Source organism: Capsicum annuum, chromosome 1 (genome assembly GCF_002878395.1).
Source record: "Capsicum annuum cultivar UCD-10X-F1 chromosome 1, UCD10Xv1.1, whole genome shotgun sequence".
NCBI lineage: Eukaryota > Viridiplantae > Streptophyta > Magnoliopsida > Solanales > Solanaceae > Capsicum > Capsicum annuum.
In genome coordinates this window covers 125,549,993-125,604,433 of record NC_061111.1, presented here as the reverse complement: position 1 = coordinate 125,604,433, position 54,441 = coordinate 125,549,993, and the positions used below count along the sequence as shown (strand labels likewise).

The 54,441-nt window shown below is 33.3% G+C and overlaps 1 protein-coding gene across 2 annotated transcripts; it reads right to left on the bottom strand.

The window, feature by feature from the left end:
• Positions 1–9,661: 9,661 nt before the first annotated feature.
• Positions 9,662–25,097, bottom strand: LOC107878757 (AMSH-like ubiquitin thioesterase 3). Of its 2 annotated transcripts, none has more exons than XM_016725881.2 (14): positions 24,720–25,097; positions 23,350–23,414; positions 23,177–23,252; positions 22,743–22,943; positions 22,203–22,297; positions 13,309–13,414; positions 13,181–13,227; positions 12,665–12,992; positions 12,391–12,480; positions 12,234–12,296; positions 11,640–11,714; positions 10,898–10,960; positions 10,503–10,555; positions 9,662–10,281 (listed from the first exon to the last, which is right to left on the bottom strand). In XM_016725881.2, exons 1-14 carry the CDS (start codon positions 24,837–24,839, stop codon positions 10,212–10,214), a joined length of 1,452 nt encoding a protein of 483 aa, XP_016581367.1. In that variant the 5' UTR covers positions 24,840–25,097; the 3' UTR covers positions 9,662–10,211. The 2 variants fall into 2 exon arrangements, with proteins under 2 accessions (XP_016581367.1, XP_016581360.1); XM_016725874.2 differs by having other exon boundaries at positions 9,662–10,080.
• Positions 25,098–54,441: the final 29,344 nt, after the last annotated feature.

The window sequence follows — 54,441 nt, the reverse complement described above, 5'->3', positions numbered from 1 at the left end:
CACCAGAATCTCATTTACTATACACTACAAGTAAATGAGATTCTGGTGTAAGAATTTTTGGTTTATTAAATTTGTTTAGATTTCATTCTAAACCTGCATATACCTCTGGGTCTATTTTTATTGGTTTTATTAACCTTATACCTTTATTTTCCATTACTTCAACTACGTCATTTACTTTTAATTTAAATTTAGTATTACTACTTAATGTTAATTTTCCTATAAATCCTACACACATTAATAAATTATTACCACTATTCATTTCTTCATACCCTTTAGTCTGAATTTCTATTGTAATATTTTTTTCAAATTCTTTTAAGTTCATTAGGAAATCTTGACTTATGTAGAATATTCCTCCATTATTTGTCATATCTACTTCAGTTAATCCTATTATTGATTTCTTAATGTCTGACCATCTGTCATCGTATATTGTTATTAGTACTTTAGGTCATAGATTTTTTCTAGTTAATCCTTTTATTCCTATAACAATTAATCCTATATGCATTAGCAACATTCTATTATTTTTTATATGTTTTAAAGATTCAAAGTCTACTAAATCTAATATTGTAAAATTTTCTCCTATAGTTGATATTTGTTCTTCTCTATAATGTCTATACAACTGATTATCTGTTGAAAAATATCTAGCATTATATAATGTCTTAGGATTTAATAGTTTTAACTGATGTTGCTAAAATATTTGTAAGTCTCTATCTACATCTATTATTTCATTTAATTCTTGGTGTTGGTCTATATTGGATTGTCTTCTTAATATTCTTGAAACTAGAGTATTATTTTCAATCCTATTATTAGAAAAACTTACTCTTTGTCTTTTTGTTTCGGTGATTCTTGGTCTAGTTGAAAGAAAGTCCATTTTTGTGGTTTTCTAATTATACTTCTTCTTTCCTGTCTAGAGGTTAGTTCAGTTCTTTTTAATTGGTTAATAAGCTCGTCTATTTCAGTATTTTTAGGTTGAGGTTCTTGAGCTTCTTTATTTTTAATTAAGATATCTATCTTTTTATGCAATTCTGGTTCTTGGACTGGTTGTTGAACTTTTTTACCCTTAATTAAAATATCTATCTTTTTATGTAAATCTAATAGTAACTCTATTATAGTATTGTTTTGTTTTAATAAGGTTTTATCTGTTATACTTGAAGGTATATGCTTAGATAATCCTTCTGGTTCGCTATGATAGCTTTTTGATTTTTCTAGTGCCTTATTATAATTTATATCTTCTTCACTCATGAAAGTGAAATTTCTTCTAATCTTTGTATTATTGTTTTTAATTCTCTTATTTCTTTATTTATTAACTCTACTTGTTCTACAATTTTTGTTACTAGTTGAGTGATTTTAATTTCTAATTCTTTTGATTTTTCTGCTATAGTTTTTATTAATTTTTCTATTTCTATTTTTGTAGGTATTTTTTCTAAATTAAATTTAGTATTTAAGTATTGAATTTTTCTATCTATTTCTAGTTCTTGTGATTTTAAATAGTCAAAGTTATGTTCTAGTTTTTCTAATATCTTTTTCTGTTTATTTTGAATAGCTTCTATTTCTTCTAATTATCTTATTATAAGCTTATCCTTTTCTTGAATTTTATCACTAAGATTTATCATTAAATCTATTAGAGTATTATATTTTCATACTCAGAATGTAATATGTGTTCTCCTTGGCTAAAATTACACTTTATAACAATATTATCTTTTAATGCTCTATATTTCTTTTCAGGTTGGAATCGTAGATCTAAGTATTCAAGATTTTTTAAGGAAGCTATTTTGTTACCCTAGAGTGCTTGTAATTTTACAAATTTTTCTGTAATAAATTAGTCTACTAGTACTGTATTTAATATTCAATTTTATACTATCTACTTCTCTGCTTATTCTTTGTTGTTTTCCTATAAGTGATTGTTTAAACTGTTCGTTTACTATAGATAGAAATGTTCTTACTGCTAAGCTTGAGTCTATATCTACTTCTACTAAACTAATGTCTATATCTACTTCTACTAAAACTTTTTCTATCTTAATTAATCTTTCTCTTAGTTTGCTTAATTCTCTTCTGAGTTGATTTCTATGATTAATTTCGTCGTATAACCAATCTTGTGTTAGTTTTATTCGTCTAATGTATTCTAAAGGTATATATTATCCTAAAGGAACCTTATATATATATGTATGTATGTACGTATGTATGTATATATGTATGTATGTATGTATATATATGTATATGTATGTATGTATGTATGTATGTATATATATGTATATATATGTATGTATGTATGTACGTATGTATGTATATATATGTATATGTATGTATGTATGTATATATATGTATATATATGTATGTATGTATGTACGTATGTATGTATATATGTATGTATGTATGTATATATATGTATATGTATGTATGTATGTATATATATGTATATATATGTATGTATGTATTAAAATTAAAAGCATCAGAAGAAGTCAAATGATAAGTTATTAAGAAGCCACGTGGCAGTTTTAAGATAAAATTTTAAAATATTGTAATAAAAAGTTTAAATTGAAAGATTAAGTATTTGAATTGAAAATAAATTATTCTTTTTTAAATTAAAAGAGATTTCCATTATCTTAAAAGTAGAAATTATACTTGAGGAGTTTTTATAGACATATATTATCTCAAACTTATCTCTTTTAAAATTTAAATGCTACAAAATATATTTAAATATAATTTTTTTTACATATTAATGAAAGATAATGATAATCTATTAAATGATCCTGAGATTAACTATTGAAAACTGATAGTCCTGAGATTAACTATTGAAAACCTTGGAATTGATAACAATATTATTATTATTATTATTATTATTATTATTAATAATAATAATAATAATTTAATTAGAATAGTAATAATAATAATTTATAATTACTATTTCATTGATTTCAAATATTTATCTCAATTCAAATATATAGTTTATTAGATAAACATATTTATCTCAATTCAAATATATAGTTTATTAGAAAACATACACTATATTTGAAAAAAAAAAGGAATAAGAAGGAATAACAAACTAATCTTCTTTTAACAAATTATTATGATATTTGAGTTTGAATTTGAATTAAATTTGAATTGGAAAGGACTTCTACGTTCTCACCTTCTCTTATATATTTATACCTGTATCATTAGCTTTGTTGGTGATTTATTTACTGCTTGCTTTATATTTTTATTTTTAAAGAACTATTTCTGAATAAACGTTTTTTTCTTTTTTATATGCAGAAGAATATGACATTTTCATCTTCATCTTTCTCTGTTAACATAGATGAACAAGAACAACAATCCGCGGCTGTTAATGCTATCTTCATATACTTCATGTTTCTTTTTCTCTCACTACAATGGTAACACCCTTTTAAGGGGAGGGGGGAGGGGGATACAATAAGGGATAATTACATAACTTAGCCAATATTGACTCCTAATTACCTTATTTAGCCTAGTTTTAATTAATTACAATTCATAACCTCCTCTTACCTATTAATTTTTCATAATTACAATTCATAGTTTCTCTCGTTATTTTTTCTTTTTCTCTACTTTCTATTACTTTCTTTTTTTTTTTACTTTTTCAATTTTTTCCTTCTTTTTTATTTCTTTTCCTTTTTTTTCGTTTTCTCTTTCTTTTCTTTTTTTCAATTTTTTCGTTTTCTTTTTTTTTTTTTGCCGGATAGGTTGTATTTAATCTTTTGTATTTTTTCTGTTTTTTCTCCTTTTTTTATTTTTTTCTCTATTTTCTATTACTCTTTTTTTTTTAATTTTTTTCTTCATTTTTTCTTTTCCTTTTTTGTTTTCTCTTTCTTCTTTCTTTTTTCAATTTTTTTTTTCGTTCTCTTTTTTTCATTTTGTCTTTTTTCTTCTTTTTCTTCTTTCCTTTTTATTTTTTCTCCTTCTATTTTTTTCTTTTATTTTTTCTCTATTTTCTATTACTATCCTTTTTATTGTGTTTTTTCTTCTTTTTTTTATTTTTTTTTTCTTTTCATTTGTGCGAACTAACAAATATAAATACAAGTGCGAACTATAAAATATAAATACAGAGGTGAATTACAATATATAAATATAAGTGGGGACTATAAAATATAAATACAAATGCGAACTATAACATGTAGATACAAGTGTGAACTATCATTTATATTTTTTAATTATTGAAAAGGAACGATTGATTTTCTTTTTACGAATATTTATTTGTATTTATTTATACGAGTTATATTTATTGAAACAAATAAATACAATTCAATTTTTTATAAAAATACAATATGTATTTGTATTTTTAAAATCGTTGGTTTCATTTGTTTGTAATTGTATTTGTATTAAGTGATATTTATTTATTTATAAATACGAATTATAACTTTGACATACAAATATAAAATGGTACATTTGTATCAAATGATACATTGCATATTTATATATTTTAGAATCAAGAAAATACAATTAATGTATTTACTTGTTTGTATACAAATACAAATGATAAATTGTACATAATCACGGCTAAATACAATATGCAATCAACTTACAAATACAAATACAAAATAATTCTTTAAAAATAAAAAGATGTCGATGAAAATAGAATACAAATATAATCTAAATATACAAACACAATAAAATCATAATACAAATATAATCCAATATAATATACAGTCAATTATAAAATACAAATACAAAACAGTTCTTTAAAATACAAGTGTGAATTATATAAAATATAAATGATGGTGCGAACTAAAAAATACAAATACAAGTGCGAACTATAAAATACAAATATAAATGCGAACTATAAAATACAAATACAAGCGCGAACTTTAAAATACAAATACAAATATAGTTGTATCAATGAATACAAAAATATAAATGACGGTGTGACTACAAATAGATAAACAATTATGGTATTTACGTTATCATCAATGACTTGTGCTTGAGTAGTTATATTTTTTAAAAATATAAAAAATATAAAATAGAACAAAAATATGATAAAGAAAATAAGTACAAAAAAAGAAAAAAAGGAAAGAGAGATAGAAGAGAGAACAAAATATATAAAAAAACGACAAAAATAAAAATAGGAAAAATTAGAAAAAAAGAAGAAGAAAAAATGAGGAAAACACGAAAAAGAAGAAATATAAAAAAAAAAGAAAAAGAAAAAAAAATGGTAGTGTTTTTGGCAAGACTAAATATGTAGTGTATTTTTGTTTTTATGAATACAGACCACTAAATAAAAGTGAATACAACGGCTGTGAATCGAATACAGCGGTTGTGAATCAAATACAGCAACTAAATGGTACTGTATTTATATTTTATATGAATACAGACTATTGATAAAATCAAATACAGCGGGCGTAAATTGAATACAGCGGCTATAAATAGTAATTAAGTAAAATATGGCTATGAAAGGTGAGTTTTCCAGCAAAATGTATCTATTTTTGAAAGATCCACATACAATAATGATTGAAACGACGCTTTTGATAAGTAAGAGATTCATAAGTAAATTAGTTTCAAACTAATATTATTTCAAGGATCTAATTTATGAGAAATTTTTCTAAGAATTTGTTTTTATTTTTTACTAATGATTTATTGTTATTGTTGACTTGCAGAAGAGATAGGAAGGATGAAGAGAAGAGCAAAATAAATACCTACGAAAATAAAAATTTTGCTGGTATAATTGACAAGTTTAAGTTTTTCTAATGGTTGCTTGATATTATTGTTCTTCTTTTTAATGTTTGTTTGTTTCATATCTTTTTCTGCATTTAATATTGTAATTATATGTTTATTCTTTTTAGGAGATTTTGAAATAGATATACAAGTACTTTATCCGATTTATTCTTTTCAGTTTTATTTGCAAATTTATATCTATAATTTGTTTTTGTGTTTGTGGGCGTCCTTTTGTTCTATAGTATAAAGAAAGAGATCAAAGAATACAAAGAATACAAATATAATCCCTACCTAAACAAGCACATTTTTAATAGTAACTTAGAGTATAATTAAACACGTTGTACAAATATTACATAGCAGTTTTTTTTTGTATAGAAGGAATTTTTAATCTTATATTTTGCTTTAAATTCGAATTCAAAAAATTTATGTGCATTATTTAATTCTATGGGAAAAGTTAATAATCCTTTGAAATTTTAGTGAAAAATTACGTTTTGAAATTTGAGATAAAATTATATTCAATAGAGGTGAAAATATTTAACTTGCATTTTAAACGATAAGCATTTCTAACAAATTTAATTATCTTAGAGTCTTCTTAAATCTATATGCCATTTTATTATTTCTATTATGCATAAAAAGAATTTCAATTTAATTTCACATTATACAAAACTTATTAATTATAAAAATGTAATAGATAAATACTAAATTTGTATCTTAATTTTTAATGTTTTAATAATACAAAATTATAACTAAAGTAATAGCTGGTATCTCTATTCATATTTTGTAGTGATACGAAGTAATAATTTAAAATTAAACAAAATCATAGACAATGAGATAAAAGTTTAAAAATAAATTAAATTTCAGGAATAAGATAAATACATACATATTTTTTGTATTGTATTGAAAAAATGATTAGATAACAAGTTAGAAATTATTATGTAACAAACTTGAGGGACATGATTTTCTTTTAGATTAGAAAGTGTTGTTTTAATTATAACGATATTAAAATCTTAAATTTTATATATCACGTAATTAAAATTATGATAGAACAAAGAATCAAAGAACATTAAAATAAAAAAATCTAAGCAACTTAAATATAAATTTATTATTTTATATTTTGAAATATAAGAGAAGAAAATTTAATTGCTTATGATGTGTAACAAAAAAAGAAATTAGTTAAGAGTTGTATTATTAGATTAAAATAATTAAAGTTCAATTAAACAATTTAAAATATTGGGGGAAGAGAAGATAAAGATTTCTAATTAAATTTGAGAATTTAATTAAGTAATTGGATAATAAATATATTACTATCCATAAATTACATATTGAAGTGAGGCGAACTGTAAAGATTAAGTTCAACAATAAAAAAATATGATTCAATAAAATAAATATATCTATTTTATATTATTAATAAGAAGAACAATGGATACTTCAAGTAGATTAGTTGATAAATCAATAAAATCCATATTAATAATTTAATATTTTAGATTGTGAAAAGTATAATTAAAAGAAATATGAAGCATAAACATCTTTGTTTATATAGATTTGATGGTCAGATTGTTCGAAAAGAAGGGGTGTGGTGGGGGTGGGGGTGGGGGGTTACACTATTAATAAGAGGAACTGATCATTATACCGCTTAGATTTAGTAAAAGTCAATATTAACAATTTAATATTTTTAGATAGCGATCAACGTATAATAATAATAATATATTAAAAGTGTGAAAATCTTTAAAACAGTGATTTGAACTTTTTGACCTTCAGAATCTTCTTTATACAAAACTATTTTTTCACTATTTTCTTTAATTTATTATTTAATTATTTTTATTATATTAACTAGACTCCTAAATTATATGGGACTCCTAAAATATATGGAAGGAGAATCAATTAATATCTTACTTTGTACTAATCAATTAGAAAAATACTCCTAAAATAGGATAGAAAAATACTCCAAAAATAGTACTCTATTAAGAAAATAATTTTATAAATATTGAGATGTTCATTAACTAGAGAAGAAAGTGGTTTACATATTGAAAAAATATTGGTTAACATATTGAAAAAATATGATTGATGTTCATTTAACTTGATTCGATTGCATGTCTAAATTGGTAGATGCTTAATTTTCTAAACCTCAATTTCTTCATTATTTTTGTCAACATAATAGAATTCAACGTGTATGTATATATATCTTATTTGTTTTCATTCAAGTCATTCTTTAGTGTCAAAATTTTCGCTCAGACAAAAATTATTTTCATCAAAATTGAAGCTTTGTGATCACTATTGTATTATTTTGTTGTAGTTTACAGGTCGTAGATGAATTTATAGGTGGTAGATGAATGTCGGTCGGCTTTGAAGAATTTTATAAGGTAAAGGTTAGATTTAATTATATTATTTTTATATCTCTGTTTTGAGAATTCTTTTTGTGTAAAGATAAAGTTTAGTTGTATTATTTTGATATCTCTATTGTCATATTATTTTTTATAGTTTACAGGTGGTAGATGAGTGTCGGATGACTTTAAGAAATTTTTTGTGTAAAAGTTAGATTTAATTATATTGTTTTGATGTTTCTGTCATCGTATTGTTTTGTTGCAATTTACAGGTGGTAGATGAATGTTGGTTGGTTTTGAAAAAAAAAAAATTGGTAAAGGTTGGGTTAATAAATTCTTCAAAAGATGTTGAATTTAATTATTGTATTCATCTTTATTATTTAAATAAATATTTTATTTAGTGTAACGTTTGAACTCAATAAAGTGAGCAAGGTGCGTACACCTAAACTAGTAATAAAGAAAAATGTGAAGCATAAACTTTTTTAGATAACTATATACAACAACAACAATAACAACAAACCCAGTATATTCTCAGATAGTGAGGTCTGGGGAGAATAGAATGTACGCAGTCTACACCACTACATCCGAAGAAGTAGAGAGGTTATTTCCGATAGACCCCCGGCTCAAGAAAAAGGATCCCTACGAGCAAAACGCCAGAGATGCAAAGCACGTGGTTCTTGTCTAACGAACGACGACCTTAATCAAACATATATGATTCGTTTTTTTTTTTTTTATGTAGACTTGATTATGAAATTATCGGAATGGGGGGTGGAGGAGGAGGAGGAGGAGGAGGGAGGGCACATAATTCAACTAAATTAATGGTTTGTTGTAATTTTCTATTTTATTTATTAAAAACTATATTTAACATTTCTGAATGTAATACAATAAAAATGATCATTTATTATTGCAAATGAATAATATAATATTTTTAATGATTAATTTTTCTTTGAAATATTTCACGCATTTGCGCGGGAACCTATACTAGTTACTAGTATATAGAATTACGAGTAAGCAAACAGTTGGCGATTGTCATTCCAACTGTCTGTTTTTGATCGAGGGTATTTTTGTAACTTTATATTTTACATTGTAGTTTAATTATTTTTAGTTTTAATCTGCTATATATTTAAATTAGGTAAAAAGTAAGTAATTACAATAATCAATAATTTGAAGACACAAAAAAATTGTTGGCTCAAAATTCTATTTATGCAACATAAATTAGATAATGATTTGAAAATTTCGTGAAAGAGTAATATAAATCACAATAATAATCAAATTAAGATGTTTAAAAGATGTACAAAAAAAAATTATTTGATTTTTCAAATTCTATCAATGTCAAATAAATCGGGATATAGAAACATATATTATTTAAAAATTACGTAAAAAATCATATTAATTATAATAATTAATAATTTAAAATATTTAAAATTATATAACAAATTTGATAGACTTTTTTAAATATTCCATCAGTGTCACATAAATTAAGACCAAAAAAACATATAATATCAAAAAATTATATAAAAGTGTTATAAATCAATCATTAATAACTTAAAATATTTAAAAACCATAAAAAATAAATTGGTCAACTATTCAAATTTCATCTGTCACACAAATTGGGATACATTTGGCGCGTGCTGGCACGGGTTCCAACAACTGGTATTATGAATAAATTCAAGCGAATTTGGTACTTGGGAAATAATGATTATGTAAATGACGAAACCAGAAGTCTTCATTTGATGTACAACATAAATTCTTGACTAGAAAAGAAAACAAATACACAATTGCTCACTTCATATACACTGTCTTCTGAGATCCCTGTGAATGAATGTACAAGAAGTGTTGTCTACTTGGAAAGTTCAAGACAATATACTATACAACCATCATTGTGACTCCTAAATGTGCCACCTTCCACGGGTTCATACAACTGTAAGGTTACCGAAGGTCTACAATATCAAACTTCATGTTTGCATTCATATAGACATGAGAACAGTGTTCATATATTGGACTTCCATCCTCAGGCTCCTCGTGAGGATGAAAACCACGTTGTTGACATTTCCGAATAACAGACACACCAGCAGGATCAGACAAGTGGAATATGCCATGAGGGCTGTCACGTAAAGAAACTGCAGTCAGTATTTTGGAGTTGCTTCCATTATTGACTTTTTCCCGATCTCAGAAGATGATGTATTGGATCTCAGTACTATATACATTTTAGGACTCGAGAGCACAAAAAACTTTTTAAGCAAGCGCATTTTTTGCTGGCATCACATGAGACTGAACATCCCGAAGGCATGGCCAAGTCCAAGCACTGCCGCAGGACACCAGAATTTTGATTCAATTGAAATCATTCAATAATTCACTTCTTAAAAAGAGAGCTTAGTCCATCCAAGACTTGCACAGTTAAATTACAATTCACAAGAGTGCTAAATATGGAGCTGAGATAAGAGCAATATTACTTAGCAAAGAACTTCACTAAGAATAATTATTTTGTGTACAAGCTGGTCAAGCAATACCAGAGAATAGATATACCTGGCTGTATCTGTAGGAGCCATCACAATCGCAATTGCTTCTGGCAACATAATCTAAAAATGAGCCAAAAGAAAGTGTGTCAAGAGAAACCAAAATGGGCCATCTAATTAAAAATGAACAGTTACAAATCCATTCTCATGCCATGGGATAAACATCATTGACTAGGTAATATAATCCGCATTTTTCTGACAATACTCTTCAAAGATTTAAAATCTATAGAAAATCCTTTTGCCACTAGTAAAATATATTCACTATACAGAACTACCAAAAACCGCCTATTGTTAGATTGTACAGTTACATTCTGCCATTTCACATTTACACTCAGATGGAGAGGTTTCAACTTCTGAGAAATATACACATATCTTACGTAAAGTAACACTAGCGTTGCTTATTACCTGATAAGAATAATGAGTGTGCAGATCAACTGATGACATAAAACATGTTTGTGATGGATGTGTCTGCAAATTACCACAAATAAGAAGCCAGTAAGTTATACTCATGGGTGATAAAACCTGTCAAGATGTGACGGAAACTAAATGTAGTTCATTTACACCACGCTAGAGACTTCTGCAAATGTTTCATCTTTTATTCCAATATAGTAGATTTTAGGCCAGTCATGACAACAAAAAATCTAATGACTATCAGAACAATCAAAGATTCAATAAAAATCATACCCTACGATTTTTAAAAATAAACAACACCACTAGTGTTACTATTGTGACCTTAATGAGTGAAATTGAACCATCAACCATAACAGCGTCCTTTCTGTGATTGCAAAGGAAGTAACTTGAGATAGAAAACGTATTACAATCAAGTACCCAAGTGACTCCAACAGATGATTGAAAGAAAAATAATGATACAAACAGACAGCTGTCGGACAGAACTGCAGGAACTTTTACAAGATTCAAGAGAGTACATACTCTATATTAACTTAAAAAGGTGTTAATTAAGCAATTCAAACAATTCCATGGAAGCTGAACACATCTATATAGCTGAATCTTATTATCTACTAATCTTAATTCCACGGAGACAACAAAATCAGTTCACTAGTCAAAATTTCATATTCCTGAATAGAAGACACTTATGTTGACCAAGTATAGAATCATAAGAAAAAACATATCTGATTGCAATACTTACATGGATCCAACCAAGAGGAAAGAGTGAGTGCTTGTCTTGAATCTCAAAAATCTCTTCTTCATTTAATGTCTGGCACTGAGAATCAAAAGTTGTGTTTAGAAACATGTAAAAACCACTTTTATCACTGAAGCATATCTGAATATTTTATTCTTAAACTAGTATGACCTAGCCTTTCACGTAGCTTTATCATGCTCGCACCCTCATTTCAAAATCAGGACAGAGTAAAAATAGAGTATTAGGAAACAGTATCCGAAATTTAGAACCTAAACCAACTTATTGTTTTTTATGTTCCTCTCTAACTTTGATTCTGAAAACAGGGAATTGAACATAATGAGCACTATTTCCAGCACTTCCAGCCCATTTCAGGTTATTTAAATTCAACAACGGAAACTTTAAAGGTCCTCCTAATGAGCCAAAGCTCTTAGAATTTACCAACTTGGTTCTGCAGTTTTCACTTCAAAATTCAAAGACACTTATATGCAAGATTTGGACTTTCTGTATCCTAATTCATCTAATTTTGCTTTCTGAAATCTAGAGGTGAAGCTGAAGCATAAATCTAATGTAGCGTACAGATGAAACATAAATTTTTCTTACTGTATCTGAAGTTGACTCCTGCTTTGGGACTATAAGAGTAGTGATGTGAAAAACACGGTTTTTCTGCAAGTTGAGAAATACAAGACATAAATTGTTGCATAAATAGAGTTCATAAATGTCATATTTAGCATCTAGATTTACTGTGTTTCCTTCATACCAGTGAACCAGCAAGAACTCCACAAGTTTCTAAATTCTTTGTCGTATTTTCTCGAGCTAATCTTAAGAAATCTTCCATCAGTCTCACAGGCTGTGGTATAAGAGAATAAAAAGAAAGGTCATACTAGTGCAATTTTATATCAGGAGAAACTGACTTAAAACTACAACTGCAAAAACTGACTTAAAATTTCCTACAAGTATGACAGTTGCACCAAGACTTCTACGGATCAAAGAGATACAGAAGACAAATAATGTAAAATAAAATAAGAACTCACAACATGCAAATGTTGATAAGAATTTGAACTGGACAGTCCATCTTGAATGGATTTCGCTGGCCCAGGTCTTGGATCTGCAACTTTGGATGGAGATATAGGATGAAACTCTTGTTGTAGTTGTGCCAAAACTGGAGGGGGCGAAGGCTGCCTTAAGTTACTTAAAGGAATATTATCACTCCGCACATCATCAAGAAATTGAAAATTGGAATCCTCAGTAGGATGTGACCACCGCCCATCATTCAAAGAAAGAACTGATTCCATAGCAGACTTATCCACTTTCAAGCTAGCGTCATTAGACACCAAAGGTCTTTCTCCAACCGGATTGAGGCTATAAAAATAGTGACAGAACATTCAAAATGTCGTACCAAAGTAATTTGCAGAAATAAGAAAAAAGAGAAACAGAGGCAGTGCAAATTTTGGGCTACTATGATATACTAATTCAGTTGTCTGTCTCATAAGACTTCAGAGCTCTTAGTAGGCTGAAATAGCAATAACCAAACTTGGCAGGGCCCTAACCTCAAAATCTCATTTGGAGCTAGATCATCATTTGTTGGGTAATTAACCTGTAGAAAACAAAATAGGCCATTTAGTTAGCTATATTCTATCATAAGATGTTAAACTACCTTTAAACTGAACAAAACTACCTTTATCTCAGAACAAGGTCCTGACCATTGACCACGAAGACCATTGGGGCCAAAAAAAGAGTGCCTTGATAATGTTTCTTGCTTTGGAACAGAAAAATTGAGTGATCTGCAACAAGAAAATTTATTCAACAACAATTTAATTACATCAGGAAATTTCTTGTTACCAATACAAACTATCATACAATATACATTCAGAAGAATGCAGAACTCAAAAGAAAAATAAACTTCCACCATTACAAATCAAACATCCATGCTTGACTTGCACAAAAGTTCAGATGAGTTTTAAAAGTTGTATTGATTAAAGTTAGGTTGTTGAAAACATGGGGACTAGTTGTATTGCTTAAAAATGATAATTTCACTAGTTCTTTCTGGCAACAACAGTGCTGCATGTTTCAAGTTGAGAAAAAAAAAACAGTGCTGCATGTGCCAAGCAATCCTCTTATAACCTGAATAAGCTTTATTCAGGTAAACTTAAAACATATGAATTTCATAGCAAGCTCTTCAACTGCAAAATGTCCAGAAAAGCTCATAACCCATTACTACAGAATATCGTAAATGCTATGAAACCCTATACCACAGAACTTCGCGCAAAAATTTGACAAATTGACTCTATTCAAGCAAAGCCTGATGATATCAACCCTTTAGGAGAAGAAACAATTCTAACTTCTTCAACAGCAGTATCTCTGCTCAAACATCAATGAAATAGGATCACAAAGCCTGGTAAAGTTAATGCTGTCTTAGTCTTAAAAGTAATTTTGGCAGTCTCAAAAGTAGTTAGTATGTTACTATGAATCTAAATTATTCTAAAGGCCTCTCGAAAAATGAGTCTTGGAGAAGCCAGAGTGTTTCTCTACATATATGAAGTGTACTGAACAAGAAGAATGAGGAAAAACAATTAAAATTGTTTGAGAAATATAGGAGAAAAATATTATTGAATTGTTGTAACTACATTACTACACTGAGACTATATATAGACACTACGTTCCAATCCTTGTCCAAGTAGGATACTACATTATAATCCTTTTTCAAGTGGATTTTATATACTATTCCTGTTCTTACTCATATTCTAGCACTCCCCTCAAACTAATGCATATAAGTCATTATGTAACGAGCTTGTTATAGATGTAATAAATATGAGGACCAATTAGGGACTTGGTGAAAAACTGGTAAAGACGTCTGAGCGATGACGGTTGAAAAAGGAATAAACTGAAAAAGTGGTCGGAAAAGTAGTAAATGTCGCTGGAAAGTCGATTTGTCACTAGAAAACTGCCAGAACTGGTATAAATTATATGGATCATCTCGAAATCAAGATATGAGTAGATCTTGAACAGGAAAGACATCGAAAAACTGGCTGAAACATGCTCACACGCCCGATTATTAGATTTGACGGTTGAAAAGTGGCCAAAATATGAGAAAAACTATATAGGTAGAGTTGGAATGATGGTGCAACCCTACTAGAAAAGAGAAATTATATAAATAGCATGTCAGGCTCAAGGAGACTGTTTTAGACCATAAAATTATATGGGTAGGGTCCGAATGATGGCACGACCCTACTGGTAAAAAAAATTATATCGGTAGAGTCAGAATGATGGCACAACCTTACATAAATCAGATCTAAGGAGTCACCGAAAAGAAGCACGGTGGCCCAACATTTGCTAACATAGATCATTGGCCAGACGGGCGGCATATATGGGTAATAGCCACCCGCCGGCAGCGAATGCTCTTTAATTCTCTACCAAGATCGTAGAGGCTCTGATACCATGTAAGAAATATAGGAGAAATTATTATAGAATTGTAGTAACTACATTATTACACTGAGCCTCTATTTATAGACACTACATTTCAATCTTTTTCCAAGTAGGATACTACATTATAATCCTTTTCAAGTAGGATCCTATATATTGTTCTTGTTTTTACTCATATTCTAACAATAATAACTCACTCGGTAAAACTGTTATTGTTCTTTCTTAAGTTGCTATGTCCAATTCCAAACTTACTACGAAACATCGTAGAGTTACTATTTCTCAGTACTTTTCTGATTTCTACACTTCCTCTCACACAAAACCAATAAAGTGATATCAGAGCTTGTTCGATACAGAATCTGGGTGTGGAATAAAACATCTTGAAGAAGAGAAAGGCTAAATACTGTTGGCACAAGTGAACAAGGCATGCTCAACTGTCTCTTCCTATTTTAAATGGAGAAAATTGTGATTTTTGGTACTTAAAGGCCAAAACTTCTTCATAAAATACAGCAGCTCTTTTGCAGCAGAAATGCAGGCTTTGAAGGAGACTAAAGCCTTAGCATAAATTCAGCAAGCAACGATTGAGACCTTGTTTCCATGAATCATGAGAGGTACACCCGCAAACCATGCATGAAAAGCTCTACTTCAAGAATTTCAAGGAAACACAAAGGTATGACTATTAAACGTCTAACTTTAAGAAGTTACTTGGAGAATATAAAGATGATGGATGAAGAGAGTTGAGTATTTTCCTAGAGTTGTTGAGATTACAATCAAATGAGCTTATATGGGACGTGATTAAAGAGAAGAAACTTGTTGAGAGAATTTTAATCAGCTTGACTTAAAAAATTGATTTTATAATTTCTGATATTGTGGAGACAAAAACATATCCAACCTTTAGTGTGCATGAGTTGATGGTACAAGCGCATGCGCGAAGGTTGTTAAGGGACTAGGAAAAGTTCTTTGGAAGTCCTTTATAATACCAGCTCAACTTGTCCACAAAAACACAAGTAGCTAGCAATATAAGGGTGAACGCATCTTTACCAGTGCAACAACCTATGACCAGGAACAAAAGCATCTTTACAAGGGTGAATTACAAAGTGAAGGCTGAAATGAAGATGGGAAATGAGTTGTGTGTTCAAGCAATTGGAAGACGCACAATTTGCATTAAACCAAAGGTACTAATTATCCATAATGTACTTTTGGCTCCTAATTAAGATAAAAATTATCTTAGTTTCAAGCAACTTGTAGGTGATGAATACGCTAATTCATTTTCAAGATAGTTACTGCACAATCTATAATACAATAAACGATAAGAAACTCATGGCAAAGGTGAGGATTGAAAAAGGAATAAGTTCTCCACTGATCTTCAATTAGGGGGTAGATGTAACCTTTAAAGCACAAGATAAAGACAAGTTTTAGCCATGGCACAAGAGGCTAGGACACTTGCATGACTTTTAAAACTATGGTGTTTAGTCCAGCTTGTGCATACCTTGACTAATTCCACGAGATACATGTCACCTCCCATCACCAATAGGTACTAAGTAACTCTATCCACCAAGGAAAGGACAGATGAGCAGAAATCATCTGCAGTTTTTGTCTCTACTATAATTTGAACCTAGACCTCAGGGTTTTCAACCCACTTCATTGAACACTAGGTAACACCCTTAGTGATTATTAGGACACTTGTACTTCCAATGGATGAAGCTACTAAAAGAAAAGAACATACGGGATGCCAAGAATTGAAGATGAAGGTGGTGTTGGTGAAGGGTGTGCAATTGGAAAGCATCATCATAGCTCTTTTCCACATAGTGGTGCATGGAGAGCAAAATGAGTATTGGAGCCGGTTTATAAAGATATTTGTGGACCAATGAGGACAACATCTCTTGGAGGAAACAAGTACTTATTTTTTTCATTGATGATAATACAAGAATGACTTGGGTTTATTTCATCAAACAAAAATCTGAAATATAAGGAGTTTGGAAAAAGTTTTAAATTATGTTGGAAAACCAAGTATCCGTTGTATAAAGGTATGAGTAGGTACTTGATGTTGTTCATTGATGATAATACAAGAATAACTTGGGTTTGTTTCATCAAACAAAAATCTGAGATATAACGAGTTCGGAAAAAGTTTTAAATTATGTTGGAAAACAAAGTGACCGCTATATACAGGCGTTAAGAGAGATATAGGTAAAGAATATACCTCAAGAGAGTTTGATAAGTTTTGTTAAGATTAAGGAATAGAAAGGCAAGTAACTATTGGTACACTCCACAACAAAATGACGTATCCGAAGAAAAAATGAAATTGTTATTGAAATGGAAAACCGATGTCAAAAGGGAAGGGAATGTCAAACATTTTTTGGTCTGAAGTTCACGATAGCCAGGAGGAGGTGATTATCATGAGACTTTTGCACCCCATGTCTTGGAAGGACACAGTCGAACTCTTATTGCATTGGTTGAATAAAAAGATTGGTTATTGTACCAACTAGATATAAAATCAACACTTTTGAATGGTGAACTTGAAAGAGAAATCAACCATGATGGTCGTGTTAAAAAGAGAGAACCAGAAAAAGTGTACAAGCTCAAAACGGCATCGTATGAATTGAAACAAGCATTATCCGATGGTATAGTAAAATTGGCAACTACTTTCAACAACAACATAATACCCAGTATAATCCCACTAGTGGGATCTTGGGAGGATAGAGTATATGCAAACCTTAGTCCTACCTTATCTGGTAGAGAGGTTGTTTCCGAGGGACCCTAGCTCAAAGAAAGCAAAACCGCAACATTTATGAAGATATACGCAGTAGCAGGATAGTAAGAAAATAGAGGAATATGAGACAAGTAGAAATAGACAAATCATAGAATATGAAAATAGTAAAATAATAAAAATGTTGAATAAAAAGATTGGTTATTGTACCAACTAGATATAAAATCAACACTTTTGAATGGTGAACTTGAAAAAGAAATCAACCATGATGGTCTTGTTAAAAGAGAAAACCAGACAAAGTGTACAAGCTCAAAACGGCATTATATTGATTGAAACAAGCATCATCTGATGGTATAATAAAATTGGCAACTACTTTCAACAACAACATAATACCCAACATAATACCCAGCATAATCCCACAAGTGGGATCTTGGGAGGGTAGAAAGTATGCAAACCTTACTCCTACCTTGTCTAGTAGAGAGGTTGTTTCTGAGGGACCCTAGCTCAAAGAAAGCAAAAATGCAACATTTATGAAGACATAAGTAATAGTAGGATAGTAAGAAAATAGAGGAATATGAGACAAGTAGAATTTGACAAATCACAAAATATGAAAATAGTAAAATAATAAAATGTCGAAAATAATATTAATTCGACTAGTGGTTCGATGAAGTTGGGTTATGCACCATGAGGTCTCGAGTTCAATTCCCAACATAGACAAACACTAGGTGGTTTCTTCCCATCTGTTCTAGCCTTGGTGGACAGAGTTGCTATCTATTACTGGTGGAAGGCGGCGGCAGGTATTCAGTGGAATTAATCGAGGTGCACGCAAGTTGCCCCGGACACCATGGTTATTAAAAGGAAAAAAAATCTGATGAGTCGAAGGACCATATCTCTAAGGTAAAGGTTAGGTCTACGTACATCCTCCTTTACCCAGACCCTGTGAGAATACATTGGGTATGTTGTTGTTGTAGTCGGAGAGACCAAATGCAAAATCATTTACTACTAGCTTTCTACCCGAATTCTCGACCTTCACACTCTCTGTTAGAGGGTCATGTCTTCGGTAAGATGGAGGCCTACCATGTCCTACCTGATCACATTTCTCTGATACTTCTTTAACCCCACCACTCCTCAGGCTCCCCAACGTCAACCCTCATGCCTCCTCACCGGGTGTATGTGTATTTCCTCTCGAAATGCCCGAACCATCCTCAGCCTAGCCTCTCGCATCTCATCCACCACGAAGGTCACTTCCACCTTCACGCAAATATCTTCATTTCGGACCATATCTCTCCAATTAACCTGACACGTCCATCTTAACATCATCATTTCCACAAATTTCATCTTCTGAACATGAGAGTTATTGATTGGACAACACTCTGCCCCATACACAACGTTGGCCTAACACTCCAACTATTGCTTTATGGAACTTATCTTTAATTCTTAGTCGCACCTTTTTGTCACATAAGGTACCAAATGTTACCTCCACTTCAATAACCCCGCACCAATGCGATATGTGACATCCTCGTCAATCTCTCCATTGCCTTCGATAATAGCCCCATGTACTTGAAACTTCCTTTCTTAGGGATGACTTGAGAATCATGCATCATATTCATAAATTTGCATAAATTTGCAGAGACAACTCCTTAGCGAAGAAACAAAGTAACTCTTTTTAAGCAAGAAGAAACAAGCTAACTTCATTCTTATTGTTGCAATTTATGTTGATGATGTTAGAATATAAGTAGGAATAGGAATAGCATATAAAATCCTACTTGGAAAAGGATTGTAATGTAGTGTCCTATTAGGAAAAGGATTGGAATGTAATAATGTAGTGTCTATAAATAGGGCCTCAATGTAATAATGTAGTTACAACAATTCAATAATATATTTCTCTTATATTTTCTCACATGGTATCAAAGCTTCCACGATCTTGGTAAAGAATCAAAGAGTTTCCGCTGCCGGCAGGCGACTATAATCCATATATGCCACTCGTCTGGCCAATGATTATATTAGCAAAAGTTGGTTCACTGGCTCATTGTGTATCTTTCTAGTGACTATTTTCTCATATCTTTGCGTAGCACCATGCATCTGTCCGGTAACAAATTTTTCATATCTATTTTTCTTAGCACCGTACTTCTTTTCGGTGACTATTTTCTCATATCTGATTTGCGTAGCACCGTGCATCTTTCCGGACTACTATCTCATATCTGAGTTGCATAGCACCATGCATCTTTCTGGTAACTCCTCAGATTTTATTTACATAGTTCCGTACGTCTTTTCGGTGAATCCTCAGATCTTTTTCAGTAGAGTCGTGCCATCATTCCGACCCTGCCCATATAATTTCTCTTTTCCAGTAGGATCGTGTCGTCATTCCGACCCTACTCATATAATTTCTATTTCTCAATAGGGTCGTGCCATCATTCCGACCCTACACATATTCCTCTTTTTCAGTAGGGTCGTGTCATCATTTCGACCCTACCCATATACTTTTTTTCCTCAGATTGTAGTCACTTTTCAGCCATAAAATCTAATAATCCGGCGTGTGAGCATGTTTCGGCTAAGTTTCGGTGACTTTCATGTTCAAGGTCTACTCGTCTCTTGATTTCAAGATGACTAGTATATTTTATACCAATTTTCGGCAATTTTCCAGGGACACATCGACTTTACGGCTATATTTACTACTTTTCGGATCACTTTTTCAGTTTGTTCTGTTTAAATTGAGGTCTCCCAGACATCCAAAGCAGTTCTTATCAATTTTATTGCAAATATCTTCATCAAGTCCCTCACAGATTCTCATATTAGTTACATCCATAACAAGCTTGGTACATATGTCTTCTATGCACCAGCTTGAGGGAGAGTGCTAGAATATAAGTAGGAATAGGAATAGCATATAAAATCCTACTTGGAAAAGGATTGTAATGTAGTGTCCTATTAGGAAAAGGATTGGAATGTATTGTCTATAAATAGGGCCTCAATATAATAATGTAGTTACAACAATTCAATAATATTTTTCTCTTATATTTTCTCACAGATGATTTGATTTTTACTAGTGTAGTGAGAATATTGTTAATGAGTTAAAGAAGACATGATGAAGAGATATGAGATGAGTGATTTGGGATTATTGCATCATTTTCTTGGTCTTGAGATCTATCAACAAGTTGTTGGTGCACTTGTTTGCAGCAACACTATGATGGAGCAATACTTAAGAAGTTAAACAAGTTTGCTTGACAATGACAACACCACTTGCCTCAATTGCAAAGTTGATGAGGAAGATGGAGGAAGAAAAGTGGACAACACGTTTTACAGAAGCACTATTGCAAGTTTGATCTAGCTTACGACCTTTAAGCCGAATGATATGTTTGTTACAAGTTTATTGTCAAGATTTATGCAAGATCCCATCTATTTTCACCTTGGAACAACTTAAAAAAAGAACATGGCTTATGGTATTAAGTGAAGAAGTCAGAGAGGACAAAAATTAAAGTTAGTTGGCTTGTTATAGTAATTGGCCAAACTCTAAGTTGATATGAAAAGGCACAACTAGTTGGCTTGTTATAGTAATTGGCCAAACTCTAAGTTGATATGAAAAGGCACAATAGTTATGTTTTTCACTTGGTTCAGGAGCATTTTCTTGGCAATCAGAGAAGCAAGAAATAGAAACACAATTACCCGCAGATGCTGAATATATATTAGCAAGCCATGGCAACTTTTCAAGCTATTTGGATAAGAAGAATTTTGAAGGAAGTTGGAGAAAAGCAAGACAACAAGGATGTTCTGTGACATCAAATCAGTAATAGCAATGACCATAAGCCCAATTTATAGCAACCGAACACGACACGTTGCGGTGAAGCATCATTTCATTTGAGAGAAGATTGAAGAACAAGATATTGAGCTCGAGTATCGCAAGTCCGAAAATCAAGTTGCTGGTATTATCACAAAAGCGTTGTCCAAGGAAAATTTCAGAATATGAGCTTTTGGGAGTTCAAGACCGATTCATTAAGGGGAAGTGTTAATACTAATGTGTTGTCTTTGTGTTACACAAAAGAGATCTTGGTTGTCTCAAAAGTAGTTAAGTTAGATTATTATATACCTAGAATATTCTAAAAGCCTATAGAAAAGCGAGTCTTTGGGAAGTCAAAGAATTCCCAACGTATCTACATGAGTGCAAGTGTACTGAACAAGAAGAATGAGGAAAAACAATTACAACTGCTGCTGAAACAGTACAGGAACTCGTTGAATAATCTTTTCTTTCTTACGTTACTTCATTCCATACTGGCCTTACTTACAAAACATCCCAAAATTACTATTCCTAAGTATAGTTCTGATTTCTACACTTCCTCCCATGCAAAACCAACAAAGAGAACAAATTATGTAAATAAATTTTTTCATGTTCCGCAACACAACCACCCCCACCCCTGACGAAAATTAGTAATTTACTTAATTTGGATACTCACAGCTTCTGGAATTGCATGTCAATCGTACTTGGGGATGAAATACGAGAATATTCATTACTCTGCTTCCACGTAGATGAAGGTGCATTTGTTACGGCCTGCAATTTCACCATATACAAATTTGTGTTCCATAAGAAGAGAGGAAAAGTATAAGAAACAGAAACAAGGCTAAGGAGAAGGCTTTGAAAGTTACAGCGACAAAATATAAGCTGGATATGAAATCAGAGGCAAAGAAATGATACCCTTTACTTTTCTGAGATGGAAAAAGGATACAAAACTGTGACATCAAGTAAGAGAAAGTTTCCCCTAAACGCAAGTAAATGAAATCAGACAGCAAAGCGCACATGAATAAATTTTAAGTACTTTCTTCACAACTAAAATAATTTAAGTTATTTACCATTCTAGTTCCTAAAGCAGGAAAAATGGAAACAACATACAGTAATAGAAAAAACAAATCATCAAAACCATAACACAAAATGCAGCAGATCAACCAAAATCCCAACAATTCAAAGAAAACAAAACAAAAAACAGTATGTTACGTACCCATTGATTATCATAATCTGAAGATGCTTTATTGTTGGTGGAAGGCCGTCCTAAAGAATTTCCAACTGGTCTATATCGATGGTTCTCCTTATTACTGAGTTGGTAATGCTGAGTTGTTACTTGAACTTCACCAATTCCTTGAAACTGACGCTGGAATTCAGGCTTTAAACCCTCTAGTTCATCTATCACAGCTAACAGCTTCTGAGGCAATCAAACAATCAAAAGTTGAAAAATTGGCATCTTCAAGTCAAAAATCAACTAAAAGCACACCATCACAAATCGTATCAGGACTACTTAAAAATAGCAAATCGAATACAAATCACATGGAGAATTAATTTGCAATCAAGAATGTTGATTAGTAAATAAAAAAAAAGTGCTCAACATAGCCCATTCGTAAGGGACCATTTAGGAAAATGAACTGAAGAAGCACTGACCTTTTTGGATAATGCTCTTTCTTTAGGAAGCAAAGCCTGGTAATCTCGATGAGAGGGTATTGTTTCAGTAACCAAACTGTACAAACAACACCATTATGTTATTAGCAAACACAAAAATGTCCAATTAAGGATAAATTGGCCACAAAAAGAAAAAAGAACTATTCTTGATTCACCTTGAATATCTCAGAAGTATTATATACAAGTCTATGATATTCTTCTCCCCACGGTGAATATTAGCCTGTAAGTAAACCATAAGACAATCACAAAACTCATTCCAAACAAAACCATTTGTCAATATGAAGTTCTGGAATGCAACAGATATCAGGATTCATATAGCCGAACCCAACTAACTTTTTAGTGAGGCATCAGGGGCAAATCTACAGGTACGTGAGGAGGTTCACCAGAACCCCCTCGGAAAAAAGTTACACAGCATATATAGGGTAGATTTTCTATATATATATGTTCATTTATTAATTTTGAATCCCCTGAACAAGAATCACAAGGTAGCCCAGCTATACAGGGCCTTCCATATGAACTCCTATGTTCTTGTTTCGAATCTTTACATTCAGTTCTTGATTTATTTTTTCATTCCATTTCAGAAGAGGCTTCACCCGTTACCCACAAGAGTCAAGAGCCAAAAATCAAAATCATGCTTCTTAGTTTCATGATTGTTGATTTGTTTGATTGTTTCATACTTGAATCCCAGGCAACTATCCGAATTCCGGAATAGAAAAATTAAAGCTCATACTTAATTCTTAAAGAATAAAATCCCTTTCCCTTCTTGTTCTTCTTCTTCTTCTTCTTCTTCTACTTCCAATTTTCAAGAAACTAAAATTCAAACTAAGCATCAAAAGTTCAAATAATAAATGGGCTCAGTTTTTAAAGGTTATAGTAGCTTTGAAGTTTAAAGTCAGAGGCACAAAGCTAAATAGTTAATCGTAGTTGTCGTCTCTCCCTAGGTAAGCTTTTTTCTAAATAGTTGATCGTTTTTTGTGACAAACTAGCTTTTTGTATCTATGGATTATATACTATTGCATCCCTTAAAATTGTGTTTTGTTGGCTTATTTGCACGTTTATATTTTTATTTTCTTGAACCCCTGAGTGACATAAGCCGTAAAAGTTACAGTTTTATCATCATAACAATGACAGTGTAGGGTCATGCTCAGTATTCTAATCAAATGGGCACAAGTATAGTGGAATAGTTCGGGATTGAGTCGGAATTGTAGTTGTATTTGCAATGGTTCCGCATTAACAGCTTATACGAGTAAAAAAGCTAAAACTCTAATTGAAAAGTGAAACAAAAAGTCCAACTCTATCAAGTTGGCACCGGAGCAAATAAAGGGCTTTTGAATTGCTGGGATGAAACTGACCAAAATAGAGCAGAACAGATATAGAAGAATCACTTAACGGATCGTAACGGTATAGTTGTAGTTGTAAAAGTTCCAGTTTTAGTAGTTATATAAATAATAACCCGAATTGAAAAATTAAATATAGAGCTTAACTCAATCAATTTAGGGGGCAGGATATTGGCAAAACATTGTACCTGACGGAGGAGATTATTGGCGATCCTGTAGTAATTGCAAAGAGGAATTCGATTGTCCACCTCCACTTTCCGAGCCACGGCGTCCACGTCGGCTTTACGAGTCATGGAGTCGACGCTCATCGTCGCTGGACGTCTCAACTCCCCTACGAGATATTTTCCGGCGATGTGGATTCGAGATTTTATTGAGGGAAAATAGTAGCACTATAGCTTGGATTTGGCTCAAGAGTTTAGACGGAAAGAGCGTAACAATTTGATTGATTGATAGGGAGGACCGAAGAAGTATATTTTGCTTCTTTGTTATGTCGACATGGTGTGCTTGGCAAAAGACTAGACCATCTTCCTTTTCTTTCCTTGGGAAGCCTCGTCAAGTTGTTGGATAAAGACATTAGAAATATTTTTTACTTTATTGAAACTGGCTAAATTTCTTCTCTTTTTTTTTTTCTAATTTATTGTTATCGGATCTTTTATTTCTATATTATTTGCGGTTGTTTATAGTTAATAGTAGTTATTATATTATTAGTGAAATAAGCTGCGCTTCACGCGATCATAAAATACCGTATTAGATATATAAAAATCGGTTAAAATATCTTTTAACTTTAAAATCAAATAATTAAATTTAATATTTTTAATCTTTTACATTACTTACAATTAGTGTGTCGTTCATTCAAATTTTTCTCTTTTAAAAAAATTTTCGTCTTATAAATATATTTAAATTACATATTTCTATGCATGTGATATAATTTTATTTTATTTTTTACCTAAAACTTCATTTGATATGCTATGTAATAGTACATCCAAAACCTAATAAATCTAAAAAATATTATGATCCAAAATTCATAAATTATAAATTATAGTTTCATTTCGATCTGCATCTAAGCATATCTAATGTTTTAAATGCTAAAGGTTAATAAAAGTTAAAAGAAAAAACTTGCAAAAGATATTACAAAGAAAATTTTACACAAAAAGTGTTGACATAGAATTGCTACTAAAAAAACCATAATTGAGTGACAATTAAGCTACTACCAACATACAGTATAATGTTGTATTTTTTAGCTATGAAATTGCAAGAAGGATGATAATCAACTTGATGTACCACGTTCGTCTCCATCTTCTAGCTTTAACCCAGTGAAATTTTCAGAAAAGTATCATCTTGCATCAAATGTCAATCTTAAAAAATCAGGGCCCGTGTGGCCATGAAATTTTTTTTCTTTTTTTCAAAATTTTTTTTGAAGTTGGAAATTGGTGGTGTTTGGTCATGAAAATTCAAAAAATAATTTCGAAAATTTTTCTGTAAAGGAAAAATAAGTTTTTGTTGTTTTCACAATTTTCCAACTCCAATTTCAACTTTTTTTATTATTACATATAACTCCAATCTTTTTAATTTTTACATGAAACTCTCCTTATAACATTACTTTTTCAATATTACGTATATAGCAGTTTTAAAGAATAAGATAATTATAATTTCAAACTTAATGCTATCCTAATTAATATCTCTTTTTCTCTCTCATCATTATTTTTATCCCTTATTTAATTTTCTCCCTTATTTAAGACATTTTAATTTTAATTTATATTTATACCCATAAATATATAAAGTATTATATTTATAATAGAAATATACAAAGTATGTTATATATAAAGTTTATACTATGTATATACCATATACACACACATATAAATATACAAAGTATTAAGAAACATACTAAGCATATTTATAATATAAATATACAAATTATGTTATATATGAAGTTTATACCATATATATACCATATATACACATATATAAAAATACAAAGTATAAAGAAACATACTAAGCATATTTATATATTTATGGTATATGATATAATATACCATAAATATACAAAGCATGTTTTACATAGAAATAATTTATTCACACAATAAAATCTTTCATGTATAAGAAAATTAAAGAAATAAATTAGCGGCACCCTAAAATTTAATAACAATTCATCATTTTCTATTTTTTAGGAATGAAAAATGAAGGAAATAAATTAAATAAATTCCTAAAAAAATAAATTTGTTTGAAAGATAATATTTGTTACCTAAAAAAAGAAAGCTATTAATGTAAATATTATATATGTCATAATCGAAATTCATTAAATATGACCATGTATATGTAATTATTTTTATAATAGTGGCTAATTGTGTTCTTTTTCCGTTAGTAGGTAAATTTTAGTTGGGTGATTTTGATAGTTTGTAAAAGTTAGGGCATAAAATCATATTTAAAACAATTTTTTCAGAAGTTAAAAAAAAAATGTCAAAAAAGACATGGTCAAACACAACTCCAACTCCAATTTCAACTCCAACTCCGTAAAATTTTAGTTTTCATGGCCAAACGACTACTCAGAAAGAAGCATTAATATATTTCATGGCTCAACAAAAAATAATGATCAGTGAGTTAAGCTATGAAATTTTATCCCTCTAATATTTACCTAAAAATACAAAACTACTGTCACTTTTAAACTTTCTAATTAATAGGGAGGTTTAATATTGGCATGTAATGGAGCAGTTATTCTCCATAATGAAGTTTTAACATGCGTTTTGTCTTACTCAATTTACTAGAAAACTTAGCCGCGCGTTGCGCGATAAAAATAATCAAAGGACCTTAAATTGTGAAACTCAACCATAAAATATTTTGATTGTATACATTAATATCAAATACTTTTTTCATCCCAAAAGTATAATGTGAACCTTTTCAGTGTTCAGATATTGTAAATTTGTGGTCAATCGAATCAACTTTGTTATTATCGTGCTCTAATGCATATTCGATCTAGCAAAAATATGTTTTTCTTGAAATCTAAAATAATGAAAGAAAAGTATCAATGATTTACACATAACTATTTAATAATTAATTATCACATTATATATTACATATAAAGAAAGAATGAAAATGAAATTATGCATAATTTTTCACATTTAATGTATAATATTAATTATAGGAAAAAAATGAGAAAAATTGATTAATTCTATCCTAATTTAGTAACTGATCAACTAATATGAGACATTTATTTTTAGTAAAATAACAAATTAAAATGTAATGGAAAAAGTATTATTTATGAGCACTTTTGTTATGTACCGTATTCTAAAGAACCCCAAAGTTTTCTAAGATATCTACTTAACTTTTTCTTTCACTACAATATAATTTTATTTTAAAAAATAATTTCAATCTATTATGAGGTCAAACTTTATCATTATCCTATAGTTACTTATTTCTTATACATTTTATAATTTTCTAATCATACGTGATAAAAATATTTTCTTACTTCTCTTCAACAAAAGAGAAAGACAATTTATTCATTTCACAATTATTTTTTTTCTACAAATGCAATATGCAAAGAAGCAAATTAAGTTTTAATATTAACTAAAAAGTAATTTTTAATAATATTTCAAAAAAAACTAAATAGGTGAATAAACATATAACTTCAAATCGAATCTTCTAAATTAGTGAAAGGTTGACAATTATAGAGAGAGATCATAAACTTACATATCAATTTTTGGAGGTTATAAACATGAAAGGTTACAATGACAATTATGATTATCATTAAGAATAAAACTAATAAAGATAATTAAAGGTGGAAGTTAAGATTTTTAATAAAAGATTGTCAATTATTTATAGAGAAAAGTATTATAAATTAATACATCAATTTTGAAGGTTATAAACATGAAAGGTTACATTGACTATTATGAGTATCATTAAGAACAAAACTAATAAAGATAATTAAAGGTGGAAGTTAAAAGCTTTAGTGAAAGGTTGTCAATTATTTATAGAGAAAAATATTATAAATTTATACATCAATTTTGGAGGTTATAATCATGAAAGGGCACATTGACAATTATGAGTATCATTAAGAACAAAACTAATAGAAAGGTTAAAGTTAAGAGCTTTAGTGAAAGGTTGTGAATTATTTATAGAGAGAAGTATCATAAACTTGTATAATAATTTTGAACGTTATAATCATAAAAGGTTATGTTGACAATTATGAGTATCATTAAGAACAAAACTAAGAGGAGAGAAATTGAAAAAGATACAGTAGCGGCTACAGTAAAATAAAAGATTCATCATAACGTACATTAAATAATAGTGACAATTTAGTATTTTTATTTTAAAAATATGTGTGTGTGTGTGTATATATATACATATATACATATATATTCAAAATCTAACTATATCATACTATATACAAACTTTAATAAAAACTATGTGAAATATCTCTTTTTTTTTTTGACCTTTTTTCTCGTTTTCTTCATTTTAAATCTTCAGATGTAATAGGGTATGATACATATTTTTCTTGAAGTAAAATATCTCAGAATTGTACATTAATTTTTGGAGGTTATAAACATGAGAAATTAAGTTGGCAATTTCGAAATCATTAAAAATTAAATTAATAAAGGTAGCGATTAAAGGAGAAATTAAAGTTTAGAACATTATCAAATTCATGTATGTTTTTAGATTAGTTGCCGAACCTTTAGTTATTTCTACTTCAAAATACAAAAGCATTGAAATCTAAATTAAATTCTTATCAACAAAAAATATACCATCTTTGTTCTTCTTTGAATGTCACTAACATAACATAGAATAAGTTAAAACAACTCAAGATTAAACTACAACTCAAATTGAAAAGGAGTAAGTTAAACGAATTCTCCTTCTGTTAAATTCAAAATGCATCGTGTAATTAGTACTTACGCATATTCTTTCATACGTGAACATTGTATTACATTGTAACTGAAAAACTTACCTTAAACAACAATGAAAAAGGAAGAAAATTTTCTACTATTAACTTGAATCAAAATTTTGTATTTTCATTGATTGACTCATATTAGAAGAGATCAAGAGTAGAAATCAAATATAAAGACGGACATTTCAATAGATCAAGTAAAGTCGACAACCCACATTTCTAATTGAAACAAAAGACTCATTATAATAATTAAAATTGACATAATTAGCCGCCAATCATACCAATACTTTCTGTATATTAAAATACAAAATAGGGCATAATTTTTATATACAAAACAACACAGGATTTTTATAAATCAGACAATTGATGATATTGACACAAATAGTCGTTCACCAAAATGTTAGCGAATATGCACAAATAAAATTATCAACAATCTGGTGAGAAGTGAAGATCTCGAAATACTTGATAGAAACCTCTTAAAGACATCTAGAAATTTTTAACATTTTGCAGTTCTCCTTAAAAATAAATAGTTAGAGAAAAGAACTGGTCCTTAGCCCCAAGCAAAAGTGAAACCATAAACATTTAACACGAGAAAAGAAAAAACTTGATTTAACTAAAGAAATTCAAAGAAACAAAAAAAGGAAATTTGTATACATCATAATGAATTTCGATAATGATGAAGTCAATACCCGCACCTAGTTACTTGAGGTGCGTTCTTGACTTCTTTCCCTTCTCCTCAACTAAAATATTTATGTAAACGAATCATCCTTTTCTTCTTCTTCTTCCTCCTTTTGAATTTCAACTGTAGCAACCAACAAATAAAAATGGTTAGAGCACAAAAATGAATACAATGAAACTGAATTAGATTAACAATAAACCAAAATAATTAGGTATTACGTAATCCAGTAATATTAATAAAATACTTGATAAATAACAGCATACATATAGACACTTCATGCTTGCTATTTATAGATTAGTTGAGTCATAAAGAAGGAAGTTCAAGAGACATGTTTTTAAATGAAGAATATAAATAGATGGAGGTTTTTTTGTAACCTATGAAATATACTTGCATAAATAAATGTGATAGATTTTTTTGAACAAATTGATCAATGCAAAAAATAAAAGAAAAAATTTAAAAAAACCACAAAAAAGATAAATATGAATGGAGGTCATAGAGAGGTGTCACATCACCCCCTCTATGGTTCTCCTTTATATATATATATATTGATTAGCCCATTTACTTAGTTGATTTTTAAAACTTTTATTAACTCATTTACTTAGTAGATAGTGTACAAAAATAAACAAAGAATTATCAAAAAAAGATAAAAGAAAATAGACGCAAAGTATGCTACATCAACATATTTCTAAAAACTACGTGGCCAAGCCCTATGATCTAATTATATTAATGGATCTACCACAACAGTATTGGTTCGATTGACATTACTCATTATTTTTCTTCTATTTTAATCATCATGAACAAATCGATACGATATACTATTACCGAACCGATTAGTGTTGATGTGAAGAGAGTTGTCCCGCCATCTACCAAACTGCCTCCCTCATGATTTTTTTATTTGCATTTCGTTTGTTCTATTTATTTATAATTAAGAAATTATGGAGATTATAGTTAAAGAATAAGGATGTATGTTTTTAACCGTTTAAATTTTTAGATGAGTTACATATTTTAATAGGATATCCTAGCGGACAAAGATTTTAAAACCAAATCTCATTCCCACCCATTATATAATAAAAATAAAAATTCCACGTGCTTGGCTAATGCTTTCCAATAAATTATGCTTTTAAGCAACCCATGATATGTTTATGATCAGTTTTTGAGCCAGTATTTGACCTTTTGATCCATAGCTAAGATACGGAATCCACTTCATAGCTTAAATTTCAGTTTTAAACAAACAGATGCATAATTATCTTTCAGCATGAATCCTTAGTTCAGGTTATACTCCCTGGCAAGAGTATGACACCTCTCCCCAACGTGAGGTTTTCCCCTTAGGGGAACTAGACTTTGGACTCCATGATAGCTCATATGGTTTATGTCGGTTAGAAGAACCTCCCTAAAGCCTAATAGAAAATAATAACAGAAAAGCTTTTTGAAACTAAGTGTAAAGGCTCACAACTTTATTCAGATATTGATTTACATCAGACTTTAGTGATGAGATTTCAGCTTTCAGTTCACAGATATAAAAGTGAGCCCTTTCTACACTTAGCTTACATGATTTAAATATAGAATACAAGTACAACTCTTAGAACTAAATGTTATTGCTCACAAGACTTATACTACATGCTTCCTTACTTATGACTTATGATTTTCAGCTTTTAGTTATTTAAGCCAATGTGAGTCATTATATTTAGCATGCAATTTTTTTTAATGAATTTTGATGAACATTGAGATATTGTTTTACTTGCGCATTTACCCCTACATGCTCAGTACATTCTCAAAGTACTGATCCATTTATATGACTATGTACTACATTGTTTAATAATGTAGGTTCAGGTGCTCAGCTTCAACAGTGTGAGTGATTTCCAGCATCTCCATCCACATATGACAGTTGGTGAGTCCTTATAGTTTGGGGACCCAGTTATTCAGTATTCCAGTTTACCTTAGTAGTTTGATTTCATTTACTTTCAGCCAGTTTGAGTCAGCTAGGGATCTATCCCTGCAGCTTTCTAGTTTTTAGTAGTAAAGTCTTGTCGGACTAGTAGTCATAACTCAGATTTTCAATATTTGTTGATCAGACTTTTTAGTTATGGGTTCTCAGATATTATGTTCAGACAGGATGCTGAAATATAGTATTGATTGTATCCTCAGATTCTCTTTAATATGAGTTTTAGATTTAGTAGAAAACTTATAGGGTTAGGTTGAGACTACTTGTAGTTTTGAGTACCGTGTGATGTCTCGGGACCGGGACCCATTTTTGGGGCGTTACAAACTTGGTATCAGAGCCTAAGATTTAAAGAGTCCTAGGGAGTCAGACAAGCTACGTACGTAGAGTATTGTCATGGGTGTGAAGTGCACCACATTTATGAGCAAAAGGCTATGGGTTGTTTTGGGAAAATTATCTCTTTTCTTTCATGATCCATTGTGGCGGTCAGCGCCAGAATCGGTTCTATGCTTTACCATCCCACCAGGAGCAGGAGAGTTCATCAGATGTTGTTATCGATATACTTTGTGTCTTTCATTTTGATGTTTATGTGCGGTTAGACCTAGGGTCAAATTTCTCTTATGTGACTCCGTTGGTTGTGGTAAATTTTAGAATAGATCCTGAAAAGCTTTCTAAGCCCTTCTCAGTTTCTACCCATAGTAGGTGAGTTAGTTGTTGCCTAATAGATCTATAGAAAGTGTCCTATCACTGTCCTTCATAGGATCATGTTAGTAGATCTAATAGAATTAGATATGGTCAACTTTGACTTTATTTTGGGCAAGGATTGGCTCCATTCTTGTTATGCATCTATAGATTGTTGCACTCGAGTGGTGAAGTTTCAGTTTCCAGATGAGCCAGTCTTTGAGTGGGAAGGTAATTCAGTGTCTCCAAAGAGTCATTTTATATCCTTTCTTAAGGATAGAAAGTTGATCTCAAAAGGGTGCATTTATCATTTAGTTTGAGTCAAGGACACTAAGTTTGTGACAACAATGGTTCAGTCAGTCCGTGTGGTCGATGAGTTTCCTGAAGTCTTTCCAGAAGATTTGCCAGGGGTATTTCCCAACAGAGAAATAGAATTCGACATTGATCTTCTTCCTGATACTCAGCCCATCTCTATTCCTCCATATCGTATGGATCCTGCCGAGCTTAAAGAGTTGAAAGAGCAACTCAAAGACCTCTTAGATAAAGGTTTCATAAGGCCTAGTGTTTCTCCATGGGGCGCTCCCGTCCTATTTGTGCGAAAGAAAGATGGTCTCTGCATATGTGCATTGACTATCGTTAGCTAAATAAAGTCATAGTTATAAACAAATATCCTCTTCCTAGAATTGATGACTTATTTGATCAACTCTAAGGTCGAGTTACTTCTCTAAGATAGACCTTAGATCTGACTATCATCAACTTTGAGTGAGGGAATGTGATATTCTCAAGACAGCTTTCAGAACCTGTTACTGTCACTTTGAATTCCTAGTCATGTCTTTCGAGCTAACAAATGCTCCAACAGCCAAACAGTACCTAGATATTTTTGTCATAGTCTTTATAAATGATATTTTTGTCTATTCCCATAGTGAGGAGGACCACACAGATCATCTTAGAATTGTGTTGCAAACTCTTAGAGATCACCAGTTGTTCGCCAAATTCAGCAAGTGTGAATTTTGGCTAAGGTCAGTAGCTTTCCTAGATCATATAGTTTTTGGTGACGACATTAGAGTTGATCTCTAAAAGATCGAAGCAGTGAAAAACTAGCCTAGACCCATTTCTCCATCTGACATCAGAAGTTTCTTGGGTTTAGCTAGCTATTATTGATGTTTTGTTGAGGGGTTTGCGTCCATTGCTTCTGCCATGTCCATTGCGTCACAGCCGATAACTAAATGTGATTGCTCACAAGACTTATACGGTATGTTTCCTTACTTATGACTTATGATTTTCAACTTTCGATTATTTAAGCCAATGCGAGTCATTACATTTAGTATTTAGTTTTAGTGATTTTTGATGAACATTGAGATATTGTTTTACTTGTGCATTCACCCCCACATTCTCAGTACATTCTCAAAGTACTGATCCAGATATATGTCTAGTGCTACATTGTTTAATAATATAGGTTTAGGTGCTCAACTTCAGCAGCATGAGTGATTTTGAGCATCTCCATCTACATCTGATAATCTAGGACCTGGTTATTCAGTCTTCTAATTTACCTTAGTAGTTTGATATCAGTTGCTTTCAGTCATTTTGAGTCATCTGGGTGTCTATCCCTGCGGCTCTCTAGTTTTTAGCAGTAGAGGCTTGTCGGACTACTACTCATAACTCAGATTTTCAGTATTTGTTGATCAGACTTTCTAGTTATAGGTTCTCAGATATTATGTTCAGACAGAATGCAAAAATTCAGTATTGATTATATGCTCAGATTCCCTTTAATATGAGTTTCAAATTTAGTAGAAGGCTTACAGGGTTAGCTTGAGACTACTTGTAGTCTTGAGCACCGTGTGACATCTTGGGACCCATTTTCGAGGCATTACATTTTAACTTTCTTTTATTTTGACATTCATCAAAGTATAAAATTATCTTCCTCAAAGATATTAACCGAAATATGTCTGAGTAAGGGAAAAAAGGTAACATCTCTTTCCTGCATAAATTGATTATGCTTATAGGATTAAGCTACTCATGTACTTTTATTTTTGTTATCCAATCAAATGCTCACACTATTTTGAATTTTTTAAATTTGAAGTTTCTTCCTTCTACCCTTCATAGTGCTATAAAAATTGTGTTTGTATCTTCATTCTCAAACCAGTAATACCTTACCTTTTGTTGCTAGAAAATCTCTTCAAAATATAAGTGTTTCTTATATTCAGCACGAGGTCTTTGTAAATCAGCATTAAGGACTACTTCAAGCATCTTTTCTTTAATCTTGAAAATATCCTCCCTGATAATTAACTGCTTAAAAATGTCATCATAAGTTTCTTTACTCTAGGCAGTTAAACTAGTTTTCACTCTATGATGGTCCTCTTTAAAATTTAGGAAAGGATTTATATTAGCATTTAACCTCTAATTATTCTGTGCTATATCTTTAAAAGAATTATTTTTGTAATAACGCAAGTCCTTGAGTTCTAGACCCACCAAAAGATGGATCATCGAGTTAGCTTTTCAATGCCACTAGTTTCGTCTTAATCCAAGGTCGTATTAAAAAGTTATGGAAAATCTTTTGAGGCACTGTCAAACTGCCAGTGGCAATGACTCTAGCAGCGTCCTATTGTCAGACAAAATGAGTCATAGCCTAGACTCATAGCCACAACAGTGAGGGACCAAGAAATTCAGTCCAGTGACAATGAGTCTAACACATGACTAGTTGCCAGACTAAACGAGTCGTTGTGTGTGGACCCATCATCACAATAGTAATAGATCAAGAAAATAGCCCCTTGATAACGACTCTTCATGACAGCTCGTGGTCAGTCCTAATGATTCATCAGGAGAGGATCCGTTGTCATAAGAAAACCCCAAAACTTAGGTCCTCAGGTCATGACTCAGGCCACGACTCGTGATTAGACATAACGAATTTTTACCTGAGCCATGATGATTGTTTCCCAAAAATTCCTAAACATTTTAAGGAGGTGTTTTTGGTATTTTTACATTCTTTTAACTTCTAAACCACGTCGTTTAGGCTTTCTTAAGGGTGGAATATAAGCCTCTTTTCCCCCAAAATCCCTATTTACTCATAAAATCAATTGAAGCCAAGAAAAAGAGCGATTATTCTTTCCACAACCAAGTTAGGGTTCCTCAATCTTAAGTTCAAAATTCAAGGATTTCTCCAAGGCTTCCATCTCTAGATATGTGGGATTTCATCAATGGGTTCCTTCCACCCACTGAGTCCCGAAGATTTCTTCAAACTCTTGAGTTAAATTCACCCCTTTTTGATTAGGTTTCCATGACAACTATAGTTTTCTTGGAATTGTTGCTTAATTCTTGAATTCAACCCTGAGTACATGTTTTCCCATACATTCCCATACTCACCATCATAAATTTTCTTATTACTGATAAACTATTGAGTTTTGGACTTTAATTATGAAATTTCCTATTATGATCAACTTTTAATATTATCATGTTTAGTTGCATTAAAAAAAACTGGTGGGTAATAAACACTCGATACTTAGGAATTCATGCATATATTAGTTGACATGTCTTTGATCACTTTAGATTATGCACATGTTTCTATTTTCAAGAATATTACTATATTGAGCATACATCAGTTATCACTGTCTTTCAATTGGGAGTAGTACTCAGCACTGAGTTGTAATACCTCAAGTTTTTAGCTCTAGACCCATCACTATATAGGACATTAAATTAGCTTACCAAAGCCACCAGTCTCACCTTAGTCCGATATCATAGAAAGAAGTTATGAGAAGTTGATTGAGGGACTGTCAAACTGCCAGTGGCAACGACTTAGGTAATGACCCATTAATAGATAATGAGTCTTTGTGTGGAGTCGTTTCCATGACAGTGATGTATTATAAAAATGTGATGATGAGTCCATCCAATGACTCATTATCAGTCTTAACGAGTTGGTAGGTAGACCTGTTATTACAAAAGAAAGAAACCAAGAAAGTAAGCCCCCGACAACGACTACTCCTAATGACTTGTGATCAGACCCAATAAGTCTTTAAAAGGGAAGTCATTGTCAAAATATTAAGGACCCAATGATTAGGTCCCCAGGTCATGACTTGTGACCAGTCATACAAGTCGTAGCCTGAGTCATTACGACTGAAACCAGTAATTTCCTGCACGATTTAAAAATGGATTTTTGGTTAATTCCCATTCTTCTAATCCCAAACCCCCATCTTTTGGGAACTCAAACATAAGTTATTAGGGGTTAAATTTACCCTAACACCTCATTAACTCAAACTCACTCCACACATAGCAAAAAGGGGTTATTTATTCTTCTCTAAAGCCAAGTTAGGATTCCTCAAGAACAAGCTCAATTATAAGGATTTCTCCAAGAATTCCACCTTCAGGTATGTGTGATTTCATCAGTGGTTCCCTTCAACCCATTGAGTCCTAAAAACTTTCAAATCCTTAAGTTTAATTTCCCTCTAAGAATTAAGTTCAGGTTAAATATGAGCAACTAAATTCCTCCAGTCTATTTGTGTAAATAAACCATGTGTACATGTTTTCTCATAGGAATTGCATGTTCCCATACTCACCATCATGAATTTTCTTATTATTGACAATTTATTAAGTTTGTGATATGTTTTGTAAAAATCTCTACTGTGATTAACTTTAAATTATTTTCATGTTCATTTGCATTAGAAAAAGCTGGTAGGTTATGAACACCCGATACCTAGGATTTCATACATAAACTAGAACATGCTTTGAACAATTCAGGTTATACATATATTGCTATTTTCATGAATACTACTATATTTAACATATATATATATATATATATATCAATTTTCAGTTTCGCTTATTTGGTAGTAGTACTTAGCACCAAGTGAATGCAGGGATGACGACTCCCTCGTTAGTTAGGCAGAGACCGTTAATAGCAGTCCCTAAGTTCCATAACTACAGTACCACCGTATGTTATAAGGGTCCCTTATCAGTTAAGGTATGGCATCCTAGTTCTTTAGAACATCAGTTTAATGGATCCACGCCAGCCAGTATTAGTACCCTTGGCAAGGTACTAACATCCTTTAAATTGGGGGTATAGGTTGGATCCTGGTTTTGCTCAGATTGGAGTATATAGGTTATCGTTGGCTCCCACAGTACTCAGTTCATTTTTAATTTATTTTCAATCCAGATTTGCTTGACTACGCATTCTGTTATTTAGTATTCAGTTTTATCCAACACATGTTTATATTTTGTTTTGTATTCAGTTTACATGTTCATGACTTTATGTTCATTTTATGCTAGTTAGTTTTCCATCTCACATACTCAGTACATTTAAAGTACTGATCTCATACTTTCCTATACTATATTATCTAATAATATAGGTTTGGACTCTTAGTACCCGAATTGCACTTAGCATGTTCCCGTGACACGTTCAGCAATAACTTTTGGTGAGTCCTTATTTTTTGAGGACTAGTTATCAGTTCTTTAGTCCTTTGTTAGTTTATTTCAGTTTTAGTTAGTTGGATTTAGTTGGGGGTCTTGTCCCAATATCTCATTATGAGTAGAGGCTTTCAAACAAATATTTAGATTTTCAGCTTACTGGGTTGTTAGACAATTCTATTTCCAATTTGATTAACATTTAGTTTTACATTATTACTTATTTTATTTATGTCAGTTAGCTTTCTCCTAATATTTTGTTGGTTTCTTTAGTATTCTAATGCATGCAAGGCCATGGGTTAGCTTGGGCTCACTTGTGGCTCTAAGAACTATGTTACGACTAGGAGGTAGTCTCGAGTCATGATAAACTTGGTATCATAGCTTGGTTTAGAGTGTCTTAGGGTGTCTAAAAGATACACTAAGAAGAGTCTGGTTCATGGGTTTGAAGCGCACCACACTTATAAGCGAGAGTTCATGGGTTTGAAGCGCACCACACATAAGCGAGAGGCTACGAAATATTTTAGGAAGGTCTCACTTTTTTCATGATCTATGTCATGCAATAGAGTGTGAACTCTTTTAAAATTTCTCTTCTAACTCATCCTCTATTAGTTTATACACCATGCATCCTAAGATAACTAACGGAAGGAGAAATAGGAACTAACAAGCACCACCGTCAGTTCTTGAAGACCCTTTGAATGAACAAGTATCTCAAGCTGAGTTCAGGGCTACTTCACAGTGCTAGTGTAACATCCCAGATTTTTTGTCATTAAAACTTTCTAAAATTTTCTTAACGAGTTGTAAGGACCCAAATTATAGCTTGACCAATGTTTATGGCTAAGTTCTCCGTTCTAAGCACGAGTGGCTCTCAACTAGTCTTTGGACTCATTACGAGTCGTAATGTCCTAATCATAAACAAACCATTGTATATTCCAAGTGTTGCTAGCTTGGTAATGACTAAGACCCAACAAGTTGTAGGGTCCCCTAATGAGTCGTATGATGTAAGTCGTAGGGTCTATAGTATATGCACCTAATGGCACTATAACATGACCTGAACCAGGGCCTTGTTGTAATGAGCAATCTCTAATACAACCAAGACTGGAGATAACCCCTAATACCTAACCCAACCAAACAATATGTACCCTGAGTCAGATGCTCTTCGAACATATAACAATATAATTGAAACATCCTAGGTTTCTAGAACATAAAAAATTTCATGGATTTTCGGTCTATGGATAGGATACGACTAAGGGAAACGACTCATACAACGGGGTACGAGTGGTATGGCTTAGTCGTATACTGATTAGTGTTGGTTAGTGGGATGGATTTGGCTACTGGAATGGGTATGATTTGCTTAGTATGAGTTATAATAGTGGATACGGGTTGTTTGGTTACTTCACTTAATCATAAACTTGGTAACTTAGGTTGGATCTAAGTACGAGTGGATCACTATGAGCCGTAAGCCAGGGTATGAGTCATACCATGGACACGCATGGTGGTCAGTGTTTAGTCCTCTTGGGATTCTATTCTACCAGGGGTACGAATCATGGGTACCAATCGTATACATAGATACGACATAGGTTAGGGTGAGTTGTACCTTGGACAGTGTCGGGTCCAAGAGAGATGGCCTTGGGTGCAAGTGGTGGGTACCACTCATATTAGAGGGTAAATTGGTATTGATAGTTGTATCTCTCTGGCGAGATTTTGGTGTAGTTTAAGTGAGGGTAATCTGGGTATTTCTCCACTTAACCTAATAAGGCCCGATGACTTTTAACTCACTTGGAACGTTATTTGCGCTATTATTCTATTCTTTATCACTTAGAAAGCACTCTTTAATCCTCTCTAAAGTTCTTAGGCAATAGAAGCTAGGGTTTCATCTTAAGGATTAATTTGGGGCTTGTGTTGGTGATTTCTCTCCACCATCTTCTTAGTTTATGGCATGTTCTCTTCCCTCATTGTTAGTTCCAACTAAAGGCATGGTTTTATACAATGTTTTCATGGTTTGATTATTGTATTATTTTGGGTTTTCAAATATAATTTAAGGGGTTTTGGTATAAATGCTTGATTATAGTTTTCTCATGTTTTAATTATGCTTTTATATGCTTTTATGGTGCTTTTAGATGATTGGTTGCACGGGAATAGTTATTTGGTAATTAATTTTGATATTGGAAATACTATGCCTCCAATATGTTTGATAAAATACCTAAGAGAATGTTTTCACTTCATTATCGGACTTTTAATAGAACTTATGCATGGTTTAACCTTGGTAGTAGAACCCTAAATGGTTTAGATGGTTTATAAAGGTTAAACAGAATGGTTTGGTTTAATAAACATCCCTATGGGGTATAATGGAATCCCTAAAGAAAATATAATGGAATATTTGTGGGGTACATGGGACTCCCCCAGGTTAACTTGGTAAACTGGTACATCGGAATCCCTTTACCTTAAAAGGTTTGGCTAAGAAAAATACTTGCAAGTTATAGTCAGTGTGACGATACCACTTTTAATAGCCTTGGTAAATGATAAATGGAACAATTGATTGGTTGGTTGGAAATGGTTTTAATGGATCAATAATGATGGGGTATGATAGCTAACCATGAAGGTGGGAGTTCAATGAATGAAAACTGGAAACTCATGTTTTTCGACATGAGGGGTAGGGCATGACGACCCTTTTATGATACTACGAGGTATGTGAGAATTGTCTAAGTACATTGTACATGTGTATCATGTGACTGAAGGGTACTTGAGAATCTCTTAATCTAGTGGTATCAACTGTTCGTGCGACTACATGCATCAGGCCCCGTTCAGGGGGTCCACAAAGCCATATCTAGTAGAGTCTCTTTTAGGGGTATGTAGCATGACACCTTCATAAGAGAGAGGCTCCAATACATTTAGGAATGTTTTACTTTCTTGGTATTCTATTTTCAAGCTTGGAGTATAAGTCTTGGAGTTTCCTCTAATTCTTATTTGTTCGCTTTTCAGATCATGCCTCGATTATCTGGAACATAAGGAAATTCTTCTATCCCATATAGGGATGATTTTGATGGGGTACTCCCTACACTTGGAGTTCATACTCAATCTTAAGGTCCTATCCCTAATTGTTCGGGAGTTCCCCTGATTGCTATTTGTCCTCCTCAAGGTGCGGTGACTAATACAAAATTTTGGTTATTAATTTATTTTATTGCTCAGTTGGTTGCTGCTCAGGATGAATGGGATGGATCTGGTGTTTCATCTACTGAGTCCACAAGGGTTGTCTAGTTTATGAAGATGAATCTTCCTACTTTTACTGGTGTGAAAGTGGAGGAGGATTTTTAAGATTTTTTTTGTATGAAATAGAGAAAATATTCAAAGTGATGCAGGCCACAAATGTGGAAGGTGTGAACTTTATAGCTTATCATCTCAAATATACTGCGTACTAATGGTACAAGGAGTGGGATAAGAATAGAGGTGACGTTGAGGAGTTGTCCTTATGGGAAGCTTTTTCTAATACTTTTGTAGATCACTTCTTTCCTCAAGGGCTGAGGGAAGTGAAGATGAAAGAGTTTATAACTCTTAAGTAGGGTAGAATATCTGTCAAGGAATATGCCTTAAAATTTCATCAATTGTCAAGGTATGCTCTAAATTTTATGGCTGATATGAGGGCGAGGATGAAAAAGTTCACTTCTGAGCTTTCTCAGGATTTATTCCTTGAAAGCAAGACTGCTTCACTGATTAAAGATAATGATATTTTGAGGTTGGTTGTTCACATGCAATAGGTGGAGAATGAAAAGAGAAAACATACAGAGTTTTGGGAAAGACAGGGTAAGATGAGCAGGTTTTCTAAGTAGGGTGGTGTGCAGTAGCAGGGTGGTCGAGATGGCGGTAAGTGTCCAAATAAGAATTAGGGGAATTATGGTTCCATATCTTCTGCTAGCGCTCTTTACCCAAAGCCTTTGGGTGATAGGCTTCAACAAGATCATGAAAATTTCCTAGCACACGGTGCCTAATCTCAGGCCAGTGGGGCACAACTGACTTTTTTATGTCTTATTTGCCAATTTTATGGTTGTTCATCGGGGCTTTTACAATGAAGGAAGGGATATGTGTTTTAAATATGGCCAGCCAATCCATATTCTCAGGAATTGTCCAGTTGGTAAGGGTATTTCAGAGCAGTCATAGCTCTGGTTGCTTCATCTTTTGCGCTTGCACCTAGTGGTATTGCTTCTATGTCCACTCCAACTTTTGGTGCTGGTTCTAGCCAAAATAGGTTGCATGTTCTTGCATCTCAATAGGAATCTAAGGCATCACCTGATGTTGTTACTGGTACGTTACAACTCTTTTCTCGTGACGTGTATTGTCTTCTTGATTCGAGGTCCACTCTTTCTTATGTGACCCCATATATGGCTATATGTTTTGGTTTTGATCTTGAGGTTGTTTTGGATCCTTTTTCTGTTTCTACCTCGGTGGGTGACTCAGTTATTTCTTAGAGAGTTTATAGGGTGTGTGTGATATCTGTTGGTGGTAAAAAAATATTGGTGGATCCGTTCAAACTAAACAAGGTGGATTTTGATGTTATTCTGAGGAAGGATTGGTTACACTCTTGTTATGCATGCTTTGATTGTTAGACTCGTAAGGTTGTCTTTAAGTTCCCTGGTGAGCTAGTTATAGAGTAGGAGGGTGGTTCCCTAGCTCCTAGGGAGAGGTTTATTTCTTATCTTAAAGCTCAGAGATTAATCTCCAAAGGGTGTCTTTATCACTTGGTTTGGGTTAAAGATTCTAACTTAAAGGGTCCTTATTTATATTCGGCTATAGTGGTAAGTGATTTTACTGAGGTCTTTCTGGATGATCTTCCTGGTGTTCCTCCAGATAAGGAAATTGAGTTTGGTATTGATTTGGTTTCAGACACTCATCAAATATCTATTCCTCCTTATAGAATGGCTCCAGCTGAGTTGAGAAAACTCAAGGAGAAACTTAAGGATCTTCTGGATAAAGGGGTTTATTCATCCTAGTGTATCTCTTTAGGGTGCACCGGTGTTGTTTGTGTGCAAGGAGGATGGTTTCCTTCGGATATGCATCATTTATCGACAGTTGAATAAGATAACAATTAAGAACAAGTATCCTCTTCTAGGGATATATGACTTATTTGATCAATTGCATGGTGCCAAGTTCTTTTCTAAGATAGATATTCGGTATGTGTATCATCAACTTAAGATTAGGGAGAAGGATATCCCAAGAGGACTTTTCGTACTCGGTATGGACATTTTGTGTTCTTGGTTATGTCTTTTGGCTTGACTAATACCCCAGTGGCATTTATGGATTTAATGGATAGGGTTTTCAAGTAGTTCTTGGATCTTTTTGTCATTGTCTTTATTGATGACATCTTGCTGTATTCTAAAAGTGAGGTGGGTCATGCCAATCACCTCTGTGTGGTGTTGCAGACCTTGAAAGAGTAACAATTAAATGCCAAATTCTCTAAGTGTGAGTTTTGGGTGAACACTGTAACTTTCTTGAGTCATTTTATTTCTAGTGAAACGATCATGGTGGATCTGCAAAAGGTGGCATGGTTAAAAGGTGGCCTAGACCAATGACTCCAACTGACATTCAGAGCTTCTTGAGTTTGGCTGGGTATTATAGGCAATAGGTGGAAAGTATTCGAGGGTAGCTGCTCCTTTGACTAAGTTGACTCAGAAGAAGGTTAAGTTTTCTTGGTCGGATGCGTGTGAAGGGAGTTTTGTGAAACTGAAGGATAAGCTAACTTCAACTCCAATTTTTACTTTGCTTGAATGTATGGAGGGGTTTGTAGTTTATTGTGATGCGTCCTGGGTTAGACTTGGCTGTGTTTTGGTGCAGCATGGGAATGTGATTGCCTATGCTTCCAGGCAGTTAAAGGTACATGAGAGGCATTATCCTACTCATGATTTGGAGCTTTTAGTAGTGGTCTATGCTTTGAAAATCTGGTGGCATTATTTGTATGGAGTGCACGTAGACATCTTTTTAGATCATAAGAGTCTACATTATGCGTTCACGCAGAAGGAGCTAAATCTCAGGCAAAAGAGATGGTTAGAGATTCTCAAAGACTATGATATGAGTCTTCAATACCACCCAAGTAAGCTAATGTAGTAGCTGATGCTCTTAGCAGGTTATCCATGGGGAGTTTGGCTCATGTGGAGAATGAAAAGAGGGAACTAGTGAAGGATATTCATCGGTTGGCCACTCTTAGAGTTCGTCTCTTGGACTCCAAGGATAGTGGTATAATGGTTTAAGAAGTGGTTAGGTCGTCTCTTGGTGTAGAGATTAAGGAGAAAAAAGTTCTAGATCCTGTCTTGATGAAAATCAGGAGTGATGTAGTTGGACAAAAGGTAATGGTCTTTGAGATCAGTGGCGATGGTACTTTACGGTACCAAGAAAGGTTGTGTGTTCCTAATGTCGACGGTTTGCAACAAAGGATTTTGGCTGAGGCGCATGAATTGTGCTATGTAGTTCATCCTAGTTTGACAAAAATGTATCATGATCTCAAGGATATGTATTGGAGGAATGGTATGAAAAGGGGTGTGGCTGATTTTTAGCCAAATGCATGGTGTGCCAACAAGTTAAAGTTGAACACATGTGGCTTAGTGGGTTGTATAAAGAAATTGAGTTACTCGAATGGAAATAGGAGGTGATCAACATGGATTTTGTTATTGGTTTTTCTCGGACTCGAAATCAATTTGATTCAATTTGGGTCATCGTGGATAGGATGACAAAGTCTGCTCACTTCTTGCCAGTGAGGACTACCTTTTCGTTGAAGATTATTCAAATTTGTATCTTTATGAGATAGTAAAGATGCATGTGGTACCTGATTTGATTATCTCTGATCGTGGTACACAATTTACATCTTATTTCTGGTGGTCTTCTCAGAAAGGATTGGGTACTAAGGTTAGTCTGACTACTGCTTTTTATCTGCAGATAGACGGACAAGCGGAGAGGAATAATTAGACATTGGAGGATATTCTTCGAGCATGCGTGATTGATTATGGTGTCAATTGGGTTGAGGATCTACCTGTGGTAGATTTTGCTTACAATAATAGCTATTATTCTTTTATTGGTATGTCCCTCTTTGAGGCATTATATGGTAGGAGGTGCAAATCTCCTATAGGGTGGTTTGAGCTTGGTGAGGTGGACATGTTTTGTCCGGACTTAGTTTATCAGGCTATGGGAAAGGTGAAGGTGATTTGGGATAGGCTTAAGGCTGTACAAAGTCCCCAAAAGTCCTATGCGGATGTAAGGCGTAGAGACTTGGAGTTTGAGGTTGGGGATCAGGTGTTCCTAAAGGTATCTCCCATGTAGGGAGTAATGCGGTTTGGAAAAAGGGGAAGCTCAGTCCCCAGTTTATTGGTCCTTATGCAATTTTGTGGAGGGTTGGTAATGTGGCTTATGAATTGGAGTTGCTTTCTGGTTTGAGCTCTATTCATACGGTATTTCACATCTCTATGTTGAGGAAGTACATTGCTGATCCTTCTTCAGTAGTTCCTTTGAAGGGACTGGGTATCTCGGATTCTCTATCTTATGAAAAGGTCCCACTTGATATATTAGATCAGCAGGTTTGTCGGTTATGAACCAAGGATGTGTTAAGTTTCTATGGCAGAACAATAAGGTGGAAAAGTCTACATAGGAAGCGGAGGAGGACATGAAGTCCAAGCATCCACATTTGTTTTATGTTCCCGAGATTCATGCGAAAGGTATGTTTCATCAACATATTTTTGTTTTCAAACTTTGTTAAAGGAATTATTAATATCTTTGCATCATTTTTTTCTAACTTGGTTAAAGGTTGGATTGATATTTGATAATGCAAATGAATCGTGCTTGTGGTTACCCTACCTTATCCGTCATTTGGGGATGAATGTTCCTAGTGGGGGAGACTGAAACACCCTAGGTTTCTGGACCTTAGAAAATTTCCTAGATTTGTGGTCTCTAGACAGGATACAACTAGGGGAAACGACTACACCGGGGTACGAGTAGTATGAATTAGTCATATGCTAACCAGTGTTAGTTGGTGGGATGGATTTGGTTACTGAAATAGGTATGATTTGCTTGGTATGAGTCGTAATGGTGGATACGGGTTGTTTGATTACTTCACTTAATCTTAGACTTGATAACTTAGGTTGGATCTGAGTACGAGTGGCTCACCATGAGCCATAAGCTAGGGTACGAGTCGTACCATGGAGTCGTATGGTGGTCAGTGTTTAGTTCTATTGGGATTCTATTCTGCCAGAAGTTCGAATCATGGGTACCAGACGTATTTATGGATACGACATAGGTTGGGGTGAGTCGTACCTTGGATAGTGTTGGGTCCAAGGGAGATGGCCTTGGGTACGAGTGGTGGGTACTACTCATATTGGAGGGTACGACTGGTATGGATAGTCGTATCCCTTTGGCGGGATTTTGGTGTAGTTTAAGTGAGGGTAATCTAGATATTTTTCCACTTAACTATAATGCCCTGAGTCTATACCCCAGACGCTACACGGTGCTTACTACCCCGAAGGACCACAAGCTAACCCATGACTGATATCTGCTGTGAGCTCTGAAACATGATACTATAATAAATACAAAATAATAAGCTGAAATGCCATAACGTTCAAAATTTGTAAATGCTGATAAAATATATCATCTGGGATAATATCTGTAAAACTGAATACTGACTGAAAACTAGTCTGAAAAGCCTCTAACTGAAAATGTCTGAAAGTGGAGTTGATGGGACAAGCCACAACTAACTCCATCTGCTGAAATACTGAGTCAACTTAAATAATAAAATAAATAAATATTCTTGAATGATGAGGACTCACTGCTAATTTACTACTGCTGGTTAAATCTGAGTATATTTATGTGCAGTTGGGAACCTGAGCGTACGAACCTATGATAAGAGACATCATAGCGCAAAGAAAGAGTATGCATCAGTACGTGGAATGTACTGGTATGCTAGATGAGGTTAGGCTGAATGCTAGGGTTCTTATGCATGAATAATAACTGACTGTATGATATAAGGTAACTGAACATGAGAGTACATGGGTAACTGATCCTTCTGTAAAAACTGAGTATGCATTAATGTACATATAAATAAATGCCATAACTAAGCTTGTCTGAAGGTAAGTCCTGAGTTCTGATACTGAGTAACTGATATTTGAAGTTACTGATACTAATTGATTATATCTGATTGTCCTGATTCTGTAGAACTGAATTGAGTTTTATTCTGAAGACTGAGACTGAGACTATGGGAGGTAATCATATAACTGACACACCCCAAATAAGTTAGTACAACTGAGTTGGGGTCCAACCTATGCCCTAGTTGGAATGGTGTCTGTACCGTACCACGGGTAAAGACACTGAAGTGTTACCCTCATCTGACAGGTACTCTAATGAGAACAGTGTAACCCTCTTCTGGCAGGTTAAAACACCTCATCATCCCTCAACTGGTAGGTTTGATGTCTCAACCTATACTAGCTATGTAGTTCTGGAATGCAAGGATTGCTTCTAGAGATCACACCCTTTACTGACAAGTGAGCCCTCATCTTTGGGTTCACTCGGTGTGGAATCCTACTCCCAACTGAAAGACACTGAACTGAACCGGACTGATACTGAGCATACTGAGTTTTCTTGAGTTTGATAACTGACTGAGTTCTTACTTAGTTTTGTAACTAAGAGTACTATTGATCGTGATATGACTGAGATTTTGTAACTGACATTGGCTCTAGGCACACAACTACATTGTCAGGTATCAAATCCCCCCAGGACTCAATAGCATGAAAAATAAAGCATACTATACTCTTGAAAATCAAAACAATGTATACTTGTCCAAAGTTCACTCATAGAGGCATTTAATCAAACACTTGTAATGCATCTACTTATACATGAATGGGAAATACATGCTATCATTTTATAATGGCACTATTTCATTCACATAGGCATTTTATCAAACACATGGGGAGCATGCTTAGGTTATACATAGTTATCATGGATAGATCAATCAACTTGCAAATTGAAGGATTTATCATGAAGATCATGTAATTCAACACATACAATGATTTATTTCATAAAGCATGTAATTTAATCATGGACTAAAACCCAATAATAACATGAACATGAATTCAATTCAATTTAAGCATGGAAGTTCATAATTCAACAATCTTGTATTTTGAAAATGGATTTGTGGATTCTATGGGTGAAAGGATCCCATAGATGAACACCTAACATACCTTAATTTATGATTTTCTTGTAGTTCTTGGTGAATCCTTTGAGATTGATCTTGATTTCTTGAAGCTAGAGTTTGTAGTTTTGAAAGATAATGCTTTTAATTTGGGGATAAATTGAGTGAGTAATGACTTAAAAATATTTTTAGGGATTAAATCCCGTATCTGAGCATGCTAAAATTATGGGAAAAGACTATTTTAACCCTGGATGAAATATTTAATTTCCATCAAACCAAAATAGGCACCTGGTGCAATGCGGCGCTATCGTGCCGTGTCTCTGGAAATTGCCAATTGGGAAAATGCATGGTGGCGCGACACGATGGTATCGTGTTTCCATGTTGGTTGGGACCTGAAAGTTCACCACGACGCATTGGAGTTGCGTTGGTACACTGGAAATGGACAATTGTGAAAATGAGATTTGATGCGACGCGCCGGTATCGCGGTACCTCACTGGAAACTGACAATTGCCATTTTGGCTTACTCCATGATGCGCTACTGGCCTGAATTACGATGTTTAATGACTGAGACTTAAAATAGCCATAACTTCTTACCCGATTATCAAATTTAGGCAAATTTTATATCGTTGGAAAACTAATTCAATTTTCTACGCAATGATAGGTTCTAAACTGGAAAATACTGAGTGTTTAAAATTTTTTATATTAGATAACTTAGGAATTGAGAGTTAAGTCAAGCTTAAGAAATATGGGGTAATATAATATCTCCCCCTTGGGAATATTCATCCTCAAATGAGACTGATTAAGCTGAGATACTGATAGGATGAGCTTACACATTGAACATGCATATCTGATTCATGACTACATGACTGAACTACTGACAAACTGAGCTCTTTACACTGAACATGCATATCTGATGAATGGAATTTGTGACTAAAGATACTGACAAGCTTGGTTTTCATACTGAACATGTATATCTGATGTATGAGTACATGACTAAACTGATTCATGAATGCATGACTATATATACAATGGTAATGGATACCAAGTTATAATTATAGCTGAACATGGAGCTGAGTAAAGCTAAGGAAGACTGTTACCTTAAGCTGGATCTGAGGTTGCGGAGAAGAGACGAGGATGCTTGGTTCGCATATCTGTTTCTGCTTCCCAAGTAGCTCCCTCAACGGACTGATTTCACCAAAGAACTTTGACTAAGGGAACTTCTTTGTTCCTCAGTCTGTGAATCTTATGATCGAGGATCTGGACTGGAACCTCTTTTAAAGAGAGATCATTTTGAATATTTATGTCCTCTAAAGGACTATGACTGCTGGGTCACCAATGCATTTCTTTAGCAAGGAGACGTGGAATACTGGATGCACTGAGGCTAGATCTAAAGGCAACTCAAGCTCATAAGCTACCTTTCCAAAATGTTTGAGAATTCTGTAAGGACCGATATATCGGGGACTGAGCTTTCCTTTATTGCCGAACCTTTTTACTCTTTTCATGGGAGAGATTTTCAAAAACACAAAATCACCAATATAAAACTCAAGATCCTTTCTCCTCACATCTGCATATGATTTCTGTCGGCTTTGGGTAGCCCTAAGTTTTTCTCTAATTAACTAAACCTTCTCTAAGGCATCGATCATAAGGTCGGCCCCTACTACTGCGGCCTCACCTACCTTAAGCCAATCAATTAGATATCTGCATCTCCTATCATAGATAGCTTCAAATGGATCTATTTAAATACTGGAATGATAGCTGTTATTATATGCGAACTCGATCAAAGGCAAGCGGTCATCCCAACTATCCTTAAAATCAATAATGCATGCTCTTAACATATCCTCTAGAGTTTGAATGGTCCTTTCTGCTTAACCATCTATCTAAGGGTAGAGGGCTGTACTGAGGTAAACTTGGGTACCAAGACACTTTTGGAATGCTTTCCAGAAATGAGATAATGGATACTGGAACTCTATGTAACCTGACCAACTCTCTGATATAGAGTTTGGCATAGTCCTCGAATGAATAAAAAGTATGAACTGGTAAGAAATAAGCTAATTTGGTCATCTTGTCTACGATAACCCAAATATAATCATGATGACAACGAGTACGAGGCAAACCCATCACAAAGTCCATGTTTACTTTTTCCTATTTCCATGTGGGAATACTGAACTCCTGTATGGACCCACTAGGTTTCTGGTGCTCAATCTTAACTTGCTGGCGTGTAGAGCACTTAGCTACAAATTTTATAATATCCCTCTCCATCCCACTCCACCAATAGATCTCCCGCAGATTGTAGTACATCTTAGTTCCCCCTGGATGAATAGAGTAACTTTCACCATGCACTTCTGTAAGAATTTATTGCCTCAAGTTATCTACACCTGGAACACATAAATGACCCTGGCATCACAACACACTATCTTCTCTTTGAAAGAAAACCTTTACTTTCTGATATCTGACTGACTCTTTCAACTTAACAAGACTGGGATCTCTATCCTGCTTTTCCTTTACCTCAAAAACTAAAGAGGATTCGAAACTATTTTGTACCCATACACTACCTTCTGCTGAATCGACTAAGTGGACACCTAGTCGAGCAAGCTACTGAACTTTCTAAACTAACTTCTTCTTATTGTCCTCAACATGAGCAAGACTACCCTTAGACAGTCTACTGAGAGAATCAACCGCTACATTGGCTTTGCTCGCATGATAAAGAACACTCATGTCATAATCTTTTAATAATTCTAACCACCTCCTTTGATGCAAATTCAAATCTTTCTGAGAGAACACATACTGAAGGTTTTTGTGATCTATGAACACTTCAACATGCACCCCATACAAGTAATGACTCCAAATCCTTAAGGGAAACATTATAGCTGCTAACTCAAGATCATGAGTTGAATAATTCTTCTCATGGAGCTTTAGCTATCTAGGGGCATAGGCTATAACCTTACCTCTCTACATGAGGACACAACCCAAACCTACTCTGGATGTATCACAGTACACCACAAACCTATCTGAACCATTTGGTAGAGTCAAAACTGGGGCTGAGGTGAGTCGAGTCTTTAGCTCTTGAAAATTCTTCTCACAAAAATCTGACCACTGAAACTGGACTTTCTTCTGAGTCAATTTGGACATGGGGGATGCAATAGATGAAAACCCTTCAACAAACCGATGGTAATAGCCAGCTAAACCAAAGAAACTCCTGCTATCTAATGGAGAGATGGGTCTAGGCCAGTTTATCACCACTTCAGTCTTTTGAGGATTAACTCTAATGCCATCACCAAAAATAATATGACCAAGGAATTCTACTGACCTTAGCCAAAATTCGCACTTACTAAATTTGGTAAACAACTGATGAGTTTTGTAAGTCTAAAGTATGATTCTGAGGTGGTCTGCATGATTATTCTCGCTACAAGAATAGACAAGAATGTCATCTATAAAGACTTTAACGAACATATCCAAGTACTGTTTAAACACGCGATTCATTAAGTTCATGAAAGCTACTGGGACATTAGTATAACCAAAGGACATGACTAGAAACTCAAAATGACCATACCGGGTTCTGAAAGCTGTTTTCAAAATGTCATATTCTCTGAATCTAAGCTGATAATAGCCTGATCTGAGGTCTATCTAACAAAATTAACTAGCATCCTGAAGTTTGGTCAAACAAGTCATCAATTCTGGGAAATGGATATATATTCTTGACTATGACTTTTTTCAACTGACAGTGGTCAATACACATTCTAAGAGAACCGTCTTTCTTACGCACGAATAGAACTGGTGTGCCCCATGGGGAGATGCTGGGTCTGATGAATCACTTATCTAGGAGATCTTTCAACTGTTCTTTTAACTTTTTGAGTTTTGCTGGAGCCATTCTGTATGACAGTATAGATATGGGATGAGTATCTGGAAGAAGGTCTATTTCGAAGTCAATTTTCCTAACGGGAGAAACTCCAGGAAGATCTTTGGGAAACACACCTGAGAATTCATTTACTGCTAGAACTGACTTAAGATTGGAGGTTTCTGAACTAGATTCCTTGACTCATACAAGATGATAGAAATATCCCTGGATATCATTTTTCTCTCTCTAAGGTATGAAATCAACTGACCCTTAAGTGCTGTGCTACTACCCCTCCATTCAAGGATTGGTTTATTTGGAAACTAAAAATGAACAATTTTATTTCTACAATCAACTGAGGCATAGCATGAATGGAGCCAATCTATGCAGAGAAGGACATTAAAATCGACTATCTCTAGCTCTACAAGATCTGCTGAAGTAACTTTCTGAGATATCATAACCGGACAGTTCCCATATACCCGTTGGGCTTTGATAGATTTACCCACTGGAGTAGAAACTGAGAAAGGCTATGCTAGGATTTCTGGACTGACTCCAAATTTAATGGCTATATGAGGAGTTATGAAAGATAAAGAAGCTCCTGGATCTAGCAAGACATAAAAATGTAAATGGAAGATCTGTAGCATACTAGTGACCATATCAGGAGAATTTTCCTGATCTTGTCTGGACTAAAGTGCATAAAGACTATTTGGGCGTTGCCTACTGGTGGCACTGGAAGCGGCACCCTGCTGATTTGGGTGACCTAACTGAGCTGAAGAGAAAGTATACTTACCCTAAGAACCTGACCGAGGACAATCTCTAACTCTGTGGCCTAGCTTGCTATACCCTAAACAAATATCACTGCCAGCTCTACAGATACCCTTATGGTTTCTGCCATATTTCTTATAAAGAGGAATTGTTTGAGCACTGCTAACACTACCATGAGATTTAGAGACTAGAGCCCTATCATTGTTACCATTTTTGAACTTAAGTACCAGAGAACTGGCTGAAGACGGAGCTGGAACTGAAGATTTTGGATAAAACTGGGAACGTTATCGCCTTATGACTTAGGCTTAGTGAAATTGAAACCACATGTTATAGCTCTCTTATTCTGCCTCCCTCTCTCTTTGATCTTAACCTCTTCTATCTACTGAGCATGGACCATGAGCCTGGATTTGTCCATCTCTTTAATTAACATCATTGTCCTGCACTCCTTAACCATACTATATGATACCCCTGATATGAACTTCCTCATTCTAGACCTACTGTCTGCTACTACATGGGGAGCATACTTGGATAACTGAGTAAACTTAAGGAAACACTCTTTCACACTTTTACTGCCTTGCATGAGGTTGATAAACTCTAACACCTGGTCTTCTCTTAGATTTAAGGGAAAGAATCTCTCTAGGAAAGCAGTAGCAAACTCTTCCCACTCTATGGGCTATGCATCAGTGCCCCTGTCTACCTTCCACTACTTAAACCACGTATGATCCATATCTTATAGCTGATAGGCAGCTAACTCAGCAATTTCACTGGAAATCACTTCTATAATATCTGTGACTTTCTAGACCTGATCGAGGAACTCATGTGAATCCTCTTCTAGCTTAGATCCTGAGAATAGGGGAGGATTCATTCAGATGAATTATCAAATCCTGGCTGCAACAGTATTGGCCAGAATAGTAGTTGGTCATTTATTCTGATCTACTATAGAGTTGGTTAGAGTAGTGAATGTAGCTCTAAATTATGCATGAGAGACATGCTCGTCCAGGGGATCTGCCTGAACGGGCTGAGGTGTTGACTGATTTTTGGTTCTCTTTTCATTTGTCCTTTTGGGAGGCATCGTTTGTAAACGAAAAGGAGGAAATAGATTAGACTGAGAATTTAACTTGAGCTCATGCTCACTCGTATGATATGAATACTGAAAGAAGGGAAACTATTTCCTAAAACATCTCATAGCCTCCTATCCATAAGTGTGGCGCACTACACACCCATTCACAATACTCTACTAGATGCGGCTTTCAGACTTTCTAGGACACTGTTGAACGTTAGGCTCTGATACTAAGTTTGTAACACCCCGAGTCTATACCTCGGATGCTACACAGTGCTTATGACCCCAAAGTACCACAAGCTAACCTATGACTGATATCTACTGTGAGCACTGAAATATGATACTATAATAAATATGAAATAATAGGCTAAAATGCCATAAGGTTCAAAATTTGTAAATACTGATAAAATATATCGTCTGTGATAATATCTATAAAACTGAATACTGACTGAAAACTAGTCTGAAAAGTCTCTAACTGAAACTGTCTGAAAGTGGAGTTGATGGGACAATCCCCCAACTAACTCCATCTAT

Excerpts from the sequence above, each read along its gene's own strand:
- LOC107878757 (XM_016725874.2), bottom strand. The coding sequence starts at position 24,839 with ATGAGCGTCGACTCCATGACTCGTAAAGCCGACGTGGACGCCGTGGCT. Across the intron at positions 22,944-23,176 it reads AAAGAGCATTATCCAAAAAG|AAGCTGTTAGCTGTGATAGA; the intron begins GTCAGTGCTTCT and ends TGATTGCCTCAG. Across the intron at positions 12,993-13,180 it reads GCTCCAAATGAGATTTTGAG|CCTCAATCCGGTTGGAGAAA; the intron begins GTTAGGGCCCTG and ends CTATTTTTATAG.